This window comes from Arachis duranensis, chromosome 3 (assembly GCF_000817695.3).
Source record: "Arachis duranensis cultivar V14167 chromosome 3, aradu.V14167.gnm2.J7QH, whole genome shotgun sequence".
Classification (NCBI taxonomy): Eukaryota; Viridiplantae; Streptophyta; class Magnoliopsida; order Fabales; family Fabaceae; genus Arachis; species Arachis duranensis.
This window is the reverse complement of record NC_029774.3, coordinates 37,221,891-37,282,496: the sequence shown is the minus strand read 5'-3', so window position 1 is coordinate 37,282,496 and position 60,606 is coordinate 37,221,891. Positions and strand designations below refer to the sequence as shown.

The following is a 60,606-nucleotide window of genomic DNA, read 5'->3' as shown; positions in this document are numbered from 1 at the left end:
AAATAAATTTTGAATTTTTTTGTCATCTTAATATTGTTGTTTTTTTTTTTTTTAACTTTGTAATAACTAATAAGCAGAGAGTGGCACCAAAGTACGACGGCAAATACAAGCAGAAAGATTATAAAAATTGTTTTTACTGCCTTATGTATAATCTAGTAAATTTCCTATAATTTGCTTTCTTTTATATATGTTTTTGCGTTTACCAGTTTAGTCAAACCACATGCTTCTAGGAAGGATCCAATGCGCGTTTGTTCTCAACAATACGCTGTTCGAGCTCATTTTACCGACGATTATTCTCGTGTTGCTATGAAGATAATTACATTGTACTAACTTAAAGCTAAGGTGGACTTTTTTTAATTATTTAAGACACATTAATTAATAATGGAATATAAATAATACAGTAGATATATACTTCTATTCAAATAAAGTCTTCATTCTTTTATACATACATTTGTCAGAGAAATAATTCAATCCGAAACAAAGTATATGTGTAAAATAAACACAATAAAAAATATTAAATTTTAAGCTTTAAATTTTTATAAATTATTTTCAGTAGATATATCTATTGAATGTGTTACATTTTTACAAATTATTAAATTTTCAGTAGATATGTTTATTAAATGTGTTACATTTTTATAAATTATTAAATTTATTAAATATAAATTAAAAGTTAATATAAAAAAGAATATTACTAAATAAATTGTTTCACCTTTAAAATTACGTAAATGCATTGTTTCCAAAACGAAGACGCAAATACATTGTTTCACATATCTATGGAAACCGCTACTGGCAGTAGCGGTTTATACAAACACAGAATCCGCTGCTGCCAGTCGCGGATTACGTTGAGTTGTGGTAGCATGGAAACCGTTGTTGCCTGCCGCGGTTTTTGCATGATTATGATTGGTCATGGTAGTAGCGGTTTATGTGCATTAGTTTACCTATGTAAACGTTGAGTATGAAAACAAATAGTAAAACTAATCTTTATCTAAAAAATAATTACAAAACAAATAATTAATGGTATATACTATTCAAATAATATCATAAATAAAAAAATTTTAATTTGTCATTCTCTTTTATTTATATCAACCATACAAAGGAGATTCGAAAAGTTTGGAACATGGGTTGTGTTCTTTATTGCTGATTTGCATTTGAGGTTCTAGCTAAACGAAATTTTTTTATTTGTGCAACTTTATTGTTTTATGCCAAAAAATAAAAACTATTTGTATTTTATAGTTGATTGATTTTTTGGTGACTTAAAGAGAAATAAACAAAAACTAAGAACGAGAAAAAAAAAACAAGAAACTGCTTAAGAAAGGCAGTCCCGCTGAATACTACTCTCAAATTCTTTCCAAGGCAACGGAAGCTCCACTTGGGGAGAAAGGGTTCTCATTGCGGTCTTTGCCATGATGTCTGCTACTGTATTTGCATCTCTCAAGATCAACAACACGCCATTTCCAAGACATGATATCTCGAATTTTTAACACCAAATGATCAATAAACCCAGAGCAATCTTGTAAATTATTGACAATAGTAAAAGCCTCCACACAATCTGTCTCACATATAATGTCTCTTTGTCCTGAGTCCCATGCTAAAAGAAAGCCTCTCCAAATAGCAAACAACTTTCCTTGCAAAATGCTACGACTCTCAATTGTTCCCAGACAGCCTCGTTGCCACCTTCCCTTCCAATCTCTGCTAACACAAGCAAAACCAACTCGAGTACCACTGCCAAGATAGCTAGCATCACAATTAATCTTAAAGGTACCCACTGAGGAGGGAATCCAAGAGCCACTAATGGTTGAGGGGATAGACAGTCGTTGCAACTCAAAAATATTTCGGAGCTCCTTTTCCAAGGACAAAGCCATACCAATCACCTTGTCTGTGGTCCAATGGTCGTGAGGATGAAAGATCTCGTTATTCCTCGAACGCCAAATCCACCAGAGACCAGAAAAGAATCTAAACGGGTGTTGTTTGTTGTTATGTAAGAACCAACTCATCAAATCCACTGGTTGATCGGAGATCCCTAAAGCTTGCCAAACAAAAGTTGGACTTTTGGCCAATCCCGAATACAATGTAATACCGATTCCTGACCTGAGAAATATCGTGGACAGCTATCCGTGTGCGAAATGCCCCTCCTAAAATGAAATGCAGCAGTAGGAAGAGCCTCCCGAAGACATAGCCAGGCCAAAAATTTGTGCTTTTCCGGAACATGTTGACGCCAAAGCCAAAGCCAATTACCCCTATCCTCCCAACTAAACATCTTCTTACTGAGCCACAAATAACCACTATGAGCATCATAAACCTTTGAAACCGCACCAGTCCAACACCAACTGACCTCTGAACCAGCTTGAACATCTGGGTTGTAAGAGTTAATGTTGCTCTGCAGAGACTGATTCAGAGGAGAATAGATATTCTCAAGGTTCCACTGTCCAGATGACCAAAGGTCCAAGATCCTGAGATCTGAATCAGAAATGTGAACATAATCCATCTCCTGACACAGTTGGTCTCCATTTAGAAAACCAAAAGTTCTGTTCCAAATCCCCAATGCACCAAATAAAACCTTCCTTCAGGATATCCCAAGCTCGACATATACTCTTCCAAACATAAGATCCCCTTTCTCGAGACCGACTAAGACAATCATCCTTAGAATAATGGTATTTCTCCGTCAACAGTTGAACCCATAGCTTATCGGGATGGTGAAAAAGTTGCCAAACTAGTTTTCCAAGAAGAGCAATATTGGCACAAAAAGGATATCTAATTCCCAGACCTCCAAACTTCTTAGGGGTGACCAACACTTTCCAGTTAACTAGATTCAGGCCTCTACCATCAGCTTGACCCTTCCATAGAAAGTTTCGCATCATGGATTCTATCTTATTAGTTACCCCTTTAGGGAAGAGAGATACTTGCATACGATAAGTAGGAATCACAATCACTACCGAGTTGAGCAAACAGAGTCTACCTGCCTTATTAAGCAATCTCCCTTTCCAACTGGCTAGCCTTCCCCGAATCTTGTCCAGAACATCATTGAAAGTTGCGTGTGTCACCCGAGAGTGATTAAGGTTCACCCCTAAATACTTGCCCAAGTTCTGGACAAATCTGATGGAGGAGACTCCAGTGAAAATCTCTTTTCTTGTTGCTGAAACAGTCCTAGAGCATACGCTTTAGATTTCTCCACATTAACCTTCATCCCAGAGGCTCTGCATAAATTTTCCAAAGCTACCATTACAGTTTGAACTTGCTATTTTTCAGCTTTACAGAAAAGAAGCAAATCATCGGCAAACATCAAATGAGAAATTCTTGGACCCCCTCTAGAAACCGCAACCGGCTTCCACAAGCCCTTATCAACTTGCTGATTAATAGAACAAGACAATCTCTCCATACACAACACAAACAGATACGGTGATATAGGATCTCCTTGCCTAAGACCCCTGCTAAGAGTGAAGCTATTTAATCTATCCCCATTCCAGAGGATAGACAGTGAGGAAGTAGTGACACAACGCATAATCAGATTGACTGTCGGAGGAGGAAAGCCAAAACTCACCAGAGTTTGTTTCAGGAATCCCCAATCCACTCTATCGTACGCTTTCTCCAGATCAATCTTAAAGGCCAAGGTTCCTTTCTTTGACTTTGTCTTCTTCATGAAATGGAGAACCTCTTGTGCTACAATGATGTTGTCTGGGGTTCCTCTCCCCGGGATAAACCCTCCTTGAAGGGGCCCAATAATCTCTTTGAGATGGGGACGAAGTTTATTGATCAAGACCTTCGTTATAACTTTGTAAACCACATTACAGAGACTAATTGGTCAGAAATCCTTCATGAAAACCAGGTTTTCTACCTTCGGAATAAGAACCACAAGAGTTTCCATCATCCTTGGATCCATATCCAAACCAGAGAACGCATGACGAACCATAGTCCAAACATCAAAACCAACAATCTCCCAGTATTCTTTAAAGAATAAAGCTTGAAACCCATCAGGGCCCGGCGCCTTAAAAGAATGTATACTGAAAACGGCCGACTTAACTTCTTCCAGAGTAACTGGCGCTGTGAGGCTACAACAGGCTTCATCATTCAGGGAAGGTAGCGGCACATCACCAAGACAACCTAAGTCTACATCCTCTGACTGGCAGAATAGGTGTTTATAAAAGGATTCAGCTTCCCTTCTAAGAACATCCGGGTCCGTTTCCCATACCCCATCTTGAAGAAAGAGACCATGAATCTTATTATGTTTTCTCCGCACAAGAGTCTGGACATGAAAGAATTTGGTATTTCTATCCCCAAATTTTACCCACTACTCTCTGGATTTTTGAAACTATAGAAGTTCCTCCTGCACAAGCGTGTTATTAAATTCCTCAATCAGTTGCTTTTCTTTTTGCCGCATAGACAAATCCTCCATTACTTCAAGTCGCTTCTGAAGGAAATTAATCTGTCTCTCCAATTTACATTTCCTAACGAAAATGTTGCCGAACACTTTAGAATTAAACTCCAAAGAGTTCTTCTGCACTTCTAAAAGCTTGCCATGCATCTCTCTGTAGCCAGCCTGCCATGACTGGTTCACAATATTTCTGTACTCTGGATGAGTTGCCCAAGCCGCAATAAACCGAAAAGGTCTATTCTTTTTCGGTTGGGGACGACCTGCACAGCGCACTAGGATAGGACAATGATCAGACTGAAGCCTATTTAAAATTTCTACATAAGCCTCTGGAAAGAAAGATAGCTAGCCACTATTGATACAGACCCGGTCAAGTTTTTTCGCCACCTCAACACCATTTTTAACCCTTCTGTACCAAGAAAACCGTCTTCCAATAGTCTTCAAGTCAAAGAGATTACTATCCCCTAGAAATGTAGCAAGCTGATCTGCATGACGACTCGAGAAGAGGCAACCCTTAGATTCATGAGAGAATAGTACTTCATTAAAATCACCAAGAACAATCCATGGCCCGCAGAAAGACGAAGAATGAGTAACAAGATAATCCTATAGCAGAACTCTAGTATTAAATTGAGGACTACCATAGATACCACTGCACCTCCAAATCACATTATTTACCTGAACCTCAACTGTAACACACTGATCAAAAGCATCAACCCATTTGCAGTGAACACCCTGCATTGCAGAAAGGAACCAGATACCCCCCTTATGTCCTGACGCCTCCACTATACCAATAGGGTGATAACCAAGTCTTTTCCAGAACAGTTTCAAGTGTTGAAAAGGACAATGAGTTTCAACCACAATAAAAATTACAGGTTTAAATTTCCTAACCAGCTCTTTACAATTCACCCGGGCTAACTTATTAGAAGCACCCCTAATATTCCAAACTATTATATTTAAGCTATCCATAATATAAAATATAAAATTATAAAACAAGGAAATCAAAGTGCTTCACCAACCTCAGACCGAGGCTTGCCCAGCAGAAGTGACTCCCGTGACCATCAGGTTTTCCAGATCTCCATGGAATGTCTCCTTATTCTCGCATACCGACGCAATAACAGCCGGCAACGCGCCTTTCTTCACCAATGGAACCGCCACGGTAACATCCTCCTTCACGATTGCAGGAAGACATGACGATGCTTCCACCACCGTGCCTCTATTCTTCTCAACTGGCGAGTTCTGTAGGGACCCCGGCCTTGGTCGTTTCCGGAGAGAGGACCCGCAAGGCACTGGGGTGTGTCGGGTTGAGGAGATCGACGTCTCACCAACACGGAAAGCGCTGTGTCCGACCTTGACTCGTGACCTGACCCTGGCGCGATAAGAGCTAGATCCACTCGTGTGAGAGAAGTGGATGGTGGGCCTGATTACTCTATCCGAATCGGTTCTGGATTGAGTGCCTCTTTGGACCTTGTTAGATTGCTTCTGGCCCAGCTTGGTTTTACCTTTCCTCACAACTTGCTCCCAGCCTGGTTCATCATGCATGCAAGCCTCCTCAACATTATTTCCTTCCAAATTATTAGCCTCTAAATCCTTTTGTAAACTCGGTGCAGGATTCTCGCCAGTAACGCCACCTACCACATCAGGTTCTACTTCATTTGAATTGTGAATTTTGGTCTCAGGATGTGGCACTGCCTTTGTACCGTCTCGTGGCTTGGTGGCATCGTGAACCCATACAAGTGTAGACCCGAACGATTCCTCATATGGCCGAAAATCTATATCCCACGGTTTTACAGCAACATAGTGTCCCTCAATCAACCATGGGCCACCAAGCATGACCTTCTCACGATCTTCACCTGCATCGATTTTTTTATAGTTGATTGATTGGATAAATAATAGTGATAACATTATAATTTTAATGAATAAAATAAAAAATATAAATATGTATGTAATAATTTTTTATTTGTATTTTTTATTAAAATAAGACTAAATAACAAATCAAAGAGTGAGTATTGACAGAGTACTAAAATATATAAACTAAAACTAATTTTTTTTATATTCATCCCTTCTAAAACTCATGAATGATAAAATAAATTTTTTTAGTAAAAAATAGTGAATTTTTTTCACTAAAAATAGCAAATCAAATAAAAAAAATTCACTATTTTTTACTAAAAAAAATTATTTTATCATTCATGAATTTTATCATGGGATGAAGATAAAAACAATTAGTCTTAGTTTATATATTTTAGTACTCTGTGAATACGCCCTCTTTGATTTGCTATTTAGTCTCATTTTAATAATAAATACAAATAAAAAATTATTACATACATATTTATATTTTTTATTTTATTCATCAAAATTATGATGCAAATCAACAGCAAAGAACACAACCCATGTTTCAAACTCTCCTAGTCTCTCTTGTATGGTTGATATAAATAAAAGAGAAGAAAGTGATTTTTAAAGAGAAAAATATATGATTTAGTGAATATTTGGCTAAAAATAAATTATTTTATTATTTATAAATTTTAAAAGAGATGAGAATAAAAAATAGTCTTAATTTATATAATTTAATACTTTGAGTATTGTATTTTTTAATACTATCATCCCATCTTAATTTATATAATTTAATACTTTGAGTATTGTATTTTTTAATACTATCATCCCCATCCATCTATGAATAAAACTCTACTTCTCTACATTTGGCCCCTCCATGGTTTATACAGGGAGCCCATTAACACATACTAAACATAAACCGCTATAGGCACAAGCGGTTTACACACGCACACCAACTTACATAAACCGCTGCTGGCAGCAGCGATTTATGACCAATCCAGCATACATGTAAACCGCGACTGGTACTAGCGGTTTATATAGATATGTGAATCAATGTATTTACGTATCCGTTTTTGAAACAATGTATTTGCGTAATATTGAGAGTGGAACAATTTAAATAAGTAAATTGCCCTAAAATTTTTGAATATTAAAAATTATATTAAAATAATATTTTAAACTTCAAAATAAAAACATTTATAAACTGATTTTTCAATTTTCTTATGATTAATGATTCTTCTTGTTGAATTTTTTTATTAAATTTTTATAGCTGAAAATTTTTAATTAAGTAATTATAGTATAAAAATGTGTTAATTCTTAATTTCATCGATGGATACAAAAATATCACAATAAATATAAAAATAAAAATTGAGAATTAATAATTTTTAATTAATAATTAATTAATATTAGTTTTAATTTTTTATCAATTTACTATTTTATCGGTTAATTATTGATTAAAAATAAAATTAATTTTCTAACAAAATGGAATAAAATACTCCACTACTATTTAATATATTGTTAATATTATTCATTTGTTTTTTAATCTATTATTTTCGTGTTTTATTACTTTTTCTACAATATATATATGTTGAAGGGACTCAATAGTATTTGTCTTTTATTGTTTTTAATAACTTAAGAAATAATATTTGTACATACTTTATGTGGCAATTTTTTTATATATCTATCGAAGACTTTTTTGTAAAATACAAAAATATGAAATTTTTTGAAGTTTTATCAAAATATAAAGGGTAAGTTATAAAACAAAAATCAATGGGTGAAATTTTTATTTTTCTTTTCAAAATTAAAATAAAAATTTGATGGGTATTCGTTTTAAAAAATGAAATATAAATCATGGTGAATTTTTTGTTATTTTAAATTGAAAATAATAATTTGTATTTTAATTTGTATTAAAATAAAAATTTGTTGAGTATTTATTTTAATAATAATTGTATTATATAATAACATTTATAACAAACTAATCAGTTAATAACATTTTAATATAATAATTTAATATTTTTCATAATATGAAAATAAAATTTAATTATTTTATATTTTATAAATGTGGTCTAGTATATTCTATATTTATTATCGTCTATTAATATTTTTTTATATTAGCTTTTGATTTATATTTAATAAAATTTAATAGTTTATAAAAATATGACACATCTAATAAATACAAAATTATTATGCTTATTTTAGACATATCCTTTCAAGAGATTCAATTATTATTATTTTTTCAATTGAATAATATTACGTATACATCAAAATCAGTCATCAAAGTCAGCAAAATACATATTAAAATACAAATATACATTGAAAATAAATACATTGATGATTGATTTTGGTGTCCAAATAGCATTTTTATTTCTAATTATACTAGACTTTAGGTATGTAGGACCAGAAACCTTTGATATCTGTAGATGTATGCATTGCCTACAGTAATAATGGAGAAGAACTAAAAGTGCAAAAGCGAGTGGTGTACTCGGTTGATGATGAGAAATAGTAGTAGAAAATATGGCATTGCTCCTTGGTAAATTGTTCAACGACAGAGTGGGTAAGCCACGTAGCACACGCTCAACGCGGCCCTTTCACAAAAAGGAACAAAAAGAGAGCTAACTTGATTTTGACTGACTTATTATTGCATTGAACTTATAAAAAAATTTGTTAGTTTTAACTGTAATTTTCAGTTCAAGCGATAATGAAGAACGTAACACGTCTTGTTTGTTTTATTTAAGGGGTCAGGTAGCCCCCTCATTCAATTCAACTACTCTTTTGCTTTTGGCCAATGGCCACACAACATTTTCGGCGAAAAAGGGCAGAGCCGCAGAGCGCGCATATAGTACAAAACTGATAGCGATGGTTCTTAACTCGTTATATTTATATATATATGAAAGGAAACAGAAGTGAAACTATGAGGCGCTTTCTCCGTAATAACATGTTACAATGATAATGAATTACAAATAAAAATGGATCAAGAAGAATGGAAGTGCATTAAGCGGGGAGCAAACCTTAGCAATCTATCGAGAGAGTGAGGCATGAACTTCCTTGCAAACAAGTGGCAAACATTGGTGGTCTTGCCATTGTAGCGGCATCTGGTTCCATGCCTTAGTCTCTTCAAGAACGAAACAGTGACATCGCTTCTCATGTACCTGGATGGATGGGACCCGCCCTTTGACCAATCAACCCAAGTCAAAGTCCTGTTGGCATTCCTCCTCCAGAACTTGATGCTAACAAGAGTGGGCAAATAGTGCTCGTCGGCAATGCAGCCGCCGTACCTGCAGTGCTTCTTGAACACCGGGTAGTACTGGCGGTCCGAGACCACTTCCAGTGCCAGGGCACGGTCTATCTGGAACCACTGGGACCCCTTTCTCCACTGGGACGGCTTGATCAGTGGCCTCATCCTTTGGGAGTACCTGCCCCTCCCCACGGGCCCCGCAAGATCGTAGGCTTCCACAAATGTCTTGGATGAGTTCATGAGATACCCATAAACGGTGGAGAAGTTGAAGAGAGGGATGCACGACTCCGATACAAGAACGAAGCGTTGGTTCGACATGTCCAGCAGTGCATTTGCTAGTAGACGCCTCTCTGCATCTACCATGTTGAAGTCACCCCACCTTACCCCCTGCCATCATGTTTTCAGGATTAATTAGCATACCTTAAGCTTGTGTATTCCCCTAAGTTTCTATAATAAATACGTTACTCTGTAATAGTTATTCTTTCCTCTTTTTGCATTTTCACTTTTGTGGCTCTCAAATACAGCATCACATGCCAAAGTAGGAAGAATAATGGAATTATGAAAAATCATGTGGTTGTAGTGTGTGGAAACCGAAGAGAATGGAATTTTTTTTATTTTTTCTCCAAACTATACAAATCAAAAGGAGTGGAATCAAAGAAAAGTATAGCTAATGATCAAGTGCGTGCGTGCTCACCTCTTGAAGCAACTAAGCAGCTCTGACGAGAAAGACAAGGGAATCAGGAGTAATTAAGTAAATGTCCTGAATAAACTTATAAGGAATAGAGGGCTTGCTAATTGCTATTTAAAGGTATGGGAGGGTTAGGTGGTACCCGCTGATGGCTTAATCTCTCACGGAATCCTCGATTAACAAGTATGCTGACCCCGAATGTTAACCTCTGACGTACGTCGCAGAATACTATACTCTTAATAATTTACGTGTTCAACTCTAATTGGAAATTTAGGTAGCTATTAAATAAAGAACTAAGAAGTGGCTTCTAGTTCTAGGGTTCATTCGGACAGGTGCTGCCCAACATTGCTCGTTTTTAAATTTATTATAGGAAGCAATTATTTGTTATAAGATAATGACAGATGTGTAATTAATTAGACTAGTGTCCTAAAAATGGAGCCGACGTGCTTGCATTTTGCAATCAATCGTATCTTGCCCTTTGAGTACGTTGCTAGAAAACAATTAACGATGGTATTATGAATTATGATTATTATTGAATTTGATGAAGGATTATTGAATAAAGAGTATGAGGACTGACCTTGCTTGGAATTCTGCGGCCATAAAAAACGGAGGTTTTGGGGACTGAAGAAGCATTGAAAGAAGGATGGGAGTGGATGTAGATTGAATAGAAGCCTTCGTTTCCTTTGAAGAATCTCTCCCACAGTGGACCCAAATACAGAGGTCCTCTCGTCAAGAACATGAACGCTACCTTTGGCTTGATTCTGAGTGGCACTTCCCGAATCTTGGGAACCATGGAAGCTCTCCACAACAACTCATCGTCGCTCATGTCATGCATTATTGCCTCCTTTCCTGCCATCAAGAAACTCCCCAACCCATCTCTCTTGATCCCGCTTTGACTATTGTTATTGACAGAAACAGGATTATTGTTATTAGAAGGGAGAAGGAGGTGCTGCCGGTTGAGAGAGAAAGCGAGTGTGATCCCTATGATGAATCCAAAGGCCAAGAGAAGAAGATGGGAAAACAAGTTGAATAGATGGAGTTGTTGTGCACTCAAAAACAACCTCACATATGCTGCTACTGCTGCTGCAGGGGAACGACGTTCTTGCTCGTGTTGATCATGCTGCTTATTATCATTCTTCATACTTTTATTGATTGACTTTTATTATTATTAGCAGCAAGGAATAGAAGAAGGGATCAGAACACACAGAAAGAAATAGGATGTTGGTGGTGGACGGGTCTACATACAAATACAATAAGTATAACCATCAGACTTGACCGGATATGAGCAAAGCAACTCATCTAGATACTTGAATTCACTTTCAAACCATAGTATTTCTACTTGACTTCACCTCCTAACCTTATTCTAATCTTCATATACAGTATCAATAAAATAATAATAGCCTTTCTTATTCACTTCCTCGGTAATCAAGCATCGTATATTTCTATTTCTAGAGTAAGAAAAATAGTTATAAATTCCGTATAAAACATGCATTAAAATCAACCCGTTAAAAGAATCTATTTACATCTATTTTAAGGCGAATGCTACAGTACTTGTCACTTTTTATTTAAGTTACTAAAAAAAAGTAAATAAATAATATTTAATAAATTTTATATAATTTATTTTTTATTTTAAACATTTTATTTTTTATTTTAAAAAGAAAATTAGGCAATTTAGACACTATAGAACTCACCCTATTTTAATTCATCAATGTTTTTTACAATTTTTTTTTTGTCAAAATCAATGTTTTACAACTTATCCCACAATATTACTAAAGTAAAATAACAGCAAGTGAAATTTTCCTAAATCATAAACCATAAGAGTAGACCGGAAATGTTCATTATTTTGGGCCCAAAGTAACTTAACATAGAGAAAAGTATTTGGGCCAGTTTCTTGATTGGGCTCTTCTATATTAAGGGCCGGCCCAATAAACTGTCTCCAAATTGTACTCTCACCTCCTCCGTTGTGTTCTGCAACCTCCAACTTGATCTCTTTCGTTTGGGACAAAACTGAAAAGAAAAGAAGCATCTCTGAAGTGAAAGAATTAGAGAGAAGAGAGTGTGAATCGAAGAAGCGGATGCCGGCACCATAACGAAGGATGGAATCGTAAGAGACAGTGATAAAATAGAATTGAATTTGCGATGGCGGGGTCATCGATAATGGAGAACCTGTTCCAGAGGACACTGGAGGACCTCATAAAAGGGATGAGGCTCCAGCTGATCGGCGAATCCGCCTTTATATCGAAGGCGGTTGAGGAGATCCGCCGCGAGATCAAGTCCACTGATCCCCACACGAAGTCCACCGCCCTCCACAAGCTCTGCTACCTCTCCGCCATCCACGGCCTCGACATCTCCTGGGCCGCCTTCCACGCCGTCGAGCTCATGTCCTCCTCCCGCTTCTCCCACAAGTCCGTCGGTTACCATGCCGCCGCCCTCTCCTTCCATGACGCCACCCCCGTCCTCCTCCTCACCACCAACCAGCTCCGCAAGGACCTCTCTTCCCCCAACCCCTTCGAGGCTTCTCTCGCCCTTCAAACCCTCTCTCGCATCGCCACCGTCGATCTCGCTAGGGATTTGACCCCTGAGGTATTCTCCCTTCTCTCCTCCGGTAGGGTTTTCGTTAGGAAGAAGGCGATTGCCGTCGTTTTGAGGGTTTTCGATAAGTATCCTGACGCTGTTAGGGTTTGCTTCAAGCGTTTAGTTGAGAATCTCGAGAGTTCTGATCCTCAGATTGTGAGTGCGGTTGTTGGGGTTTTCTGCGAGCTCGCTTCCAGGGATCCGCGGTCGTATCTTCCATTGGCGCCCGAGTTTTACAGGGTTTTGGTTGATTGTAAGAACAATTGGGTTTTGATCAAGGTGCTTAAGATTTTCGCGAAGTTGGCTCCTCTGGAACCAAGGTTGGCCAAGAGGATTGTTGAGCCGATTTGCGAGATTATGAGGGCGACTGGGGCAAAATCGGTGATGTTTGAGTGTGTTAGGACCGTGCTCACTAGCTTGGGTGACCATGATTCTGGAATTAAGCTGGCTGTTTCCAAGGTCAAGGAGTTGCTGGTTGATGAGGATCCCAATCTTAGGTATCTTGGGCTCCAGGCACTTTCTGTTGCATCCGAGAAGCACTTGTGGGCTGTCTTGGAGAATAAGGAATCTGTGATCAAGTCCTTGAGTGATGAAGATTCCAATATTAGGGTCGAGTCTTTGCGCCTTGTGATGGCCATGGTCTCTGAGAGCAATGTGACTGAGATCTCCGGGGTCTTGGTCAATTATGCTCTGAAATCTGACCCGGAATTCTGTAATGAGATATTGGGTTCTGTTTTGACGACTTGTTCTCGGAATGTGTATGAGATTGTTGTTGACTTCGATTGGTATGTGTCTCTTCTTGGAGAAATGGCAAGGATTCCCAATTGCCAAGAGAGTGAGGAAATAGAGCGACAGCTTATTGATATTGGTATGAGAGTTAAGGATGCTAGGCTGCAGCTTGTCCGTGTTGCTCGTGATCTGTTGATTGACCCTGCATTGCTGGGTAATGCGTGCTTGCATAGGATATTATGCGCTGCTGCCTGGGTTGCTGGGGAGTATATTGACTTCGCCGGCAATCTGTTTGAGATCATCGATGCACTTCTGCAACCTCGAACCAATCTATTGCCACCATCAATAAGAGCAGTTTATATCCACTCTGCTCTTAAAGTTTTGGTATTTTGCCTGGATTGTTACCTTATGCAGAATGAAGATGGTAATTTGGTTGTGGGACAGTCTGATCCGTTTATTGGAAAAAGATGCAGTGTGGCTCCTGAATCAGCAACATGTCAAAGCTCGAATCTTGAACAGCATGATGATTTGACTTTTGACCCAAGGAACACAACCGGGTCTCCTGAAGATCTTTCAGTTTTTGAGAATAATGCTGATACAGCTGTTACGCAGGGTCCTGCAATTACACACGAATATATGCTTGGCCTAGTGGATCGAATTGAATTAGTCTTGGCCCCCCTAACAGCAAATCAGGATGTTGAAGTACTGGACAGAGCGTCTAACATACTTGCATTTGTTCGGTTGGTTAAAGCAGAACTAATTGATAATGCAAGCCAGAAGGCGAACACAGCGGACAAGAAAGATACTCAAGTTTCAGCTATCATCACATTGATGCGTGATGCATTTGTTACAGACCTTGGTCCAGTCTCGGTAAGTGCGCAGGGAAGAGTTGCGGTACCAGATGGCTTGGATCTTAAAGAGAACCTTGACGACTTATCAGCACTATGTGGTGATATAGAACTGCCTTCATCAAGTTCATTTGGCATAGGAGGTCCTCAGTTCGGCACTTCTTCTGACGCAACTTCAACTGGTCTTCTAAAGAATGAAGAATCAGGGCTAGTAAATGAGTCTACATCTTTGCTTGAACACCGGAAGCGACATGGACTGTATTACCTGCCTTCAGAGAAGAATGAGATTTCTCAGTATGATTATCCTCCTGCAAATGATCCAAGGTCAAACAGTAATAGTGATGAAGCTGCAGAGCTGGCCAAGCTGACAGAGCAATCACTTGTTTTGAAGAAAAAACCGAACCAAACTAAGCCCAGACCTGTGGTGGTTAAATTGGATGATGGAGATGTGGTGCCATTGCCAATCTCATACAAGAGACCTGAGCCAAGGGATGATTCACTTTCTGGTGCTATAAAAGATATTCTGCTAGGAAGTACAACCAAGCCAAGTTCATCTCAGAGTAATCCTTCGGATAAGTCATCAAGCAAGCGCAAAGAGAAAAAGAAGCAAGTTGCAGCAGATATTCCATCTCAAATAAAGGAAAATCTGGGTGATGCAGAAGGTCCTGGCCTTGAGAATCCGGGATCCAGTAGCAAGGATCATGATTATGTTAAAGAAAGAAGAGAAAGAGGTAAAGAGAAGATTGTTGAAGGGGAAGGGCATGATCAGAAGGCAAGGAAGAAAAAGAGTAGTCACCGCCATGGTAAGCATAAAACTCGTCAAAAAGCCAATTCACCATTAAACGTGGTCTCACAAACACCCGAAATTCCAGACTTTCTTTTGTAACATTTAAGGATTTTGATTTTGATTTTGATTTATTATCCGCTGGTTTTATTGATTGAGGCTATTTACTGTATTATTTGTGCTGAGCCCTTAGGTTAGTTCTGTAGATAGATTCCTCTTTAAATTTTATCCTTTTGTCATTGCACATGATTCCTTTATACTATTTTGCTTTTCTTTCCTTTTCTTTTTGGTTCTGCCAACATGTCACAGAATGAGCCTATTAACAAGTAGTTCTCAAGTTGGATGTTGTTTGGGCTCTTCTGTTTCTCTTGATACATAAGGCTACGAGGGAATTATCTTTGTTTATCTTGTAATTTGTAAAGAACGTGCATGGTATCATTTTCTAGGAAACTAATCTGACCTCAGTCTTCAATTTAGTCCTTCTGTGAAGTTGGTTTTTTGGCCATTTTGCATCTCGAGCCTAGAATTTTGTTATAGTCGCAGGTTAGAGAAATCATGGGAGGTTTGTATTATTACACTGAAATTATTATAACTATAAGATGCAATGGTGGTGTTTTCATCCTTCATTTATTCTATTGTAATTGCTTACGATTCCTTTATACTATTTTCTTTTCCTTGTTCTGTCTATGGAATTATGATAGGATGCAATGGTGTTTGTATTATTTGTTCCCTTACCTTCTAGAAAAACGTTTGGTTGCTGATGTTGGACACTACACTGAGATTAGTGGAAGGGAAACTCAGGGATGAATGAGCAAACTGGAAATTATACTAAGTTTGATTCTGTTTTGATGCTAAATTATTTATCAAATGTAAAAGTCATTGAAGGATATTTTAGGAATGCCCATAAGGTAAAATTCATTATAATAAGGTATACTCTGAAAGACAGTCACACTAGAGGTAAGGAATGCCCATACTATTAAAGTATACTCGTATCTTATAAATCACTCATAACATATCACATGCGACACTATAGTTATGTTAAATCAATCAGTGAAATTGGTTAGTTAACAGTGGTTTGACTGCCATTAAGCTGGTAGATATGATGGGTGAGCACTTACGCTTGCATGTTTCTCACTTTCTAACCTTTAGGCTTGTACGTGATTAAAGATTAATGGGAAATATGTATTTGCCCATTAAAGCACCAAAGTCAGGTCATGGTACAATCGTATCCAAGTTGATAGGACATTCACGATTACACGATAAAGCAAAAGGGTGTACATAAGGCCTCACTTATCACACTAGGGAGGCTATGGGTGCGTTTGTTTTATTTGTTTTTTAATAAAAAAAATTTAGCTTTTCTGGGTGGAAAAAGAAAGCGGTTTTGAAATATTTTTGTTATTAAAATCAGTTTTCAACCCTTTTTTCAATTATATAAAGATAAAATCACTTTTTAAGAATAAAAAAAAATGCACCCTTAATCGCATTATTGGCAATACACTATTCAATAAAACAAACCAAAACAGTGAAATAGAGGTCCATTAAAAATTAAAATAATTGAACCCCTCGTTGAGATTGTATATTTATCTTCCTTCACTCATTAATAGACAACTTTACCTATAAAAATATAAGTGTATTATTAGTATAAAGGAGGATATCAATTGTGACATGCCTACCGTGGACCATCAGCAAACTTCTTACAAGCTAGTTTCATCATATCATTGACCACAAGAGTGAAGTAGTGTGAGACTGAGGCATTAGCAACTTCAAGAATCAATAATATAGCCATGACAATTTAACCTGACCTGACTCATCCTCTCTCTTTCTGAATGAAGTTGATTTTTCAACGGTTGACTAAGTTTTGGGTAAATATGAGTAATATCTGATGAAAATTGTTTGGATATGAGGCAGGAATAAGTAGTGGTCATCCGACTGTATATTTATCCATACCTATTCCATACTTACACGAATAAATGCTTAAGCTAGATTATTGTATTTGACGAGTTTAATTTGATGAATATAAATTTCTTTAAGATTGTTTATAATTTATAATGTGATAATTTTAGTTATATTTAAAACTTACATAACTTTTGTGTATTTTATATTTTATTTTTATAGATCATAAATTATATTCATACAAAAGAGATGCTATTAAAAAAAATACACACAAAAAATATCACATTTGGGGTGTGGATAGAATTGGAAATGAGTCAAACCAATTCATAAGCTAGTTCGAGCTCGATTCATTAATAATTCGATACACTAGTGAGCCGAGTTTGAGCTTAGATTTGAGCTCATAAATTAAATGAGTTGAGTTTGAGTTTGGATAAATTCAGCTCATTAGCTCGTGAACTGGCTGGATTATATATATAATATTAAAAATATAAATTAAATGCATATAGGATATGTGTATTAATATATATATAATTCGTGAATTTTCGTTAAGTCGAACTTAAACTTACGAAATAAGTTTGACTGTTAATGAGTCGAATTGAATCAAGCTTAATTTTTTTATTAGCCAAATTTAAATTTAACTTAATTTAACTCAACTCAAATAGTATTTTTTTTGTTAAAATTATATAAAATTTTAAAACTCTAAACATCAAAAGAGTATCACCCACTTTTAGTGCTACGTGCGGATAAAGTGAAACGTATACGAATCTATAATGTTCCCGTAGTTGTGAATAGAACAAGTAGTTAATGTTTGGAGTGAATACGAACATTGAAATACCCGCCCAATGTTGTCCATTGTTATTCCTAACGTGAACAACTACGAATTTCTCTAAATCTTCACAAATCACAATGACACAATCATTACTATTCCACTTGTAAACAACGAAGTTCCCACCTCAGTTTGGATATTCGGAGCATTGTATATATAATCTCCAAACAAAACACGAAGTGTGACTTTCCTTCAAGATATCCATATATTAGCTATTACTTTCCTTCTTAATCTATCATTAAGAATGCTTCTTCGTTCTCATTCTTCGGATCATAATTGTGGACTAAATTTGCTGCTCATTACATATTACCGTTTCATATATACATATACGGAAATGTTAGGGTAGGTAAACATTTTGCTAAATCAAATTCACCCAAATCATGTCTATGTATGTGTCTTTTTTTTTTGTTCATTTTTTTTCTCTTTTTTTTCCTTTCTCCTCTCTTCTTATTTTTTTTTTTTGATTTCTTCTCTTTTTTTTCATCCATCATCATTTTCTTCTTTTTTTTTCTTAATTTTTTTCTTATTCTTATATATATTCTTTGTCTTTTTTGTGTATTTTTAAAAATTTGATGAAAGAGCTTAAGCAAGTGTCGGGAGTTTGAATCCCGCCTTGTACATGCAGCAATCCATTGGCCAGCGACAAACTCTTAAATGGAGTTCAGTACTACGACGGATTAGTCCTTGACCTGTCGGGTTAGAGGATACCGTGAAAAACAAAAAAAAATGTCATGAAAGAGAAAAAGAATAAAAAAATACAAGACAAAAATGATAAAAAAAAAAGAAATAGAAATAGAAATGAGATCATATCTTTCCATGTCTGGGAGAATTTCCTATAGTCGTGTTTCACATGATCTCGTTGAGGACAGTGTCATGCCCCTGAGTCAGGATCCTTTGGCCTAGGGTGGAGGTCCCATGTATTGAGAGAAAGAATAAAAAAAAGGAAAATGATGATGATGATAATAATGAAGAAGTTAAGAAGAAATACAGTAGTAGAAGAAGAATAAAATTGTGTTTGAGTAGCAAAAATTTATGTTTCGTAATTTAAAAATTATGTGCTAATATGTCTCTGAACTTATTTTAAAATGAAAAAGTATATGAAACCAAAATATTATCGGTCAAAAACTAAACAAAACCACATTCATTTATATTAATAATTAATTAATTTTAAATTTTTTAAATTCAAAATTTAAAAAATTTAAAATAAGTAAACCTAATTCAAATCTATAAAAACATTCATATTCTTCTCACATTAACCTACCCACCTCTAACAATCACACGCAAATCATTCTCTCTCAGTACAATCACGGCGTTTTCTCCTACGCCGGCTAGCCCAATCAACACTCTAAATCAAAACCTCTTTGCCGTCAATTATGATGACCCTGCATCGTCTGCTTTAAACCACAGCATCTCCAAGGCCAACAATTGGTTGAAGGCCAGAGATATCAATCCTCTCCAATGACCAATCCTCTAACCCTTCCGTCCTCGAAACCCTCCGTTTCCGCCGCCAACTCCTCATCCCCGAACTCTCCAGCGCAACCGCCTTTGCCATGCACAGCATTCTCACCCTTGGACTCGTCAACTATCCCTATCGCAATTCGGTCCTCAAGTCCATGGCTCGCACAGGTTGATCATATGTCTCCAGCTCGTTGTTCTCGTGTGACCAGGGGAGAAGCAGTGCCGCGAGCTCCATGAATCCATGCTGTTGGCGTTGCGCGAAGAACCGGACTGCAGACCCTTAGGGTGCTCCGCTTGCAGCGACCAGAGTTCTCCTGACCCGGTTCACCTTTGCTAGCAGCCCCATAGCTCCTTGTTACTGTCTTCCAAAAAGGTCTTGGCCCAGCAGCATTTCTTGGCCAGAACGGTTACAATTCTTGTTGGCCCAAATTTGCTTTATGCCTTGGTTTTGTTTTACTCCTTATGGCTCCCCTTTGAAGCCCATGGTTCAACGTCTCAATCACCCAAGAGTAGAATCTTAGTGTGGCTTTGGAGCTGTTTGGAGATGAAGGGGGGCTTTCATCTTGATTATCGTTTTGTTCAAGTTCATCATCATCCTCCGGGAAGAATTGGAAGCTTGGAGGGTACTCGACAAGGGTAGTGAGGAGGTCAGAGGCCATTGTTAAAGGAGTCCTTGAACAATTACAGAAATATAAAAAAAATATTCATTTAATATAAAAAAAACATCCTAATACTTAACAAAAGAAACATTCAGTTATATTTTAGCAAAAATAATTAAATATCTATAAAATTTAAAAAAATTATGAAATTCTTAAAATATAGAGACATTCACATTTGTAATACAAAAAAATTCGTAAAATATATAAAAGAACATCTATTTAGTATGAAAAGAAACATTCTAATACTTAGCAGAAGAAACATCTATATATATTAACTCATAAAGATTTTGAATTCACCCATTTTAAATTCACCCAAAGGTATTTGGCTAATTTTTTATTAATACCCTTTTGGTTCCTTAGCATTGCTCTTTTAAAATAGGACAGTTATGTAACTAAAATTTATGTGCTTTTTAACAAAAATTTATATGTTTTTTTCTTTGTTATTTAACTAAAACTACACACTTTAAAACAATTTATGAAGTATGTAACTAAAATTTATGTGATTTTTAACGAAAATTTATGCATTTTTTTTGTTATTAAACTAAAACTCTACACTTTAAAACAATTTATGTATTATGTAATTAGTTTTTTTCAAACTCTTTTTTTCTCCTTCCATAAATTTTTTTGTTTCATCCTCTTAATATGAATAAAAAAATCAAATAACGAATAAAAAGAAATAAAGTGTTACAATAACACGAAAAGGAAAAGAGATAAAGAAAATATTGCAACAATAAAAAAAAGAGAAGGAAAAAAAATACAAAAAAATATACCATATTACCATTTATACGTATATTATGTAAATAATTTTTAAAAGTTTTAAGTTAATTTAGTCAAACTTAATTACTAAAAATATTTATACACGAGGCAGTAGCAATACATATAATGTATTAATAAAAATAGGTACTTGTTAACATAATCTAATATTTAACAATTATTTGACTGGGCTTTCATTTAGATTAAATTGAAATCTGAGCCGAATCTAAGCTACAAGTATATGTGGATCAAAGTTTTAAATATCAAATTGGATGTAATAAACTTTAGATCCGGACAAATTATGAGATTGAGTCAAGTGTTGAACACCCGAAGTGGAGTGAGCATTTAGAAGTTTAGAGTTTGGTTACTGTAAATGCACATTAACAAAAAGGGCAAACACTATAAAGATAGTGGGAAAAGTAGGGAATGAAAATGACCTAAACATTAATACATTTGATGTTGTTACATAAATATATGAGTGGCGATAATTAAAGTCGCATTATTTTGGATTGATTATAGAAGGAATGGATAAGGAATTTCCAACTAAAGTGGGATTACGGATTAAAAGGAAGGATCAAGGAAGTAGGGAGTAAGAGCTCAAAATGAAAATGTAACCTTAGACGTCGCATAGTGGGTCCACTTTGAATAAAGACATGTCAATATTTTACTGGTAAAATGTGTGCCAAACACATGCGCATGGATGTGTACCAATCAAATTGCTCTTTTATACAGGGGTAAAATTGGTATTTTAAATTGATTAAATTAATTTTTAATTAAATTAGCCTTTTTATCAACAATTAGGTAATCAACCAATTTAATTTATCTTTTATATTATATAAAAATCGAATTTCTATTATTTATAATAAAATTGACATTTATTTCTTTTAATATTCTGGTAGTATTTTTTAATTTATTAAATCAAATTAGGTATAAATTATGTATATTAATTAATTGATTTAATTAATTTATTAATCATTAAAATAATAAATCTATAAATAAAATAAGCAATTGAGATATTTTTAACTAATAATTAAATTAAATTAAATTTATATATTGAATCAAATTTAAATCATGTGAACTAAAGACTAAACCAAAAAAGATTATTTCTTACTTATTCAAATTGAATGCAATAAATATAAATTAATTTTGTTAAATAATCATGGTCTTCTGGCCTTCTATGTAACGACCCAACTTCTAGCACGTCATGATCGTACCAAAGTAAGGTGTGCATTTATTATCTATTTAATATATTTAGCCTTTACACATTAATCTATGGATAGTTTTTCTAAAAAGTTAAAACTTTTTCATCTTACAATAACAAATAATACATATTCACGTACTTAATATTAATAATACATTATAGTATTACATATAAAATCAATTACAAAATCTACCCCTCTGAATAAAACTTCAACTAATAAGGCGAGGGGAAAATAAATTCTAACAACAACTTAACTCGCAAACAAATCCTTCTATGCTTCTGCAGCTTCACAATAAACTTTCGTACCTATAGCTAAAAGGGGTGCAAAGAGGGAATAAGAATTGGAGAGTCTTTATTAGGGTCGAGTTAGCAGTTAAGTTCATTTTATTCTTTATTATACAGTAAATAAGCAATAGAACATATACAACTTCAACAAACAAAGAATAGAAAAGCAATCAACCAAAAGTGCACACGCCTTCACAGAAATACACAATGATGAGCGGATAATTTATACGTTTTTTGACATTGTTTTTAGGTAGTTTTTAGTAGGATCTAGCTACTTTTAGAGATGATTTTATTAGTTTTTATGCAAAATTCACATTTTTGGACTCTAATATGAGTTTGTGTATTTTTCTGTGATTTCAGGTATTTTCTGGCTGAAATTGAGGGACTTGAGCAAAAATTTGATAAGAGGTTAAAAAAGGACTACAGATGCTGTTGGATTCTGACCTCTCTGCACTCGTAATGGATTTTCTGGAGCTACAGAACTCCAAATGGCGCGCTCTCAATTGCGTTGGAAAGTAGACATCCAGGGCTTTCCAACAATAGATAATAGTTTATACTTTATTCGAGTTTAGACAACTCAAACTGGCGTTCAACGCCAGTTCCATGCTGCATTATGGAGTAAAACGCCAGAAACACGTCACAAACCAGAGTTAAATGCCAAAAACACGTTACAACTTGGCGTTTAACTCCAAGAGAAGCCTCTGCACGTGTAAAGCTCAACCTCAGCCCAAGCACACACCAAAGTGGGCCCCGGAAGTGGATTTCTGCACTTAGACTTATTTCTGTAACCCTAGTAACTAGTTTAGTATAAATATAACTTTTTACTATTGTATTAGACATCTTTTGATCATCTTTGGACGATCTTTTGATCATCTTTGGACGTTTAGTTCTTAGACCTTGGGGGCTGGCCTCACGGCCATGCTTGAACCTTTATCACTTATGTATCTTCAACGGTGGAGTTTCTACACACCATGGATTAAGGTGTGGAGCTCTGCTGTTCCTCGAGTATAATGACAATTACTATTGGTTTTTATTCAATTCATACTTATTCTTATTCTAAGATATTCATTCGCACTTCAACCTGATGAATGTGATGATCCGTGACACTCATCACCACTCTCACTTATGAACACGTGCCTGCAAACACTTCCGTTCTACCTGCGAAAGCTAGAGTGTGTATCTCTTGGATTCCTGGTCCACGACACATGGTTGCCTCTCCTGACAACAGAGCCTGCTATTCCGTAAGATCAGAGTCTTCGCGGTATAAGCTAGAATTATTGGCGGCCATTCCTAAGATCCGAAAAGTCTAAACCTTGTCTGTGGTATTCCAGTAGGATCTGAGATGGGATGACTGTGACGAGCTTCAAACTCGCGAGTGTTGGGCGTAGTGACAGACGCAAAAGAATCACTGGATTCTATTCCAACATGATCGAGAACCGACAGATGATTAGCCATGCGGTGACAGCGCACCTGGACCATTTTCACTGAGAGGACGGACGGTAGCCATTGACAACGGTGATCCCCCAACATATAGCTTGCCATGGAAAGGAGTAAGAATGATTGGATGAAAGCAGTAGGAAAGCAGAGATTCAGAAGGAACACAGTATCTTCATGCACTTATCTGAAATTTTCACCAATGAATTACAAAAGTATCTCTATCTCTATTTTATGCTTTATTTATCTTTATATTCGAAAACCATTATAACCATTAAAATCCGCCTGATTGAGATTTACAAGATGACCATAGCTTGCTTCAAGCCGACAATCTCCGTGGGATCGACTCTTACTCACATAAGGTTTATTACTTGGACGATCCAGTGCACTTGTTGGTTAGTTATGCGAAGTTGTGAAAAATAGTGATATTACAATTGTGCGTACCAAGTTGTTGGCGCCATTGAGATCACAATTTCGTGCACCAAGTTTTTGGCGCCGTTGCGGGGGATTGTTTGAGTTTGGACAATTGACGGTTCATCTTGTTGCTCAGATTAGGTAATTTTCTTCTTATTTTGTTTTCCAAAAAGTTTCCAAAAAATTTTCAAAAATTTTTTCTTTGTTTTCGTTTTTCAAAAAAATAATTTTCGAAAAAAAATATACAAAAAAATTATAAAATCATAAAATCAAAAATATTTTGTGTTTCTTGTTTGAGTCTAGAGTCAATTTTTAAGTTTGGTGTCAATTGCATATTTTTATTTTTTTTTCTCAAAAATATTTTCGAAAGACTCATGCATGGTGTTCTTCATGATCTTTAAGTTGTTCTTGGTAAGTCTTCTTGTTTGATCTTTATATTTTCTTGTTTTGTGTCTTTTGTTATTTTTCATATGCATTTTTTAATCCATAGTGTCTAAACATTGAAAATTTCTAAGTTTGGTGTCTTGCATGTTTTTCTTGTCTTGAAAATTTTTTTTTAAAAAAAAAGTCTTGATGTTCATCTTGATCTTCAAAGTGTTCTTGGTGTTCATTTTGATATTCATAGTGTTCTTGCATGCATCATGTGTTTTGATTCATAATTTTCATGTTGTGAGTCATTTTTGTATTTTTCTCTCTCATCATTAAAAATTAAAAAAAATAAAAAATATCTTTTCCTTGTTCTACTAATAATTTTCGAAATCTTTGGGTTGACTTAGTCAAAAATTTTTAAAATAAGTTGTTTCTTGTTAGTTAAGTCAAGATTTCAATTTCAAAAATTTATCTTTTAAAAAATCAAATCTTTTTCATTTTTTTTAGTTTCGAAAATTTTAAAATTGATTTTCAAAATCTTTTTCTTATCTTTATTTCATGATTTTCGAAAACTTTACTAACGATTAATGTGATTGATTCAAAAATTTAAAGTTTGTTACTTTCTTGTTAAGAAAGGTTCAATCTTTAAATTCTAGAATCATATCTTTTAGTTTCTTGTTAGTCAAGTAATCAATTTTAATATTAAAAATCAAATCTTTTTTTCAACCATATCTTTTCAATCATATCTTTTCAAATCATATCTTTTTCAAAATCAATTTCAAAAATCTTTTCTAACTTCCTATCTTTTTTATTTTCAAATCTTTTTTAACTAACTAATTGACTTTTTGTTTGTTTCTTATCTTTTTCAAAACCAACTAACTAGTTTTCTCTCTCTAATTTTTCAAAAATCACCTTCCTCTTTTTCAAAAATATCTTTTAATTAAATAATTTTTTCAAATTTTAATTTTAATTTTATTTCTTCTCTTAATTTTTGAAAATCACTAACCTTTTTTTTCAAAAATAATTTTCGAAATTCTCTCCCTCTCATCTCTTTCTATTTATTTTATTTATTTACTAACATTTCTCTTCATCTTAAAATTCGAACCCTCTCTTCTCCTCTATGTTCGAATTTTTCTCTTCTTCATTCTTATCTTCTTTTCTTCTACTCACATAAAGGAATATCTATACTGTGACATAGAGGATTCCACTTCTTTTCTGTTCTCTTCTTTTTCATATGAGCAGGAGCAAGAACAAGGACATTCTTGTTGAAGCAGATCCTAAACCTAAAAGAACTCTGAAGAGGAAGCTAAGAGAAGCTAGAGCACAACAATCCAGAGAAAACCTTACAGAGAATCTCGAAAAAGAAAGAGACATGGCCGAACCCAACAATAATGCAAGGAGGATGCTTGGTGATTATACTACACCTACTTCCAATTTTCATGGAAGAAGCATCTCAATCCCTGCCATTGGAGCAAACAATTTTGAGCTGAAGCCTCAACTAGTTTCTCTAATGCAACAGAACTGCAAGTTTCATGGACTTCCATCAGAAGATCCCTATCAGTTTTTAACTGAGTTCTTGCAGATCTGTGATACTGTTAAGACTAATGGAGTAGATCCTAAAGTCTACAGGCTCATGCTTTTCCCTTTTGCTGTAAGAGACAAAGCTAGAACATGGTTGGACTCACAACCTAAAGATAGATTGGACTCTTGGGATAAGGTGGTCACGGCCTTCTTGGCCAAGTTCTTTCCTCCTCAAAAGCTGAGCAAGCTTAGAGTGGATGTTCAGACCTTCAGGCAAAAAGATGGTGAATCTCTCTATGAAGCTTGGGAAAGATACAAGCAGTTGACCAAAAAGTGTCCTTCTGGCATGCTTTCAAAGTGGACCATTTTGGATATATTCTATGATGGTCTATCTGAGTTCTCTAAGATGTCACTGGACCATTCTGCAGGTGGATCCATTCACCTAAAGAAAATACCTGCAGAAGCTCAAGAACTCATTGATATGGCTGCAAATAACGAATTCATGTACACCTCTGAGAGGAATTCTGTGAGTAATGGGACGCCTCAGAAGAAGGGAGTTCTTGAAATTGATGCTCTGAATGCCATATTGGCTCAGAACAAAATGTTGACTCAGCAAGTCAACATGATTTTCTTAGAGTCTGAATGGATTGCAAAATGCATCCAACAGTACTAAAGAAGCATCTTCTGAAGAAGAAGCTTATGATCCTGAGAACCCTGCAATGGCAAAGGTGAATTACATGGGTGAAGCCTTTGGAAACACCTATAATCCCTCATGGAGAAATCATCCAAATTTCTCATAGAAGGATCAACAAAAGCCCCAACAAGGCTTTAATAATGGTGGAAGAAACAGGTTTAGCACTAGCAAGCCTTTTCCATCATCTTCTCAGCAACAGACAGAGAATTCTAAGCAGAGCCCTTCTAGCTTAGCAAATATAGTCTCTGATCTATCTAAGGCCACTTTAAGTTTCATGAATGAAACAAGGTCCTCCATTAGAAACTTGGAGGCACAAGTGGGTCAGCTGAGTAAGAAAATCACTGAAACCCCTCCTAGTACTCTCCCAAGTAATACAGAAGAGAATCCAAAAAGAGAGTGCAAGGCCATTGATATAATCAAAATGGCCGAATCCAAAGAGGAAGGGGAAGACGCGAATCCCAATGAGAAAGACCTCATGGGACGTCCTTCAGATAGAAAGAAGTTCCCTATTGAGGACCTAAAGGAATCTGAGGCTCATATAGAGATCATAGAGATTCCATTAAACTTCCTTCTGCCATTCATGAGCTCTGAGAACTATTCTTCCTTTGAAGAGGATGAAGATGTAACTGAAGAGCAAGTTGCTCAATATCTAGGAGCCATCATGAAGCTGAATGCCAAGTTGTTTGGTAATGAGACTTGGGAAGATGAACCTCCCTTGCTCATTAGTGAACTAAATACACGGGTTCAGCAAACTTTACCTTAAAAGAAACAAGATCCTGGTAAATTATTAATACCCTGTACCATAGGCACCATGACCTTTGAGAAGGCTCTGTGTGACCTGGGGTCAGGTATAAATCTTATGCCACTCTCTGTAATAGAGAAACTGGGGATCTTTGAGGTACAAGCTGCAAGAATCTCATTAGAAATGGTAGACAAGTCAATAAAACAAGCTTATGGATTGGTAGAGGACGTGTTAGTGAAGGTTAAAGGCCTTTACATCCCTGTCGATTTCATAATCCTAGACACTGGGAAGGATGAGGATGAATGCATCATCCTTGGAAGACCCTTCCTAGCCACAGCAGGAGCTGTGATTGATGTTGACAGAGGAGAGCTAGTCCTTCAATTGAATGGGGACTACTTTGTGTATAAAGCTCAAGGATCTTCCTCTGCAACCATGGAGAGGAAGCATGAAAAGCTTCTCTCAATACAGAGTCAAACAAAGCCCCTACAATCAAACTCTAAGTTTGGTGTTGGGAGGCCACAACCAAACTCCAAGTTTGGTGTTAAACCCCCACATTCAAACTCTAAGTTTGGTGTTGGGAGGTCCCAACAATGCTCTGAACATCTGTGAAGCTCCATGAGAGCTCACTGTCAAGCTATTGACATTAAAGAAGCGCTTATTGGGAGGCAACCCAATTTTTATTTATCTATATTTCTATTATTATTTTATGTTTTATTAGATTTATGATCATGTGGAGTCACAAAAAAATTGCAAAAATTAAAAACAGAATAAAAAATAGCAGAAGAAAAAGCACACCCTAGAGGAAGAGCTGTCTGGCGTTTAAACGCCAGAAACAAGCATCTGTCTGGCATTTAATGCCAGAAACAAGCACCAAGCTGGCGTTTAACACCAGAAACAAGCATCAGGCTGGCGTTTAAACGCCAGAAACAAGCTACATCTGGGCGTTTAATGCCAGAAACAAGCATCAATCTAGCGTTAAACGCCAAGATTGCATACAAAGGGCGTTTTACACGCCTAAAAGGTGCAGGGATGAGAAATCCTTGACACCTCAAGATCTGTGGACCCCACAGGATCACCTCAGGATGTGTGGACCCCACAAGATCCCCACCTATCCCACTTCTCTCTTCTTCACACAATCCAATAACACTATACCCTTCATCAATCACCTCAATCTCTCTTCACCATTACCCCTTCACCAATCACATCCATTCACTCTTCCCGATAAACCCCACCTACCTTCAAATTCAAAATCTCTTTCCCACCCAAACCCACCCTAAATGACCAAACCTAAACCCCTCTCCCTCCACTATATAAACCCATTCATCCTTCTTTATTCTCACACAACACTACCCTCTCTTCTCCCCCTTGGCCGAAACCCACACCTCTCTCCCCCTCCTCCATATCTTTATCATCTTCTTCTATTCTTTCTTCTTTTGCTCGAGGGCGAGCAACATTCTAAGTTTGTGTGGTAAAAGCATAGCTTTTTTATTTTTCCATAACCATTGATGGCACCTAAGGCCAGAGAAACCTCAAGAAAGAGGAAAGGGAATGCAATTGCTTTCACCTATGAGTCATGGGAGATAGAGAGATTCATCTCAAAAGCCCATCAAGATCACTTCTATGAAGTTGTGGCCAATAAAAAGGTGATCCCTGAGGTCCCTTTTAAGCTCAAAAAGGGCAAATATCTGGAGATCCGACAAGAGATTAGAAGAAGATGATAGGAAGTTCTCTCCAATCCCATTCAACAAGTCAGAATCTTAATGGTTCAAGAGTTCTATGCAAACGCATGGATCACTAGGAACCATGATCAAAGCATGAACCCAAACCCAAGGAATTGGCTTACAATGGTTCGGGAGAAATGCTTAGATTTCAGTCTGGAGAACGTAAGGTTGGCGTTCAACTTGCCTATGATGCAAGAAGATGCATGCCCCTACACTAGAAGGGTCAACTTTGATCAAAGGTTGGACCAAGTCCTCATGGACATATGTGTGGAAGGAGCTCAATGGAAAAGAGACTCAAAAGGCAAGCCGGTTCAATTGAGAAGACTGGACCTTAAGCCTGTGGCTAGAGGATGGTTGGAGTTCATCCAACGCTCCATCATCCCCACTAGCAACCGATCCGAAGTAACTGTGGATTGGACCATCATGGTCCATAGCATCATAATTGGAGAGGAAGTAGAAGTTCATGAAGTCATCTCTCTAGAACTCTACAAAGTAGCCGAAAAGTTCTCCACCTTGGCAAAGCTAGCTTTCCTCATCTCATTTGCCATCTATGCAACCTAGCTGGAGTTGTCATAGAAGGAGACATCCCCATTAAAGAGGACAAGCCCATCACTAAGAAGAGGATGGAGCAAACAAGAGAGTCCATTCATGGATCCCAAGAGACGCATGAGGAAGCTCATCATCAAGAAATCCCTGCGATGCCTCAAGGGATGCATTTTCCTCCAAACAACTATTGGGAACAACTCAACACTTTTCTAGAAGGATTGAGTCATAACATTAACCAATTAAAGGTGGAACACCAAGAGCACTCCATCATTCTCAATGAGATTAGAGAAGATCAAAGAGCTATGAGGGAGGAGCAACAAAGGCATGGAAGAGACATAGAGGAGCTCAAGGAAACCATTGGTCCTTCAAGAAGAAGGCGCCACCCTCACTAAGGTGGACTCATTCCTTAACTCCTTATTCTTATCTCTCTGTTTTTCGATTTTATGCTTTATGTTTGTCTATGTTTTGAGTCTTTACTACATGATCATTAGTATTTAGTAACTATGTCCTAAGGATATGAATAATTCCATGAATCCTTCACCTTTCTTAAATGAAAAATATTTTTAATACAAAAGAACAAGAAGTACATCAGTTTCGAATTCATCCTTGAAATTAGTTTAATTATATTGATGTGGTGACAATACCTTTTGTCTTCTGAATGAATGCTTAAACAGTGTATATTTTTGATCTTGTTGTTTATGAATGTTAAAATTGTTGGCTCTTGAAAGAATGATGAACAAAGAGAAATGTTATTGATAATCTAAAAAATCATGAAATTGATCCTTAAAGCAAGAAAAGGCAGTGAAAAAGAAGAAGCTTGGGAAAAAAAAGCAAGCAGAAAAATCCAATAGCCCTTAAAACCAAAAGGCAAGGGTAAAAAGGATCCAAGGCTTTGAGCATCAATGGATAGGAGTGCCCAAGGAAATAAAATCCAGGCCTAAGCGGCTAAATCAAGCTGTCCCTAACCATGTGCTTGTGTTATGAAGGTCCAAGTAAAAAGCTTGTGACTGAGTGGTTAAAGTCATGATCCAAAGCAAAAAGAGTGTGCTTAAGAGCTCTGGACACCTCTAACTGGGGACTTTAGCAAAGCTGAGTCACAATCTAAAAAGGTTCACCCAGTCATGTGTCTGTGGCATTTATGTATCCGGTAGTAATACTGGAAAACAAAGTGCTTAGGGCCACGACCAAGACTCATAAAAGTAGCTGTGTTCAAGAATCAACATACTTAACTAGGAGAATCAATAACACTATCTGAACTCTGAGTTCCTATGGATGCCAATTATTCTAAACTTCTAAGGATAAAGTGAGATGCCAAAACTGTTTAGAAGCAAAAAGCTACAAGTCCCGCTCATCTAAGTTGAACTAATATTCATTGAAATTTTGGGATTTATAGTATATTCTCTTCTTTTTATCCTATTTGATTTTCAGTTGCTTGGGGACAAGCAACAATTTAAGTTTGGTGTTGTGATGAGCGGATAATTTATACGCTTTTTGGCATTATTTTTAGGTAGTTTTTAGTAGGATCTAGCTACTTTTAGGGATGTTTTTATTAGTTTTTATGAAAAATTCACATTTCTGGACTCTACTATGAGTTTGTGTGTTTTTCTGTGATTTCAGGTATTTTTTGGCTGAAATTGAGGGACCTGAGCAAAAATCTGATAGGAGGCTGAAAAAGGACTATAGATGCTGTTGGATTCTGACCTCCCTGCACTCGAAATGGATTTTCTGGAGCTACAGAAATCCAAATGGCACGCTCTCAATTACGTTGGAAAGTAGACATCCAGCACTTTCTGGTGCATGAAATTGCAATCACACTTTTGCAATCCGCACAATTAACCAGCAAGTGCACTGGGTCGTCCAAGTGATACCTTACGTGAGTAAGGGTCGAATCCCACGGAGATTGTTGGCTTGAAGCAAGCTATGGTTATCTTATTAATCTTAGTCAGGATACCAATTATAGTTATCAATTGACTTGCAAATAAAATGAGAGCATGGATTAAATAATACTTATTATGCAGTAATGGAGAATATGTTGGAGTTTTGGAGATGCTTTGTCTTCTGCGTTCCTGCAACATAAGTAGGGCGTCACTGTTGTCAATGGCTACTTTTCATCCTCTCAGTGAAAATGGTCCAAATGCTCTGTCACTGCACGGCTAATCATCTGTCGATTCTCGATCATGTCGGAATAGGATCCATTGATCCTTTTGCGTCTGTCACTACGCCCAACACTCTCGAGTTTGAAGCTCGTCACAGTCATCCAATCCCTGAATCCTACTCAGAATACCACAGACAAGGTTTAGACCTTCCGGATTCTCAAGGATGCTGCCAATGAATTCTAGCTTATACCACGAAGATTCTGATTAAGGAATCTAAGAGATACTCATTCAATCTAATGTAGAACGGAGGTGGTTGTCAGGCACACGTCCATGGGTTGAGAATGGTGATGAGTGTCACGGATCATCACCTTCTTCATATTGAAGTGCGAATGAACATCTTAGATAGAAACAAGCATGTTTGAAGGGAAAACAAAAATAATTGCATTAATTCATCGAGACGCTGCAGAGCTCCTCACCCCCAACAATGGAGTTTAGAGACTCATGCCGTCAAAAAGTACAAAGTTCAGATCTAAAAATGTCATGAGATCAAAATGAGTCTCTAAAAGTTTTTTAAATGCTAAACTAGTAACCTAGGTTTATAGAAAATGGGTAAACTAAGATGGATAGTGCAGAAATCCACTTCTAAGGCCCACTTGGTGTGTGCTGGGGCTGAGACTTAAGCTTCTCACGTGCCTGAGCTGTTTCTAGAGTTGAACACCAGGTTATAACCTGTTTCTGGTGCTAAACTCCAACTTGCAACCTGTTTCTGGCGCTGAACCCCAGAATGCAACATGGAACTGGCGTTAAACGCCAGTTTACGTCATTTATCTTCGCGCAAAGTATGAACTATTATATATTGCTGGAAAGCCCTGGATGTTTACTTTCCAACCCAATTGAGAGAACGGCAATTGGACTTTTGTAGCTCCAAAAAATCCATTCCGAGTGCAAGGAGGTCATAATCCAACAACATCAACAGTCCTTTTTCAGCCTAAATCAGATTTTTGCTCAGCTCCCTCAATTTCAGCCAGAAAATACCTAAAATCAAAGAAAAACACACAAACTCATAGTAAAGTCCAGAAATATGAATTTTGCCTAAAAACTAATAAAAATATACTAAAAATTAACTGAAACACACAAAAATCTACATGAAATTACCCCTCAAAAAGCGTATAAAATATCCGCTCATAATTTTCCAGCAATATATAATAGTCCATACTTTATTCGAGTTTAGACGACGCAAACTGGCGTTCAACGCCAGTTCCATGCTGCATTCTGGAGTAAAACGCCAGAAACACGTCACAAACCAGAGTTAAACGCCAAAAACACGTTACAACTTGGCGTTTAACTCCAAGAGAAGCCTCTGCACGTGTAAAGCTCAAGCTCAGCCCAAGCACACACCAAAGTGGGCCCCGAAAGTGGATTTCTGCACTTAGACTTATTTCTGTAACCCTAGTAACTAGTTTATTATAAATAGAACTTTTTACTATTGTATTAGACATCTTTTGATCATCTTTGGACGATATTTTGATCATCTTTGGACGTTTGGTTCTTAGACCTTGGGGGCTGGCCTCACGGCCATGCCTGAACCTTTATCACTTATGTATCTTCAACGGTGGAATTTCTACACACCATAGATTAAGGTGTGGATCTCTGCTGTTCCTCGAGTATTAATGCAATTACTACTGGTTTTTACTCAATTCATGCTTATTCTTATTCTAAGATTTTCATTCGCACTTCAACCTGATGAATGTGATGATCCGTGACACTCATCACCACTCTCACTTATGAACATGTGCCTGACAAACACTTCCGTTCTACCTGCGAAAGCTAGAGTGTGTATCTTTTGGATTCCTAGTCCACGACGCATGGTTGCCTCTCCTGACAATAGAGCCTGCCATTCTGTGAGATCAGAGTCTTCGTGGTATAAGCTAGAATTGTTGGCGGCCATTCCTAAGATCCGAAAAGTCTAAACCTTGTCTGTGGTATTTCGAGTAGGATCTGAGATGGGATGACTGTGATCATGTGTCGGTTTACACCCTGTAACCTGACATTACCTAAGAACCAATCTCAGATATGGTTTCCCAATTGTATCAGTCTGTGTATATGTATCGATGTGGTTTAAATACCACTAGTCAATGACAACAGGCAATCGTCGCAAAATTTGACGCCATAATATACATACAACGAAAAACAGTTATCTTCAATCCGTGGGTGTCCCCAAAATCATTTCTTAATCAGTAAATAAGTTTTTTCGAGATCCATGATCATTTAGTCCGTGGGTACTTCCCACATTTAAACAACTAACAGTCTGTAGGTTTTTCTGAGATTAACAATCATTCAGTTTGTGGGTACTCTCCGCCTTTAAACAATCAAAATCAATCAGTACGTGGATTTTCTCGGTTTTAACAATCAATCAGTACATGAATTTTTTCGAATTCAGTAGTTAATCAGTATGTACATTAGGTAAGCGGGACAAAATCCTCGTCCTTGCCAGGCAAACATTCAATCATTTAGTTCTTGTTTACGATTCCTATATCTTTATCAATTTCTAGTTCTCAGTTACTCTTAGCCATTCTCATTCTTAGTCGTTTGTTCTTTTATATTGTTTTTGTAAAATATTATTTCAGTCCCCTTTCTCTACTTTTTATGGCAATCTTTCACATTATTTCAGTTTTCTTTAAATATTTGATTAGAGCAAAAATTCTTTTTTCGTTATTTAAAACTCTTCCTTATCTTTACCTCTTTCAATGTCCTACATACCCTTATGGTTTCTCTCATATCTTTCTTATATGTTGTATATATGAAGAGAATTCAAAGGTTTTAAGATTTGTTTTATCTTTCTTTATTCTTTTACTTTCTAATATTTTTCTTCATACTTTTTTCTCGCATTTTTCTAAATGTCATATAAAAGGAGAATCATAAGATTTTTAATTTATCTCTATATTTCTAACTATTTTAGAAAATCTTATTATTTTATCTTTCTTTCTTATTTGATAAAAATAATAACTCTAATAAAATATACTAATAAAAATATACTAGTTAAATTAGTATAAGTAATAATATTAATTAAAAATTAGTAATATTTAATATTTTTATTTTAATATCAAAAACTAGTTTATAGGACTTTATTCTTAATTTTTTTTAAATTTCGTCTTAAATCTCAAGTTTTTAAATATTTTATTTTTTAACCCAAAATTTTATAAAATTACTAATTTAACTTTATATTTCTAAAAATAACCCATAATTTTTATAAAATATTCGATTTACTTTAAAACTTTGATTTTTTACTTAAAATATTCCCAAAACTTATATAATTACTATTTTTAACCCCGATCTTTGTGTTGGTGACAACATCCCTTCTCAAAATTGAAATCTTTTTTTGTGATATTTCAAAATATATATCTGATTTTTAAGTCGTTTTTGAACTTTTCGGGTACTGATTTTTCACAACTTTTAAATTAATCTCATAGCAAACAAACCTCATTAATTTTTCTCAATATATCACATTACAATAGTCCCAAAATAGTCAAAACCCTCAAGCTAGCAATTCTTACATGGCCAAATTAAAATTTTAAGTAAACAATAATAATTCAATATAAACTTAATCAAATTTAAATAATAATCAATCAAAATAACATTCACTTATCACATACACATTAATCGGTCAAAAATTACTAAATTCTATCTTCATAGAGGAATCACAACAACCGAAGTTCCAGAAAAAGTTTTTGACCTAATAGTTGAAGAAGAAAACATCAAAAATCGACTATTCTACCTTTTTTTCACTTTAGCTGAACCATATAAATTTAGAAAAAATTTTCACCGTCGATTTCTTCTGAACAAAAATGACATCAATATAAAGATCAGAAAAATATGAACACTTTAATCAGATTAGATTTTTTTATTAAAGTTTTGGAGCTCAAAAAATTGAGATTGAAAGTTCAATGGTACCATGGTTTCTTTTTTCTACCACTCACGGTCTCTCTCTTTTTTCCAAAGAAGTTCGGTCATGCATGAGAGAATGATGATTAATGGTGCTAAATAAGGATTATGTGTCAAAAAAGGGTATGTGTCCCGTATTAGAGCTGCTGAGTCAGTAACTCAAATTATAAATATCTTAGATGGATAATTATAAAAGCTGAATATATTAAAACACAAATATGACATTAGTAACAAAAGGATGAAAGATATATGGTGAAGTATTAACAAAGCTAAGTTCATCAAAAAGTACTGATATTTACTCATATCGACAGATTTTGAACTTGATAATAATATTAAGGGGTAAGTACGATTTTGGTCCCTAACGTTTTGTGCCAGAATCGAATTCGTCCCTCTTGTTAATTTGGGTTTAAAGTCGTCCTTAACATTTTTATTCGTATTAAAATCGTCCTTTTCAATAAAATTTTTTATTTTATTCCAAATTTACCCTTACTTTAATAAAAAAATATATAATTAAAAAAAATCGGCTACTCCTCATTTTCCTCACCTTGGTCGAACCACACAAGATTGGGGGAGAGTTTCACCGTCGATTTCTCCCAGACAAAAGTGACGTCAATGTGAAAAGGAGGAAGATATGAACACTTTAATCAGATTATATTTTTATTGGAGTTACGGAGCTCAAGAAATATAACGCCAAAGGTTTGTGGAGGGTTACAAGTTTTCTACTCTCCCTCTCTCTCTCTCTATCTCTATCTTTCTCTCTCTTTCTCTCTCTCTCTACTCTATGCTTTATTTTTCTTCCAAAATAAATATTTGCATGGCTGAATGAGGATTAATGATGATGTTTTAGGTGATTAAATGACACATGGAAAGGGGATTGGGTGTCAAGCTTAGGCTAGGTGTCAAGTTAATAAGCTGCTAAGTCAGCGGTTCAAGTTATAAATATCTTAAACAGATAATTATAAAAGTTTGATGTATTAAAACACAAGTAATAATACAGATTGAGATAAATATATGAGTTACTAATATAAATGACATTAGTAACATGATCATCATAAGGATAGATGATCTATGATGAAGAATTAGCAAAGCTAAATTCATCAAAGAGTACCGATATTTACTCATACCGGCAGATTTTGAACTTGAAATATTAATTACCAAATAAAATAATAAAATGTTCATTATTAATAGATTACTAAAATTATAGTTTCAATTCTGTAAAATATCTTATTATAGCAAAGATATATAATAATCTTAATTAAACTAAACTCAAATGATAATAATTATAAAAATCAATTTAATTTTGCCTATTAAAATAGTTTCTAATAAATAATTCAAACTAATAGAATAAATTATAATTAATTTAAATTTTAATAATTATAAGATTAATGTAATTACTTTTTAATAAAATAGTTTTTAAAAATATAAAATTCAAAGTTAATAAGATAAATCATAATTTATTCATATTTAGATTTTTAAAAAATACGAGATATTATATTCTATAGCCACACAAAATTATAAGAATTATCATTTTTATCGCTCTTGATATTTCAACTCTTTTTTTATTTTTTTTTATGTATAATTTTTTTATGTATAATATGCTTAAAATGAGAATGCATGGATGAGTATTCCATTGATTATTTATTTGAAGAATATTATAGCCAAAAAATGTCTTAATTTAGGCATTCTATCGCTGACGATGGAAGTTAAACCTCTAGTAATTTAGGATCACCAATGTATTTTTTATAATATTAGATAAACGAATATTTGTTAAAATGAATATACCTATTGTAATGAATTTTCTTTTTCAATCGGTTATTTTTTATCTAACAAACAACATTTATGTTAAATATATTATTTTCATCAGAAGTCATATATAATTGATTAATAATGTTGTGAATACTCTTGTGACAATTTAACATCGTATCATTAACTTGCTAAAGTTAATTATCCTATGATTATAGTGGCAGAACTTGAAACAAAATTTTGGGGAGTCAGATAGAAGATAATTATCAAGATGTTTTTGATATGGACCCATTTAAGATAAGTTCGTCTAACCTCTTCTCTCTGATTTGGGTAATATTGCCAAATTTGAAGCTGTTTTTCAGAGTCTCATTCCAAAAAATTAAGGTCAAATTCATCATATGCAACTCTTTAAACTTTTGAAGGTTGTATTTCACTTTCTTCGTAATTCATTAAAGTAGAAAAACTATCTACATGTGTTAATATTGTAAAAGTTATATGTTTTTCTTATTGAATATTAGCCTTTCTCTTAAAAAAGTATCAATTCTTTGATTTTTTATGATTATTTTATATAAAATTTGAATATATATCCTGTAAAATATGTAAAAAAGAAGTTAGAAGGACAAATATTAAAATTTATAATATTTATTGAATTTTTTAATCAATTTATACAAATACAATAATATCAATACTTATTGAATATTTTAATATTTTTTATCATATAAAAAATTAAATTAAATAAACAGTAAAATATAAAATAATATTAAATTACATAAATAAAAAATGCCTAATTTTTTATATTTGAATTCAAAGGTAAAATGAGTGTTGTTTATTGAATAGAGAGTTGCGAAATGTGAAGATTGAACTTTGGTATTTTAAGTCATAGTAAAGCATTTGAGCCAACTAAACTATTTTTTATTTTTTGAAGAAGTATTACTAATCTATTCTATTATATAATAGATACGCATTGGCTTTTCTATTTTCTTTTACCTTTTTTAATTATTTTTTACCTTATTTTTAATTGTTTATTTTACTTTTACCTCTCATATATTTATTGTATTTCACTTCATCTTAGTCTCAATTTTATAGTTATCTTTCAATTATATAAAATTGAATAGTTTCTTTCAAAACATGCTTAAATATATTATCTATTATATACAATCATTAAGATAAACAAACAAATATAAATTGAATATATAATTCAATTATAATTTAGGGCAATGTACTCAAATAAATAAAAGGAGAGAAAGCTTTACGTGATTGCAACAATTAGAACTTCCTCCTTTTTTGTTATTATGTAATCCGTGGGAGCTAACCACGGTTTCCTGATTACATGTAAACCATGGCAGCTTGTAATGGTTTAATAAGGAGAAGTGTTGAACGTAAATCGTGGTAGGTCACAATGGTTTAGTAATGCAGAAATATACCTAAAAAATCCTATAGCCAGCCACGGTTTATGAAGGATTTTTTAAACTCATAAATCCCTGTAGGCTGCTACGGTTTATGAAAAAAATTATTAATGTTCAATAAATTAAATAGTGATGAGCAGAAAGGCTTTGAAAAAGCTTGAACACCATTTGATGTCAACTGCAATACTATGATTTAGTTGTAACTATTAGATTGAATAAACCTTATTAGTAGCGCTATAATTTAAAGCTATTTTGACTAGCATACAAAAATTAAATTGACTTCAATTAAAAGTAATAATAAATATAGCTGTTAGAAAAATCCTAACAATATATTTTAAAAAACAAAGTTTCATTAATAAAACTAAATAGTTAAATTTACAATATTTAATTAGTAAGGAAGAGCCAATGTTTAATTAAATATTTTACAATTATTTTGACTGTCAAATTATTTTTTAAACTTATTTTTTTTAAGAATTTAGAATTTAGTATTTTTATTTATTTCTTACATATGTTTTAGTACATTCGAGTATGATGAATCAAGCATGGATCTGAATTTTATTTAAGAATTTGATATTTAACCAATGAATTTGATATTTAACCACGGTGAGTACATGTGGTTGGACAAACTTTTTATCTTTATTTGATGGCTTAGATCAATTCATTCCCACTCAGGCATCACCACACACATCCACCGACTTAGGACTTGCACTTCGACGCTCTGATTCAGGTAGTCACCCCCTGTCGGAAGGAGGAGATCTGCTTCTGTAGGTGACACGGCCGAATCTCAGATACGCCCGTTTGAGCCATCATTGTCAGAGGGTCGTCGCTTATCGTATGCGGGGCTGATGATGTAGGGGAGGAGGGCACAGGCAGGACATCCCAGGCGCGACACTCAAGCACCTTCTTGTGGTACAGGTGGGAGGTTGAGACATGGTGGACACCAGCACTAGGTCACCTTTTTATGGCTTTCTCCGTGTTGTATTATCGTTGGAATGTAGTATTTTATTGCTGTTCGTAGTTTATTATGTTTTAAGGTTTGTACCTCGTGCTTGTATCTTTTATGGTTTTCTTTGTTGTAATGCTTTTAATTCGCTGTTGTTAAGGTTCATGTTCTAATGGTTGCAAACATGTGTGTTCATTTGATAATAAACGAAAATATTGCATTCATCTCGTTAATGGGAAATCATATTACATCACACCGACTAAATCGGAGAATTTAAATAAAGCAAAAATATTGGAACACTCACTCACCGGCTCACCCACCATGCTAAGTGCCAGCAACATGAGGACAATGTCTCCTAGTATGCCCTGGTTTCCTGCAAATACTGCATCGCTTTCCGGGTCCAGGCTCGACGTCGTCCATCTCGTTCCGGATTCTTGTCGACACAGGTCAGCCGTCTATCGATCGGCGCAAATGGGGATTGGGACGGAGACGATGTCCATCGTGCGGTGGCCACACTTCCTCATCAGGCAATAGCGGAAACCCCATCTGATATACCTGAAACACATTTTCAATCCGATAAACATCGTCGACATAAGACTGCCAGTCAAGTCTGGCATGGGCACATGCAGCAAGCGCATGGGCACACGAGTAGTGCAATGCTTGGAAATATCCGCAATCACACCGTTGTTGCTGGAGGAAAACTCTGAATCTGGATTGTGTGCCTACGCCAGCTATCTCATCGACGGTGAAGATCGACGTCACCCTGTCGTATGACATCACAAGCATTTGTGTGATTCCCTCCCTGTTGGCAAGTATTGCCTTTTGCAAGAACTGTGAAAATATCTAGCCACATGCAACCTGTGCTTCTGCCTGCCGACCCTTGTTGACAAACAATGCATTTAGACGGTAGTAGGTGGAATTGACAATTGCACATACCGGAAGGTTTCGAGTCCCCTTGAGCACAGAGTTGATGCACTCAGAAAGATTCATTGTCATGTGACCATATCGGCGACCCTCATCGCGGTGTTGCAGCCATTTCGGTGGCTATAACCCTCTTATCCAAGCCATCATTGTCGAGGATGTGGCGGGATCCTCCGCGCTGATTAACTCAAGGTAGTATTGTGCCATTTCTTGTGTCTTCGAGTATGCCGCGTTAACAAGATGTCTTTTGGCTTCCTTACTCTTGAAGTTTGTTGCAAAGTTGGATGCATTGTGTTGGACACAGTAAACATTGTATTCCCAGCCACACCCGTCTCATTCAAGCGCAGCCTTTATAGCCGCGTGCCTGTCAGAGATCAGTAGAACTCCCGGTTGAGTAGACACATGTCTCCTTAAGTTGGTCAGAAAGAAGTACCACGCATCTGTGTTCTCCCGCTCCACAAGCACGAAAGCTATCAGAAGAATGTTGTTGTTTCCGTCCTGTGCTATTCCCATCAACAAGGTCCCCGTGTACTTACCATACAGGTGTATTCCATCAACCGAGACTAGCAGCTTGCAATGCTTGAATGCCTCGACACACAACGGGAATGACCAGAATACTTGATGAAACATGACACTTTTGCGCTCGAGCGTGTTACCGACATAGTATGGTCGGGTTTGAAGGTCGACAATTGTACCTATGACGAAAGTGCAAATTCATAAGAACATATTAACTATTACAAAACAAGTATGCAATCCGAAAAAAGGGTTTACCTGGAACGAAAGTTTGCAACGCGTTGAAGTATCTCTGTAGCTGGTTATAAGAATCATCCCAGTCTCCATAGATTCTCGCTATTGCCTTTTGCTTCGCTAGCCAAACCTTTTTGTAAGACACCTTATATCCGTACACTGACTGACGAACGGATTCTTGCGTGGTCTAGAATTTTACAAATAAGCTCTCGTTGAAAGTATAGCTTCTAAACCAACAAAAATCTTTTCGTACAAAAAACTTGTTTGTCACTAAAGCAAACCCAATAAAATTTATAACCGAAGTATTGAAACCTCGGAATGGCTGTTGACCATAGTAATTTGGTGGGTGTTGGTTGTCACGAGAAGGTCCACCATAACTATTGCCTTGGCATGCATTGTAAGATGGTCGTTGTCTATGGTATCTTGGAAGGTGTTGTTGCCTAAAGGGTTGATCAGATCCTCGTGGCTCCTTCCATATTTGATTGCTTTGACCTTGATGCATGTTCCTGTTATAGCTTACATTCCTTATAACAACATTGGAACCAAACTTAAAGCTAGAAGGGTGAGAATTCATAGTAGTTAATAAAAATTAAAAACAAAAACGAAAACAAATAAAAAAGCAAAAGCAAATATTTACAATAACCAATAATAAGGCACACATTTGCAATTCCCTGGCAACGGTGCCATTTTGATGAGAGGACTTTTGCCGGTAAAGAATTTCACAAAAATAATCGCGTTGTAAGTATAGTTTCTAAACTAACAGAGAATCCTTTCGTACAAAAGTTTTGGTTGTCACTAAAGCAAATCCAATAAAATTTATAACCAAAGTATTGAAACCTCGGGTCGTCTCTCAAGGAATTGCAAGGAGGTATGATTTATTATTGGCTATGAAAAAAGGTATATTTTTTGGTTTTTGAAATAGGGAACAAGGAAATAAATTAACAATAAAGTAAATTAATTATTATGAAAACCATTGCAAGGTATAAGAACTGGAAATTTCATCCTAGTTATCCTTATCAGATGTGATGAGAATTGTTTATTGCTCCCACTTAGTTAACCCTTACTAAATAAAGGAAAGTCAAGTGGACTAATCAATTTGATTCCTCAAGTTCTAGTCAACTCCTATGGAAAGACTAGCTTTAGAGAGATCCAAATCAACCAGCAAACTTTAAATATCAATCAACAGCTGAATTTGATAACTCAAGTGTCACCAATTACTCTACCAAAGCAAAGGGAAGAGAAAAATCCAAATTATTTATATCATAAATAAAAGAAAGCAATCATAAATTTGAAATATCTCAAATTATATTAAATATAAAATCAAATCTAACATGAGAATTCATAAATCAAAGTAATAGAATAAATAAAAATAGAAGAAAAACCAAAGTAAAGGAACATTGAACCTGGAATAAAGAAGCAATCCTAAAACTAAGAGAAATCATATATCCTAAATCCTAAGAGATAGGAGAAAGCCTATCTCTCTAGAAAACTACATCTAAAACCTAAAATTATAAATTATCAGCCTCTCCTATGAATGAATGAATTTTTCCACTTTATAGCCTCTAATATGTGTTTTCTGGGCTTAGATTTGGGCCGAAAAGGACTCCAGGAATCGCTGGGGACATTTTCTGCAATTTTCTGCACGTTGCGTCAGTCACGCGTACGCGTCGCTTGTGCTTTCCGCTAGGCATGCATTTGCGTCATCCACGCGTGCGCGTCGCTTGGCTTCTACGCGAGTCACGCGTCCGTGTCGTCCATGCGTGCAAGTCGCTGCCATTTCCTTCAAAACTTCATTTTCGCGCGTTCCTTCCACTTTTGCATGTTTCCTTTTGTTCTTTAAGCCATTCTTGCCCTGTAATCTCTGAAAACACTTAACACACATATCAAGGCATCGAATGGTAATAAGAGATGATTAAAATACACAAATTAAAGACTCTAGGAAGCAAGTTTTCAATCATAAAACAAATTCTAGGAAAGAATTGTAAAACCATGCAAATAGTATGAATAAGTGTGCAAAGGATTGATAAAAACCACTCAAATTAGCACAAGATAAACCATAAAATAGTAGTTTATCACCGACTCCATAGATCCCTGCAACACCTTTATGCAAATGGTCGCGTCTGCCTGAACCATGGGGAATATGTGCTGGCATATGACATTTGAATCAAGTTGAGCATGATCTTGTGACGTTGCAGACGCCAAACAACTGTGAGGCCCTTGGTATTTCTGAACTTCCCAAAATCTGGACGCCCTTGTCTTTGCAACCCTCACCATCCAGCAATATTGTTCACCAAAAAGTTTGCATCAACACATATACCGAGTATGATCTGACTCCACTACTTTGAATTTTGCACTTCGACGAATGTTGTAATTCTTAATAGCAAGCATTGCTGCATCTTTATTCAGGAATTTCAAGCCAACCTCTAGCTCCATTTCACCGGTCAAGCCATAGTTACTGGGTATGTCCTCCACATTTGTTGAGTTCATTGGACCGAGACTCAGGTGCAGGTAGTGGTCGGGGGTGCTGCTGGAAAGATCTCCAACCCTTGCGATATTTATCAGCTCAACACGAGTTGGGATGACACTTTCGCCCTCAAGCGGTTGGGTTTCTGGAACAACTTCTGCTTCCTCTCTGCTATCATCCACAATCTCGTCTTCCTTAGAGGAGTGAGCCAACCCGACGGGCATTCCTTCCGGATATGTGACATGGACAGTGGGGGAGGGACGTCGGTCATGAATTTCTGCATTTTGGGCAGGGGCCACGAAGGCGTTGAAGGACGGACTGCGACCCCTACCAATCTCCAAAAATGGAATGCCTTTACCAGCCCCGGAATTTCACATTTCCTCCACGTTATTCGAACTAGATGAGTTGCCCCCCACATCTTGGAGCTTCACACAGAGTTTCATCGAATAGATGCTTCTAATGCTACGATGATACGAAAACATCATCGACACGTGCTGGTCAGATTTAATATGCATTCTCTAACATGTAAACGAACTTGCTACTGTAACTGGCATCCTGTAAATCAGCGTACTGATCTACCTTTTCCCAATCAACCCAGTGTTCATCAGAATCATATTTTTTAGTTGTTGCAGACATGATTGTAGGGGAATCGTTATCCAAAGTGTGTCATCACATGTAAAGGTCACTCCCTCAGCTATATACGAAATTTTTTCGTTGGGATATATGACCACATAAATGTGCTCAGATGCCATTATAACACCAAAAAATTGGTGAAAGCAACTTCTATGAAAATGGAATTTTCGGAGAAGAAGGAAGGGTAGAAGAAGTGAGAATTGGAACTGTGGCTTTAGTTCTGCAGGAGAAGGGTTTTTATAGCCTAGCCGTTGTTCCAATTCGTGTGCAGTACAACAGAGGTGGAGTGTCTTCACCTCCACAGTGCCCCCATTTTGCGCCTGGTGCCCGTGAGTTGTTTCTTCCATTTTGCTACTGCCACCAAGGAAATGGGGTAGCCATTTCGTGGGAGCTGCACCTTATACAGTTGGCCCATTTCGTAGGCACCTGGATTGAAATGATATGGAAATCCATTTTGTGGATGCCGGCCAAGAAATGGAAGTGCGCATTTTCAGAAAAATTTTAAACCATACGCATTTTGGGAATTAAAGTGTTTTACATGCGCATTTAGGTAAAAAAGCCTTATATAATGCATTATAAAATGAAACAATTATAACAACTATTTTTGAATAGCAAAGCATTATTTTTGTATAGCTCAGCTATCTTGGAATAACTTTGGCTCCTTTTTGAGTAGATAAGTAATGTTTTAGTTGAATAAAAACATTCAGTATAAAATATTAACAAAGGTACTTTGATACTCGTATCAATATTTATAATAATTTGATATAAGACTAAAAGTCGAATTCTCAAACCTACCTCCTTTTCTCTTTTCTATTTCTTTTATAAGCACAAAAGAAAATTAATTGTTAATTAATTATAAACAATTTATTAAAGATAAAAAATCATAACCACCTTATAACACTTAGCATCTAATTTTATAAGGAATTATAACCAAATTACAGCAACCATATCAATAACTATTTGAACTATATTTTATACTATTCAAGTTTTCATTGTTTCCTGGATTCAAATTAGTAAAGAGAAAATATTATAAAAAAAGTAGACTATAAAATTACACCACAATATACATAAAATTAAGGATGACAAAATGGGTCGAATCTGTCGGGCCGATTCGCCAAATTTGCTAAAAAAGTGAGTCGAGTTAAGATTTGAAATCCACCAAAACACATACCCTCAAATTTGCGGATTTTGGCGGGATGGGACGGGCTGGTCCCCCGGACCAAAGATTTTTATTTTTGCATTCTTTTTATTAAGTAAAAGAGTGATTATTACTACAAAATTAATAATTATATAATTTTCAAATACTTTTTTTTATTTTTTGTTTTTATTCTTCTTTTATTTATTAACTTTATTTATTTTATTTTACAATTTTGTACATATACTCAAATTATGTGACTTATTTTTTAGAGTAAACTACCATTTCTACCCACGAAAGTTGAAAACGCTGACATATCTACCCTTAGAAAAAGAAAATTACTATTTGTACCCATGAAATATGGGTTCTGCACAACAAAATTATCCAAACACTAAAAAATGACATAAAATCCCTAAATTACCCTTATCTTTACCACCACTTTTCTAATCTCAAATCCCACCATCACCCCTTTCACCCAACTACCCTAAATGGAAGAGTTTCTAACTCTAACCCTCTTCATCCAACCACCACCCTTGTCCCTTAAAACTCACACACGGAGACATTACACACACCTCCACCTGAGGAAGAAGTAGAGAAGATGAGGGGGAGGGAGACCGCACTAGCAATGTGGGGACTCGCCGCTGCTATCGCATCATTGTCGCCGTTGTTGAGGGAGCCCGAAGAGGATATGCGAGCCAGAACCAAGGGAGAGCCGTCACCGCCGCCGCACCTTGCTACTGCCGGCTCCGTCGCATCTGTTGCCGCGAAAGAAGAGAAGAGGAGGGGGAGGGAGACCGCACTGGCAACGAGGAGACTCATCGCCGCTATCGCATCATCGTCGTCGTTGTTGAGAGAGCTCGAAGAGGAGATGCAAGCCAGAATCAAGGAAGGAAAACTATTGCCGCCGTCGCACCTTGTTGTTGCCGACTCCATCGTGTCTGTCCCTGCCATTGATTGAGTCCGTCATTGTCATTGTCGCTGATCTGGAAGAAAAAGAGCGCGTAAAGGATCAGAGAAGGAGGAGAGGACGACGGGGCCGGTGGGTGTCACTACCACCATCGTCGTCGATGCTGTTCACTGAGGGAGGAAGAACCGTGATGAGGAAGGAGAGCAGGAGTCTGTCATTGTCACTGCTGACCAAAGGTTTGGTTGGTTGGGGTGGCAAAGAAGTGTGATGCATATTCGAAGTTAGGGTTTAGGGCGGTGGTGAGGAAGAGTTTCGATGGTGGTAGGGTTTGAGATTGGAAAAGTGGTGGTGTGGACTAAGAGGAGAGGGAAATTTGGGAATTTCAAATAATTTTTTTGGATTTGGATAGTTTTGTTAACTAAAGTTTATGTCTTATGGGTACAAACGGTAATTTCTTTTTTTATAGGTAGATATGTCAGCGTTTTCAAATTTCGTGGTAAAAATGATAGTTTACTCTATTTTCTTAAAATAAAGATGGTTCTATTGATAAATATTATTTTGAATAATTTTATTAAAGTTAAAAATTAAAATAAAGATAGTAAAAAAATTATATTATAATTTGACTATTTTTTATTTGTATTTAATATTTTAATTATTATTTTTTGGCTAATTTTAATGAATTTTATTTTTAAAAAAAAAAGAGTCAAGCGGATGGTGCGGACCTAGACGAGACGGGACGGGTTTGGGTGGGCTGGCCCATTTTGCCAACACAACATCAAATCAGCTTATGAAAAGTGAGTCAGGACATGTGGTGTAGGGTCGCCTTGGATTACTACTTTGTCTTGGTTTGATAGAGCAGTTGGGAATAATTGCAAAGAACTTCAATACCTAACGTAGTAATTCGATTTCTAGCATGTCATGATCGTGCTAGAAGTAAGATGTCACTAACTTGTTTACCTTAAATTCTAGTTATTAATTAAAATATGAGTCTAAAAAATTGCTGTTAGAATGTTTAGGATAAAGTTTTTTTAAAATGTTTCGTTAAAGAATCAGAATCATACCAACAAAGATATAATAAAAAAAATTAATCAAAGCACACATACATAACAGCTGAGTCATATATCCTACATATATCAGTAATGTCATACAGTCATCCAACATCATAAAACCCTCCTAGTAGTAGCTAAATAGTAACTATATACGTATATGACATCTCAAACCCTGATCTGTCTAATAAATTTTTAAACTAGCACCCAGGCTAGCCCAGCTTCTATATACACCTAATCCCTCTAAGAATACAAAAGCAAGAGAAGGACACTCTATGTCATCAGACTCGAACCAAGTTGAACGTCATCAAAAAGCAAAACGTTATCTACTACTCTTTTGTATGATCCTATATCGTTGTTGGGCAAAACCGACATCATTCCATCTCCTGGCTGATCTCCACCCTCTAGCTATTGCTCCTCCCAGTTAGGATCCTCCTCTAGATCCTCTTTCTCCTCTTCCAAGGTCGAGTTACTAACATTTTCATTTTCATAAATGGGTCCATTAGCAAACACCAACCTGAGGGCTTTACCCAGCAGTCCGTACTAGGCGATCAGCTGGCTTGAGAGGAGGCTTGGGCTCCAGTAGAATCTCTGTAGGTGGTGAAAGCTCCAACACATACATGTCGTCAGGCTTTGCCTCAGACTCAAGTGCCACCTGATGCAATGGCTGAGAAGAAAAGGGATGTGTTGGCCCTCCAAGATGTAATCATAACTAAGAAAACTCATATATATTATTTGGGTCAAAATTTGGGATATGCAGAAAAAGGTTGGTCATACAATATATACAAATGAAAATGAGGCTCGTCCTATATTAGGTAGCTACCTAGAGTAGGGTTCTCGTAGGCAAAGATCTTCGACATCTCATAGAAAAGTACTCTTGTCTCCATTTGTAGGGTGAAAAGGATAAGAGATGAGAACTAGGGAGTCCTCAGTAAGGTTTAGGAGTTATATATTAAAGTTTATTAAATTATATGTTTTTCTTATTCATTATTACTTATTAGTTAATTTCTAGCTACAACAAATACACAACAATCTCACTGACACAGTAATACAACATTAAGCACACACACATACACACAGATCACAAAGTAAGAAATTTATGCCTAAAACAAGTATGATGCATGTCTAACCCTATGTAGGTCATGAGCTCATGCATCGATTGACTACATGCACTCGACGTAACCCAGGTACAAGTCCCAGATATGGCTTTTCAGATGTATACAATTGCATATAAGTTATACGGTAGAGCCGCATACAATTGACTTCCTTTTTTTTTGTGCTATTACATGTGTATATCGGAAAACAGTTCTCAATCTGTGGGAGTCCCCACCATTACATTTGGCACAAAGGTCCCATCAACATTTATATTTCATATAACATTTCTTAATTTTCTTTTAACATTCCTTTTCTCAGTTATCTCTTTCAATTCTCAGTTTTCAATTTCCATTTTGTATACATTATCTGCTCTTTTTCTTTTTTTTTCTATATCTTAATTATTCTTTTATTACTTCTCTTACCTCACCTTAGGACTTTTATAAAGAGATCTTCTAGGTTCTAGGCCTTAAAATTATCATTATACATTTTTTTAAATTATTATTCTGTCCCTAATCTTTTCTCAATTTTACCAATATGTCCCTAATTTTTACCATATTTATATTTTAATTTCTAAACTTTTACTTATTTATATTTTAGTCCCTTATATTTTATTTATTATTATTTTACTCTTATACTTTTACATAATTATCTTTTTTATCTTACTCTTTTGCATAATTACTTTTTTACTCCTTCACTTTTACTTAATTATTTTTTTATCCATACACTTTTACATAATTATTTTTTTATCCCTAAGAACCCAATTTGACCATTTTCCCCTTATATATGTTATTAAATGATCAAAATACCCTTATACCTCTAAATTATCATTTTAACCTCAATATTTTATCAAATGACCACTTTGCTCTCATTAACATTTTACTTTATTACCCCTTCTTTCTTTGGTTGAATCTTTCTCTCCCTTACCACATGATTTTCTTCTCTTTTCTCTTTTAAATCTTAACATGTTTCTTAATCTTTTATTGAATCTTTTAATACTTCCTTGCTTTCATGTTTCCACCTTCAAATTCATATCAAAAGCAACATTAAACAAGCTTAGAACAAACTTCCTTACAAGTGCTCAACCATTCGGCCATGGTACTTCTAAGGAACATCAAATTTTTAAGCTTGTAAACAATATATAAACATCACCAAATAATCACTTAAACATTCAATTTCAATCACCAATAATCAATTTATCAATCACACATCAAACATCTACTTTTCACACAATTAATTCAACCAAATTCTTACCTCTTTCCTAACCTCAAAATTAGTTCTCCCTAGGAGCTTCCAACCACACTTTCTTGCCAAGTTTTCAATCAAAGATAACTTTTAATCTAAAAAATTCATGAAGATCGAACCTTCATCAACAAAACAAGGAAGATTTCCTCACCTTTCTCAAGCTAAAATTGATGATTTCTTACAACACATGGCTTCTAGATATGATTTTCTAAGCAATAACATCAAGCTTCTTCTATGAGTTCATCATGGCCAAAACTTCAAGAAGAAAAAACTAGGATCATACATTGATTTACCTTAGAGAAATTGATATGGGGATGAAGATGAGATCAAGGAGAACACTTTAATCGGTTTAGATTTTTGAGAGGAGTTTTGGTGAGTGAGAAGCCGAACTTGGATCAGGGAAGAAAATGGAGGTAAAGCTTGGTTTTTCTCTATTTTCTCTCTTGAAATCATGAAGAAGAAGATGGAAAAAGTGGTGGAGGTGGCTGGAAGGGGGAGGCTGTGACTTTTAAGGAGGTGAGTCAAAAGGTGGTAAATTTTAAAATATCATTTAGAATATAATTATCATAACTAGATGTATTAGATCACATGTATTTACTTTACTAGAGTAAACATATAAACTACTAGTATATATGATACTAGTAACATGATTATATTGGATATAAAAGATCTATGAAGATGTCTTGGCATACTTAGCTCATTGGAGAGTACCAGCATTAGTCTGCGCTAGTAGATTTTGGATCCGGTTATTTTATTATTATTATTATTATTACAAAAATCTCAACTTTCTGCAGCACTGGGTTCAGCTAAAGTGTTGAGGTGCTTGCTATACTAAATTTCTAAAAAAAGGTTTGTTTGTTGAAAAACTAGGTTGTTACACTCTATATTCCTTAAAGAAAATTTTGTCCTCAAAATTTCAGTTACCTATGAATAAGTAGGGATAGTATGCTTGCATCTCGTGCTTTCTAATTCCCACATATGCTCTTCCACTCCTTCTTTTTCCCAAGCTACTTTAACCAGAGAAACTATATTTTCTCTCAGCTGCTTATCATTTTTCTTTATAATCTTCATCAGTGATGCTTGATATGTCAAATCACTTCATAATTGTACTGTCTTGTAGTACATAACTTTTGTCGGGATTATACTTCACTTGCTCAATGCACAGACTGTATGGATGCGGGGATTGAGGTTTTATCACACTCACGGACTGTTGACTGTTTGAATACGGAGAAACCCACTAACTAAATGATTATTGATTTCGAATAAAATTCACGGATTGATTGATTATTGATCTCAAGGACGCCCATAGACTGATAGATCATTATTTCCCATTGCGCATATATTATAGCATCAAGTTTTGTGACGATTGTCTGTGGTCAAGACTGGTAGTATTTTTAACCACATCGACACATATACATGGACTGATGCAATTGATAAGCTATATCTGGGATTAGTTCCTATTTAACATCCTTACTATCAAAGTGTCACACTTCTGCCTGCACCACTCTGATAACGTGGATATTACGATGACTCTCATATATTTAATTATAAGATAGGAGTTTTTAACTTGAAACCGTATAAATTTTTCTTGAAAAAAATAGAAATACTTTTTCTTAATAACGTACATACATACAAATCAATCACAACACTTCATATATATATATATATATAGTATAATAAGAGTTCTCTATACAAATAACTCACAAACATTATATATCACGACTCATATCTCTCTTACAAAAATATAAGAATAAAGACGAGGAAAAACTATAATATATATAATAATATACAACACAACCAAATGCGTAGAAGAAACTCCTTAAACTCTTTGTCCGTCCTGAAAAGGAAAATCTGTAAGGGATGAGAACATCGTCCTTGCAAGTTCTCAATAGAGGGTTTAATAATTGTCATAAGAGGATATGTATAAAAAAAAGAATGAATTTCAAATAGCAATGATCATCGTTTGTCTTATGAATCTTTTGAAAAACCGACGGTTAATTATCCGAAAATCTAAATTCATATTTTAAATTTTTAAAAGCCAATCAAACATAATACCCAAAGGGTTTCACTACAGAGCAAAGGATCATACTACCAAACTTACTACCGATTTATCCAATGACATCATCCGACCCAAACATAACCAAATCACGGCCTCTGCCCCAACACAAATCAACTTACGGCATTCGGTCCAACACAAGATCAAATCATGGCCTTTAGCCTAAAGCATAACAAATCACCATTCAAACCACCACTCTCTGAACCAACCAGTCACAATCACAAGTAATATAGTTCAAACACAATCAAGAGCAATTACAACAAGTATGATAATTAGCAGTTAAACAGAAATATTCACATAGGCAAACCAAATACAAGATGTACAACCAAACAATGTCAGATAGATACAAATAATGCATGCCAGCCTTATGGCCAATGAGCTTATCTATTGGTTATACAGGCAAACCCGACATGTCCAGTAGCGAATCCTGGATAGTCCCTTGGTGCGCGCAACCCCAAAGAATATTCACTTCCCTTGGAGAAATTATCCAGAAAGGTCTAAGTGTCCGACCACATCCTATGATGAGGGTCAACAAATACCAACCTAGAGTAAGTGGGACAAAACAACAATCCTTACGTCTATCTAGGAAGCTCAAATTCTGACCTAGAGCAAGTGGGATAAAACTGCAATCTTTGTGTTCACCCAGGAAGCACAAATACCATCCGGGAGTAATGGGACAAAACTAGGATCCTTGTGTCTACCTTGGAAGCTCAAATCATTTCAAGCAAACTTATTCTTATCATCCAATCATGCCAACTCATCCTCTTTAATCACTTCCAATTCATTCCAACATTAACCCGGAGTAAGTGGGAAGAACCACCGTATTTACCCAGGGAGTCTCAAATCTCAACCTGGAGCAAGTAGTAAATGCCTCAAATCTCAACCTGGAGCAAGTGGGGTGAATCACTGCATTTATCCAAGGAGCCTTTAATCTCAACCCATAGCAAGTGGGGCGAACTATATCCTTACATCTACCTAGGGAACTCAAATATAAATATCTCTTTTAAGAAGCTAGTTGAATTCCTTTCTCTTTCATAAAACTCATTTTCACCAAATCAAAAGTCTTAGACTAACTTCAATAATCCATTCTTCAATTTCATTTTGAAATTCCCAAAAGTCTAACTCTTAAATTTGAAAGAATTGCATAAAATTCATTTTCAACTTTATTTTTAAGTTTAATAACTTTCCAAAAGACCAAAAAAATCATCTCTCTTTACTAATTAAATTTAAATACTGTAAATTCACTAAAACTTCTCCAATAGTCAAACTCAAAACATAAGTCTTTTCATATTAAATCAAACTTGAAACATAATCCTTTTCTTAAATCAATCAAACTTGAAATATAATTCCTTTCTTAATTAATCGAACTCAAAATAGTATAACTCTTTTCTTAATAAATCGAACTCAAAATATAATACTTTTCTTAACAAATAAGACTCAAAATATAATTCTTTTCCCGTTAATTTGAACTCAAAATATAATTCACTCTTTTCTTAATAAATCAAAATTAAATAATATAATTCTTAAATCCAAATTTTTCTAAGAAACAATTCAAACAAAGTCTCTAATTTTTATAAATATTTCGACAGCATCTCCTCTAAAATTCGAATTTTGCCATCCATCAAGGGTCCCAACCAAACCAAACCAAACATCTTTCAACCATTCAAATCGTTTTCGATAAACCATTTTCACAACCACACCAACTCAACTCAAGAAAATCAACAAAACTTAAAATTCAAATAGCTAATCCTGTAAATCACAATTTAAACCAACTTCAACATAATCAGTTAAAAATCATAATTTCCATCCACCTCAACCAACCAATAATTCAATCAAGCAAATGATTGCATTCATCCAAAATAATTTAATTCCATCTATAAGACTTAAAAAATCATAAAAATGTATTTTTCATATTAATATCAACTTGTAACAATTCTTGATAGTAAATGAGTTTAAGAAAGCGCCCCTACCTCAATCGCAACTCAACTATATGACAAACTCCATTTCATCCTCTTTGTTCATAGCAGTGGCAGCTGTAACTTCCACAGAAACTCTGCTGTAACACTGCGACACCAACGAATGCAGCACGCAACCTTAATAACAAAACTCTAAGACATTAACATTGCAAAATTCTGAGTAATATATAATAGAATAGCGACAAAGAGGAGTTTTCAGAGCAAAATGACTTACTGTACCAAGAAAAAATAAAAAAAAAACCTAGTAGCCGCAACCCCAACGGTTGACTCCGATGAGCTCCAGCAGCGGCAACAAGTTCCGAGAAACTCCGATGAGGTCCGTTAGCGGCGGAGGCTAATCTGACAGCGACGGGAGCAGTGCAACGCTGGCGGAAACGAGCTCCTCCTCTCTCCCCTAATGTCCTGACTCCTGACGGTGATTCTGGACGAAAACAAGCTCAACGACGATGGTGATGAGCTGCAATAGCTCGATGGCAACGCAGCTGGAGGTGATAGCACGAGCGGCGGCATAGGCAACGTCTCCTTGTCCTCGAACTTCTCCCCTTGCGTGTTTCCCTTATCCACAGCGGCGACGAAAATGGAAAGCTCTCTCTCTCTCTCTTTGCACTCTCTCTCTCAGATGCTTTTGGCTCAACGGCGAATCAACAACAAAACGGCGACAACGTGTGTGGCAGCGGCAAGATCTCAGTCCCGCATAGTCTCCTTCCTCTCTTTTCTTCTTCCTTCTTGAGCTCTCTCCTCTCTCTATCATGTGTGCTGTGTGTTGCATGAAGAGGAAAAGGAAAAGGAGGTGGCGGCAGTTGATGAAAAAAAAGGAGGATGTGGGTGTGTTATGTTTAGTTAGTGTTAGGGTAAAATTAGGTATAAGAGTAATTTTGTAATATTTAATAAAATTAGGGATAATGTAGTAATTGAAAGTCAAATTTTAATCCAATAAAACTATCTTTAAAGAAAATATGCTTACTCATCAACTTACATTTTGTTATCAAATAAATATCTAATTCAAGAATTGGAGATAATCAAATTAATTTCTTTTAAAATAAAAATATAAGTTCAAAATCTAAATATTCAAATTAAAGAACATAAAATTCTCATTATTTTTCAATTAATAAAGCTCTAAATTATAAATAAGAAATTGTATGGTTTATATATAAAAATCTCTAAAAATATAATCTTAAATAAATATAATAAATCGTAAATAACTTGTTATTAATTTTTTGAAAATTTGAGATGTTACATCCTTAGTAATGTTAGGTTATGGGATGTAAACTGTCATGTGAACTCATAACTTGCATAGGGTAAACATGCATCATAATTTTTTACAGCATATTCTCTATATCCTTGTGTTGTGCTTGAATTCTTGTTGTTGTGCTCTATGACTTATTTGTATGTGATTGTCTAGCTTGTCTGTGATTGTCTATTGTTACTGGTTGACTGTTATGAGATTGACCTTAAAGTTAAAGATGAAAGAAAAAACTATAAGAAATAGCATAAAAAGAAAAGTAAGACTAAATCAATTACAGAAGAAAAGCTAGTAAGATCGTATAATCTAGGGTTGAAAAGATTACGTTTTACTATTTCTATAAGCAGAGTTGATGGCAACGCTCGTTGAAGAGATAGTGCCGCTCTTTTTACTATACCCCAGTCTTAAAGGACATGTACGTTTAAAGGACATCCGATGGTATATGAAGCTATTAAGCTTAGAGAAGTGTCTTTTTCTCTTCTTGTTATAACTTTTTGAAGGGTAGGACTTGTCTAGCTTAAGTTTTAGACTAGAAATTTTTTATATGGATTAAGACTCAATGTGTCATATGTAAGTAGGAGCCTGTACTATATATATACACTAAAGATGTCTAAGTTTAGACTAATACTATTTATGTTTATAAGACTATTACTACCTTTATTCTCTTATTGGTTGTATGCAATTTGTGTATTTATATTGTGAAATAAGCTTATTTTTGTCTTCTGTTATGAGTAATAACTTATCGTGTATGACTATTATCGCTTGAAATGTGATTTAGAATATATATATATATATATATATATATACCCCGAAAATGCGTTCACATTTTTAATGGTGAAATATGTTCATATATTATATTAATAAGGAGTTAAATTTTTAGGAGAACAAATTAGTAATACTTTATTTTTAGTATGGTAATAATATACTAGAAGTTAGCGGGTTGTTACACCTAAATTGATAGGTGTGTGAATTGGTTTTACATTAAGTTAAATTAAAATTTTATTAAAATTAAAAAGGTATTTATAGAATAACTTAGAATTATTGGCTGTTTCAAAAGAAAAGAGACTATCTGCATATTATGAATCTATCATGATGTGAGCGATTTTTTCATGGTGGGTGGTTATTCCCTCTACATGCAATGAATGCGAAATAGTAGAAAAGCTTTTAGTTTGCCCTCGAAATTAGACGTAGGTTTAAAATAAGAGATATGGTTTAAAACCCATTCGGAATTTGGATAGTTGGACATTGGGTCAAATTAAACCTGGTACTTCTTGACTCTTTTCCTGTAGAAATAGAAATATTTCTTAAAATATTTATTGTTGAAGCAAAATTACAAACAAAAAATTGTTAAAATTATAAAAATAACATGTTCGAAATTTGTAGAAGTGTAAAATTTAAGGACCTTCTTACATGGGATGTTTGGTGACTTACAAACATATACCGAAGAATTTATTATTAAAATATATATAATAACTTTAGAATTGTAATATCAAAGAAAGGAACATCTAACAAAAAATATGAATTAACATGTAATAATCATATAACCAATTTATGTTCTAATAAAAGGGCTATTTTTTTATTATAAGATACTTGTTTTGAGATATGTTTACTGAAATAGAGATGAGTAAAATGGGCTTAGATTTGCGGTCCAAATACCTAAAACAACTTTATACGCTTTTAAGATGATAGTTGAAAATATTTACAAGAGATATTAATTCCAAAATCAACATATATTTTTGTAGAGTGTATAAAAGTTGAAAGATTAATTACCTTAATTGTACTAATATTTATAGAATTGCTTATATGACTGAATGTTCAATAGACAAGATGATTCTATAGATTATGGATCATTTTCCTTTTTTCATGGACGGTTCTGTTTGGTGGGGAGTTGTTCTCCCTTTATGCATGAGATTCTAGTTGTGAAAAACTACTGAATCGTTCTCCAAGTTGGACTAAATTACGGGTTGGGACACTTAGACTGATACCTAGCTGGATATTTTTGTCCACTCCTTCCTAGATTAAATTAGATTTATTTGTCCAAATACATGATGGACTTGTTTGTAGTTGTCAGTCGAAATCCTTCTGAAAGGGCGCTTGTTAGCCACTTTGAGCTTTTTAATCCCCTTCTGTTCTATAACCACATCACTAGCCTTAAGCAGAAAAACAAATTAAATATCACAATTGAATCTTTGGTTAGTTTAAGACAAAGATTGTGTATCAACTAAGTGTGGAGAAACTGTGGGAACATATCTATATGTCCAATATTTAGTGTATTTACATACTTGCGTATGATTGAGGCCATTGTTTGATTCTAGCTCACCACTCCCAAATTAGCCTACCTTTTACATCACCCTTGTTAGCCACTTTGATCCTTTTAATCCCCTTCTGTTCTATAACCATATCACTAGCCTTAAGCAGAAAAATAAATTAAATATCCCAATTGAATCTTTGGTTAGTTTAAGACAGAGATTGTGTATCAACTAAGTGTGGGAAAACTGTGGGAACATAGGTTAATAAGGGAATGTATCATGTTTCTAATTTATTTAAATATTGGGAATTGGGAACCTACTCATGAAAAACCAAAATAAAAAAATCCATGTGCATTGACAATGTTATGTTTATTTTTATGATTCAAAAAAAATATTCAATAAATAAGGGGACAAAATTACCCCAATGTTAAGCTTTAATAGAAAGATCAATGCACATGTGATAAAAGTAAAGAAATATCAAAAGTTTGGTACATGAGTATGTGATACAAAAGTGGAAATTATGGGTAGTCAGGCATGAATTTAGAGTTATATAGAGTGTGTGTGTGTGTTTATGTGAGAGCTTAGGCTATTCAATGATTCAATTTATAGCCCACTTAGCCATATATATATCATCACCCCTGCCTTGGCCCAATTACAACCTTGAAAAGACCTCGTGATGTTGCATTGGTATATTAAATGTTGTTGATTGGTTAGGAGAAGAACAAAATTTAGGGACCATGATTAGAGAAGGATAGAGTGATTACCCTATACACTGGAGAGATTAGAAGATTCATACATCATCAGTGAGGGTTCAATGCTTAAAATTTTATGTTCTCTGCTTTCATGAGCTACCTTCTTACATTTTTATCTGTTCTTACTGCATGAGAATTGAATTAGTGGAGCTTGATTTGTAATTATTTTGAAGAGCTTATTTATTCTTGATCAAGTGGGCAAGAATCATATAGTTGCATTCACATGTATAGGTTGCATTTCATTGCATGATTTTTACATGTTCCTACTCATTTATTTTATCTCCTTCAATTAAGCATGAGGACATGCTAATGTTTAAGTGTGGGGAGGTTGATAAACCACTATTTTATGGTTTACAATGTGTTTAATTGTGTGGTTTTATCATGGTCTCTACCTGCTTATTCATATAATTAGCATGCATTTATATTTCCTTCCTAAAATTATTACATGATTGAAAACTTACTTCCTGGAGACCCTTTAATTAGGTATTTTAATCTCCCTTTATTCCATTAGATGCTGTGATCTGTGCGTTAAGTGTTTCAGGCTTTATAGGGCATGAATGAATGAGAGATTGGGAAGGAAGCTTGCAAAAATAGAAGGAATACAAAAAATTGAGGAAATGACCAGCGAGAAGTGACGCGTACGCGTCAGCGATGCAACCGCGTGGAAGAGAGGAATTCGCAGTCACGCGGCCGCATAAGTGACGCGGACGCGCGGATTGGAAAAGCAGAAGCGACGCGGAGGCATGGACGACGCGCCTGCATGGAAAAGAAAAACGCCGAATGACGCGTCCGCGCGAATGACGCGTCCGCATGACGTGCGCGATCTGCAGAATTTCAAAAGTCGCTGGCAAAGTTTCTGAGCCGGATTTCAACCTAGTTTTCGGCCTGAAATTACAGATTAGAGTCAGGAAACATGCAGAAACGAGGGACATAATTCATTCTGCATATTTTTTAGTTTTAGATCTGGATTTAATCCTCCCCTAGATTTTTTTTCACTCACTTGAGCATTCATAATTAGCATTGGAAGATTTTGGCTTTAACTTTTGAGAAGAGTCTACCTCCGGTACTAGTCATCTTATTTTGTTATTTACTTTTTATATTTATTCTTCCATATTTTTAATCCCTCTAGAGTTGACTTTGGCTTATTTTTACAAGTTATTAATATAGACTATTTTTATTTTCAATTAATCCTTTCATTATTATTTATCATGTCTTCTTTTATTTTCACCATTAATTCTGTGAATTTTATAATTATGATGATTGAGTAGTTCCATGACTTGATTGGGGGATGATTGAAAGGAACCCTCGAGTTGAACTACTCAAGAGAAAAATTATAATTGGGTTTATTGTTGAATCACCCTCTAATCATTAACTCTAGTCCTTCCCAAGGGAAAGGGTTAGGACTTATGACTAGAAACCGATTTTCAACTTGCTTGACTTTTCTTTACCTAGTAAGGGTTAACTAAGCAGAGTAACTTCCAATTATTAATTAATCTTGAGAGTATTTCAACAAGAATAGGGCTTCCAATTAATCTATCCTCAGTCAAGGCTTTTATTTGAAATCAATTAAATTCTCTAATTTAAACTTCTGTTTATCAACTCAACCATTTTTGAAAACACCCGATTGATGAAATAGCACATCTCTCAGCAACTCGTTGGGAGACGACCTGGGATTCATACTCCCAGTATCTTAATTTTTGGTGCACGAAATTGTAATACCAATATCAAAATCAAGATTTCTTATGACTTCGTACCACTAACCAGCAAGTGCACTGGGTCGTCCAAGTAATACCTTACGTGAGTAAGGGTCGATCCCACGGAGATTATTGGTTTGAAGCAAGCTATGTTTATTTTATTATTCTTAGTCAGGATATCAATTATAATTATCAGTTTGAATTATTAGAAAAAATAAGAGCGTGAAATAATTACTTATTGTGCAGTAATAGAGAATATGTTGGGGTTTTGGAGATGCTTTGTCTTCTGAATTCCTGTAATGTAATATTCAACTCAATGCAAAAGTGCAAAGTTCCTTCCATGGCAAGCTCTATGTAGGGTGTCACCGTTGTCAATGGCTACTTCCCATCCTCTTGGATCACCATTGTCAATGGCTACCATCCTTCCTCTCAGTGAAAATGGTCCAGGTGCGCTGTCACCGCACGGCTAATCATCTGTCGGTTCTCACTCATGCTGGAATAGGATCCATTGATCCTTTTGTGTCTGTCACTATGCCCAACCCTTGTGAGTTTGAAGCTCCTCACAGTCATTCAATCACAGAATCCTACTCGGAATACCACAGACAAGGTTTAGACTTTCCGGATTCTCATGAATGCCGCCATCAATCTAGCTTATACCACGAAGATTCTAATTAAGGAATCTAAGAGATACTCATTCAATCTGATGTAGAACGGAGGTGGTTGTCAGACACACGTTCATGGATTGAGGAAGG

At 35.4% G+C, this 60,606-nt stretch overlaps 4 protein-coding genes and 1 non-coding gene across 5 annotated transcripts; 1 reads left to right on the top strand and 4 right to left on the bottom strand.

Moving 5' to 3' along the window:
• Positions 1–9,038: 9,038 nt before the first annotated feature.
• Positions 9,039–11,422, bottom strand: LOC107478748 (glycosyltransferase BC10). Its single transcript, XM_016098878.3, has 2 exons — positions 10,691–11,422; positions 9,039–9,812 (listed from the first exon to the last, which is right to left on the bottom strand). Exons 1-2 carry the CDS (start codon positions 11,252–11,254, stop codon positions 9,162–9,164), a joined length of 1,215 nt encoding a protein of 404 aa, XP_015954364.1. The 5' UTR covers positions 11,255–11,422; the 3' UTR covers positions 9,039–9,161.
• A 645-nt stretch (positions 11,423–12,067) lies between these two features.
• On the top strand, positions 12,068–15,735 carry LOC107478749 (AP-3 complex subunit delta). The gene has a single exon (XM_016098879.3). The coding sequence runs from the start codon at positions 12,253–12,255 to the stop codon at positions 15,148–15,150; it is 2,898 nt and encodes a 965-aa protein (XP_015954365.1). The 5' UTR covers positions 12,068–12,252; the 3' UTR covers positions 15,151–15,735.
• Positions 15,736–26,105: 10,370 nt separating this feature from the next.
• Positions 26,106–26,209, bottom strand: LOC127746385 (small nucleolar RNA R71). The gene has a single exon (XR_008008004.1). It is a non-coding gene; the product is annotated as a small nucleolar RNA R71 (small nucleolar RNA).
• Positions 26,210–40,141: 13,932 nt separating this feature from the next.
• Positions 40,142–40,684, bottom strand: LOC107478771 (uncharacterized). Its single transcript, XM_016098901.1, has 2 exons — positions 40,631–40,684; positions 40,142–40,525 (listed from the first exon to the last, which is right to left on the bottom strand). Exons 1-2 carry the CDS (start codon positions 40,682–40,684, stop codon positions 40,142–40,144), a joined length of 438 nt encoding a protein of 145 aa, XP_015954387.1.
• A 264-nt stretch (positions 40,685–40,948) lies between these two features.
• Positions 40,949–44,050, bottom strand: LOC107478772 (uncharacterized). The gene is made up of 4 exons (XM_016098902.1): positions 43,680–44,050; positions 41,661–41,916; positions 41,387–41,549; positions 40,949–41,310 (listed from the first exon to the last, which is right to left on the bottom strand). The coding sequence occupies exons 1-4, from the start codon at positions 44,048–44,050 to the stop codon at positions 40,949–40,951; spliced, it is 1,152 nt and encodes a 383-aa protein (XP_015954388.1).
• Between the last annotated feature and the right edge of the window lie 16,556 nt (positions 44,051–60,606).

What these genes read in the sequence shown, in the direction of transcription:
- LOC107478748 (XM_016098878.3), bottom strand. Translation starts at nt 11,254, where the DNA reads ATGAAGAATGATAATAAGCAGCATGATCAACACGAGCAAGAACGTCGT. An exon ending in GCCGCAGAATTCCAAGCAAG is followed by an intron (nt 9,813 to 10,690) that starts GTCAGTCCTCAT and finishes ACATGATGGCAG; the next exon opens with GGGGTAAGGTGGGGTGACTT.
- LOC107478749 (XM_016098879.3), top strand. Translation starts at nt 12,253, where the DNA reads ATGGCGGGGTCATCGATAATGGAGAACCTGTTCCAGAGGACACTGGAG.
- LOC107478771 (XM_016098901.1), bottom strand. Translation starts at nt 40,684, where the DNA reads ATGAATCTTTCTGAGTGCATCAACTCTGTGCTCAAGGGGACTCGAAAC. An exon ending in AGGGGACTCGAAACCTTCCG is followed by an intron (nt 40,526 to 40,630) that starts GTATGTGCAATT and finishes ATATTTTCACAG; the next exon opens with TTCTTGCAAAAGGCAATACT.
- LOC107478772 (XM_016098902.1), bottom strand. Translation starts at nt 44,050, where the DNA reads ATGCCCGTCGGGTTGGCTCACTCCTCTAAGGAAGACGAGATTGTGGAT. An exon ending in GTGGAGTCAGATCATACTCG is followed by an intron (nt 41,917 to 43,679) that starts GTATATGTGTTG and finishes TCACCCTTCTAG; the next exon opens with CTTTAAGTTTGGTTCCAATG. An exon ending in TCCGAGGTTTCAATACTTCG is followed by an intron (nt 41,550 to 41,660) that starts GTTATAAATTTT and finishes GTAAAATTCTAG; the next exon opens with ACCACGCAAGAATCCGTTCG.